The 52,424-nt window shown below is 33.1% G+C and overlaps 2 protein-coding genes and 1 long non-coding RNA gene across 6 annotated transcripts; 1 reads left to right on the forward strand and 2 right to left on the reverse strand.

The window, feature by feature from the left end:
• Positions 1–25,032: 25,032 nt before the first annotated feature.
• On the reverse strand, positions 25,033–26,045 carry LOC122317444. Of its 2 annotated transcripts, none has more exons than XR_006244476.1 (2): positions 25,720–26,045; positions 25,033–25,506 (listed from the first exon to the last, which is right to left on the reverse strand). It is a non-coding gene; the product is annotated as an uncharacterized LOC122317444 (long non-coding RNA). The 2 variants fall into 2 exon arrangements; XR_006244475.1 differs by having other exon boundaries at positions 25,033–25,509.
• A 793-nt stretch (positions 26,046–26,838) lies between these two features.
• LOC122315962 (toMV susceptible protein tm-1(GCR26)) lies at positions 26,839–37,815 on the forward strand. 3 transcript variants are annotated; one of them, XM_043132338.1, is made up of 13 exons: positions 26,839–27,042; positions 27,328–27,649; positions 28,272–28,288; positions 29,571–29,674; positions 30,657–31,301; positions 31,943–32,149; positions 32,231–32,446; positions 32,708–32,930; positions 34,561–34,808; positions 35,097–35,275; positions 35,367–35,620; positions 36,105–36,262; positions 37,485–37,815. In XM_043132338.1, the coding sequence occupies exons 1-12, from the start codon at positions 26,958–26,960 to the stop codon at positions 36,254–36,256; spliced, it is 2,652 nt and encodes an 883-aa protein (XP_042988272.1). In that variant the 5' UTR covers positions 26,839–26,957; the 3' UTR covers positions 36,257–36,262; positions 37,485–37,815. The 3 variants fall into 3 exon arrangements, with proteins under 3 accessions (XP_042988272.1, XP_042988270.1, XP_042988271.1); XM_043132336.1 differs by lacking the exons at positions 26,839–27,042; positions 27,328–27,649; positions 28,272–28,288 and having other exon boundaries at positions 29,397–29,674; positions 37,489–37,815; XM_043132337.1 differs by lacking the exons at positions 26,839–27,042; positions 27,328–27,649; positions 28,272–28,288 and having other exon boundaries at positions 29,397–29,674; positions 32,786–32,930.
• A 103-nt stretch (positions 37,816–37,918) lies between these two features.
• LOC122315963 (abscisic acid 8'-hydroxylase 3-like) lies at positions 37,919–41,358 on the reverse strand. The gene is made up of 9 exons (XM_043132339.1): positions 40,819–41,358; positions 40,118–40,439; positions 39,818–39,967; positions 39,456–39,707; positions 38,979–39,065; positions 38,696–38,774; positions 38,482–38,588; positions 38,263–38,381; positions 37,919–38,177 (listed from the first exon to the last, which is right to left on the reverse strand). Exons 1-9 carry the CDS (start codon positions 41,067–41,069, stop codon positions 38,072–38,074), a joined length of 1,473 nt encoding a protein of 490 aa, XP_042988273.1. The 5' UTR covers positions 41,070–41,358; the 3' UTR covers positions 37,919–38,071.
• Between the last annotated feature and the right edge of the window lie 11,066 nt (positions 41,359–52,424).

The raw sequence follows: 52,424 nt of genomic DNA on the forward strand, positions 1-52,424 counted from the left end.
CAACTTAAACTTCCATACACGACGTTGGAGAATAAAATATGAGATATATACACTACAACAACAAAAAAGACTTTTTGGGACGATTTTATTTTGAGACGAAATGAAATTCGTCCCAAAAAGTCAGATTTAGGGACGATTTTATTTTGGGACGAATTTCATATTTCATGCCAAAAAAAGATGGAAGATGGATACCATTCAAACGTGTTCGAACGGTATAGTTAGGGACGAAATATTTTATCCCTAATAATGAAATCGTTCGAATGTAATATTTTAACGTTCGAACGGTTAAATTTAACTGTTCAAACGTAAATTATGGGACTTTAAGTAAAATTATTATAGTGGAAAAGTGTTCTACTATTCGAACATACCAATTTCACCATTCGAATGATGAATCATCACTGTTCGAACGTATTTTGTAATGTTCGAACTGTGTTCATATGTTTTTTTTTTACAGAATATATTTATATTAAATAGTAATTATAAGAAATTTATCAATTAAATAATAGGAATAATATAAATTAATAATTAGTTCATAAAATATAAAATAATCCTAATTCATAATTAAATACTGAATTTACAAAACATAAAATATTGTCCATTCTAAAACAAAAAATAAATAAATAAAAGATAGAAAGTACTAAATCTAAATGAGAATATATAGTGTTCGAACGGTATAATATTTGTTTGTCTCGTCTCATTTGAATGCCTAAAAATATGTTCAAATGGGGTATCATTAGAATGGTTAAAACAACGTTTGAACATTAAATAATTGATTAAGCCCGTTTTGTTCTTACCATTCGAACGCTGGGTAGGGCATTCGAACGGTATGCGAATTGCACTCAGCAACGATGTTGAGTCGACTCAGCCATTGAATAATTTTTCGATTCCATGGATTTCTCAATAAAGTAAATTGTAGAAACTTAAATAGAGACTTAAATAACCCTTCATACAATGGATTTAACCAAATCTACGGTGAGTATTGACGGATAAATTGTTTTATCGTAATTTAAACAAATAATCCAAGAAAAACCTAGATTTAAACGGTATAATAATTAGAAAAAGAGCATATCGGTGTTTAGAGGAAGAGGTTTCGACTGGGTACTGTTCACAGCAGCGATGACAACTTTAAATGGTAGAGATAAACGGTTATAGAGAAGAAAACAACGTTTTGAGTGTGGTTCGGCATCCATAAAATTAAACGTCTACGATAACTTATATATGCAAAACTGTTCGAACGGTTTTATTCAATATCTTTAAATACTATACTATATTATAATATATGTTATTATATATATAATATACTATAAGTTATATGATTTAGTATAACTTATATTATATTATAACTAGTATATATTGCATAACATATATTATGATATATTTATATATGTTATATAATATCTACTAGTATATAATATATACAATATATTATATTATACTATAGTCTAATATCAATGATACTAGCATAGTATATTATATACTACTCTAATATTGTTGATACTATATATTTTAGTTATAGTCTAATTAGATGACACTATATATGATACTATATATATTTTATCTATAGTCTAATATATTAACATATTATATTTTAGTTATAGTCTAATTAGATGACACTATATATGATACTATATATATGATATATATGATCTAATATGATATGCTTGATTATGTTATAATATGATATTACTATGTTACTAAACTAAAGTGTCATCTAATATGTCTATATACATTAATGTTGTTCTTTTATTTAAAGTTATAGTGTAAAAAAAATAGTATTAAACATTTACCAAAATCGTTCAAACTCTTTTTTTTTTTTTTTTTTGAAAGGGTATACTCTTCTGTCATTTCATTATAAAAATGATAAAATACATGGAGGAGCTTTCTCCATTGTTACAATTAAATCTGGACAAGTAAGAGCATCTTTCGCTAGTAAGTGAGCTACAATGTTACCATTTCTCCTAACATGAGAAACTTCCCACTTTGCAAAATATGAGAGACATGACCTTGTTTCACACACGTACATGCTAGCACTACATCTCGCTTCTTTTCCTTCTTGTAGAGCTTTTGTGACTTGCAAAGAATCACCTTCAAGGATGACCTGATGCAAGCCAAGGTCTAGGCCAAATTTGGCTGCTTGTAAGGCACCATATGCTTCTGCTAGGAGAGGATCTGGATAAATTTGTTTCTGTAGTCGCAAAGTGGCAATAACCTGATTATCACTGTCTCTTACTACCACTCCTATTCCAATTACACCTCCTGCCTTATCCACTGCCCCATCCCAATTGATCTTAAACCAGTTTGGTGAAGGGGTCTGCCACACTTCAATTGAGGGGCAGCTTGATGGCTTTTTGCTGTTAAGATCAACACCCTTCTCTGCCAACATATCTAACAAGGTTCGAGTTTCCTTAACAATAATGTGAGGCTCAGTAAACTCTTGTTTGAATATGTATGAGTTCCTTCTCCACCAGATTTTCCTTGCCACTACCACAAATTCCTGGACTTCTTCTTCACTCAACACCTTGGTTAAATGGTCAAAAAACAGTAGCATGGGCAGTTGCTTGGTAGATCTTTTCTGGATTCTTCTAGAGCATAAACTCCACACATCCATAGCTGCTGTACAACTCCATAATGCATGGAGAACATCTTCACTTTCCCTACAGCAGATGGGACATAGGGGGTCATTGACTACATTCATCTTGAAGAGTTTAGTTTGAGTGGGAAGGGCCTCATGGCATGCCCTCCACAGAAACATTTTATCCCCAGGGGTTACTCTCAGCTTCCAAATCTTACTCCACACTTCTTGATGTATGTTACTCGATGAGGCTTGGTCTAAGTTTGCTACCTGCCTAGTCTTTTCCATGTGATAAGCACTTTTTACATAAAAAGACCCCTCCTTAGTACCACTCCATATAATTCTATCTCTGGTATCCATGGAGCTAATTGGGGTTTGCAGTATCAATTTTGCCTCCCCCTCAGCAAAAGTGTCTTGAACTAGTTCAGTTTTCCACACCTTGGCTTCAGGATTGATCAATTCTGCAACTTTGGCCTTTACATCCAGATTTTTCACTGGGCTGGTGACTTTGCTAGGATTGGGATAACCAAGCCATTTGTCTTCCCATATATAAATTTCAGCTCCTATTCCCAGTCTCCAAACAGCACCATCTTCTATGACTTGTCTTGCTGCAAGAAGGCTTCTCCAAAAAAGGAAGGTTTGGACCCTAGTTTTGCTTCCTGAAAGTTCAAATTAGGATGGTATTTGGCTTTTAAGACTTTAGCTGCCAAGGAATTAGGGTCTTGAATTAGTCTCCAACATTGTTTAGAGAGCATGGCTTTGTTGAAGCACACAAGATCCCTAAAACCGAGGCCCCCTATTGCCTTTGCTTGTCCCATTTTCCTCCAGGATACCCAGTGAGTTTTGTGTTCCTTCTCTTGCTGACCCCACCAAAATTGCTGAATAACACTATTGATAGATTGCAGGAAGGAGGTGGGGAGTTTAAAAACACTCATAGTGTAGGTGGGTAAGGCTTGGATCACTGCTTTGAGATAAATTTCCTTCCCTGCCTAAGATAGAGTTTTAGTTATGTGGTTACTAAGTCTCAATCTGATTTTGTCTAGAATGTTTTGGAAGGATTTGGATTTGTTTCTTCCCACCACTGATGGTAATCCTAGATACCTTTCATAGGCTAACCCAGACCTTATCCCAGCAATTGACAGGATGTAATCTTGGGTCTACCTTGCTGTGTTTTTGCTGAAAATGATGGAAGTTTTCTCCAGATTTAATCTTTGGCCAGATGCCATCTCATAAACTCTCAGAAGATTAATCATTCTACTCCATTCCATCACATTTGCCTTACAAAATAGTAGACTGTCATCTGCAAAAAAGAGGTGGGAGATTCTCAAATGATTCTTCCCAATTGGTACCCCATTAATCAGTCTATCTTCTCCAGCCTTGTGAATCAGGTTGCTTAGTGCCTCTGCACACATGATGAAAAGATAAGGTGACAGTGGGTCACCTTGTCTAATGCCTCGAGAAGGTAGGAATTCTTGTTGAGGCTCACCATTCACTAATAGAGCATAGGAGACAGATTCTATGCATCTCATCACTAGGTCCACCCACTGACTGCAGAAGCCCATCTTTTGAAGCACAACTTGAAGGAAGCCCCACTCAACTCTATCATAAGCTTTGTTCATGTCTAACTTTAGTGCCATGTACCCTTCTTTTCCTGATAATTTACATTTCATAGTATGTAAAGCCTCAAAAGCAATAATAACATTATTAGTTATTAGTCTATTAGGTATAAAAGCAGATTGAGAAGGAGATATGACACTGGGTAAAACCTTCTTTAATCTGTTAGCTATGCATTTAGAAATGAGTTTATGTAGTACATTACATAGAGATATGGGCCTGAATTCTGTGACTGTGAGGGGAACTTTCTTCTTAGGAATGAGGGCAATGAAGGTGCTGTTAATGTCCCTTATGTTGCCACCTGAATTAAGGACACTTAGAATAGTATCACACACCTGTGGTCCCACTACTGGCCAGTGCTTTTGGTAGAAGATTGCAGGGAATCCATCTGGTCCTGGGGAGCTTAATCCATTCATGCTGAAAAGAGCTTCTTCCACCTCTTGCATAGTGTAGGAGTTGGTCAGCATGGAGTTTTGTGCTGCAGTTACTCGTGCCTCCATTGATGCTATGCATGCTTCTGGTTTATTGGGGTTAGAGGAGGTGAAAATATCTGTGAAGTATTCTTGGAATAGAGCACATATACCTTCTTTCGAACTTACTGCTTGGCCATTGCTGTCCATCAATTTCCTGACAACATTGGATTTTCTCCTATCTGAAGCACATTGGTGGAAGTATTTGGTGTTTCTATCCCCCTCAGCCAACCACCTCTGCTTGGCTCTTTGTTTCCACTTAATGTTTTCTGCCTCAAGAAGCTTGTTTACTTCTTGTTGTGCTTGTTTTATCTCCTCTGTTAGCTGGCTTGTATTCCTGTCTTGTAGTGTAGAAATGTAGTCCATTTGAGCACAGACTTCTCTTTTGGCAGTGTCAAAAGTCTTCTTGTTCCATTGAGTCAGTCTTGATTTACAGTTTTTGAGCCTCTCAATAGTGCCTTGCATTTTATTCACAGTTTTCCTTGGTGCCCTCCAAGCTTCCTCAACCAGTTTAGAACTTTCCTCCTTAAGTAACCAGCATGCCTCATATCTGAAAGGCTTTTGTTGCTTGTTTCTAGGTACTTGCAGCTGCTCCATGGTAACCCACAATGGATTATGATCCGAATTCAAAGCTGGGAGGGTATATACCTTGGAATCACTGAAGATGTGTGCCCAGACAGCGTTGCTAAAGGCCCTATCAAGCCTTTCTTTGGTAAAGGCCTTCCCTTGCCTTCCATTAGACCATGTGAATTTGCTTCCAAGGTAACCCATATCACTCAAACCATAACTGTACACAGCAGTTCTAAATACCTCCATTTGTTTGTAAGGTCTCAATGCTCCTCCCCACTTCTCACCATAGCACATTATTTCATTAAAGTCACATACACACATCCATGCTGTAGCAGTTGCAGGTTTTAGTGCCTGAAGCAAGAGCCAACTTTCCTACCTCTTCACTGTCATTGGGTTGCCATAGAATCCAGTCAATTGCCAAGGGATTCCCCCCTTCATGCCCTTCACCAAAAGTGAAATGTGGTTCTGTGTGTATGACACCACTTCTGCTTCCACATGTTCTTTCCAAAGGAAGGCTAGCCCTCCACTGGCTCCTCTCGAATTGACTACAAAACTGTTGTCAAAATGTAATCTCCTTCTAACAGTTTCCACCTTTGTTCTGTTGCTCTTTGTTTCCATCAAGAAAACAAAACTTGGGGACTTATTTTGCACCATAAGATGCAACTTATTCACTGTACGAGGGTTCCCAAGCCCTCGACAGTTCCAACTTAGGCAACTCATTGTGTAGGGTGGGGCTGTGAGACAGCCTCCACCTCTTCATCTCTATTGGGCCTTGCATCAGCCACCACCACTGTTTTCCTCTTCTTGATGACATTGCCTCCTTCTACTGCATTTTCCTGAGTGACTTCTCTCTTTATCCCACTTAGGAGACTTGATGAAGTCTTCTTTGAATCTGCTATGTGGCTAGCTGGTTTATACTCCCTAGCTTTCCGCTTCCAAGTTGATCTTGTTCTTATTTTCTCCAGAACTTGGACCTAATCCGAGACAAAAGAGGCCAAGGATGTAGCTTGGGCTCTTAGGTCATGGCTGTTCTTGGAGTCCAGTTTTTCCTTCTGGTCTTTACCCATACAATCAATGACTGGTGGACCATGTGGTCCCTCTATGCCTTGCATGAGGCACGCTTCTGTTGCATGAAAAAGTGGTTCAGGATCCTTCCAAATTGGGGTGGTCAACCTTTCCTTAAAAGGCTCCTGTGGTGGTTCTGCAAAAAGCCTGGTATGGAGTTTGTTGTCAGGTGGATCAACAGGGAATGTCCTGTCAACATCCTTCAGACCACATCCTTGGGAATCTCCTCCTGCTTCAGACTTACTGTTTTGCCCTTCATCCCTGACCTCCTCGTCCTGTTTCCATGGCTGCTCTTCTGTGCTATGCTGCTTTCCTGCTTCCCCATACTTCTTGTTAACTTGTTCCCTATCCTTCACTACAAGAGCCCTCAACCACGCCCCATATTGCAACTGGTTACTATCCATAGAACTGATGGAACAACCCTGCTTGGAGTGTTTTACAACTCCACACCTAAAACAGAAAGTGGGTAAACGCTCATATCTTATTGGGATCCAAGTCTTCTTCCCTTCTATATTTAAGAATATCCCTCTGATAAGAGCTTCTGAAATACTCATCTCCACCCTTATTCTCATAAACTTCCCCCACCCAATGCCTCTATCATCAGCTTCTGCTGTTATAAATCTCCCTATCTTCCTACCAATCTGGTCTCCCACTTCATAAGTCATACTAGCTAATGGTAAGTTGTAAGCTTGTATCCAGAACTCTTCCTTATTAAATGGGACCTCATTGATGGATTTATTTCCTTCAAATGTTTGAAGGCATATCAACCACCTGTCAAAGGACCAAGGTCTGCCCCTTAACACATGTTTGAGGTCCTTCTCTTGGTGAAACTCAATCAAGAACTTGTTCATGCCAACTTCTGAAAACTGAAACCAACTCTCACATCTCCAAACTTTGGCCATTGTGGTCTTGAAGGCTTCTCGGTTCACCTGTCTTTCTGCTATGATCATGGCTAACAAGCAGTGCTTGCCTTGCTGTGTAGTTTTGGTGACTGACTTGGTTGGTAAGACCACCTCCTCTTGTTCCTTTTTAGTAACGCATAAGCCTTCCCATTGTCTAGCTAACTCCTCTTCCATTGTTTACTCTTCAGACCAGTCTAGCTAGTTCAAGAGACCTCACTCTTCCCCGAAAGAAAGAGAGAAAACCTTACCCTGCTAGGAGAGGACGTTCTATATAATTCCCAAAATCGTTCAAACTCTTGATAATAAGCTTTCGAAAGGAAAAATAATATTTTGGGGCATCTGGAACAGAGAGGGAATGTATAGTTTACCGTTCGAACAAACTATTTACCCGTTCGAACGGGAAATTTTAGAGGAAAATTTTCCACTCCTTAGTTTCACGTTCGAACGATTAGTAAATAACCGTTCGAACAGAAAATGTTCTGCAAATACACGACAGAACCTCATTCTTGCTCTCCTCCTGCCACTCTCAGTCTCTCATTCTCCCTCAATCCAGCCCCAAAATACTCATAGTTTTCGTTTCACTCAATCATTCTCTGATTAATCCTTTATTTTTACTGCTTTTTGGGGAGCTCCTTTGCATTGGGTACACGGCGCTCTTAATCTCCTTGCGTTTTCATATCCATTAACTCAGATATGTGACTTATATTCTCATTTAGTTTGAATATGATATTTTGCTATGTTAGAAATTTGTTTGTTTTTGGTTTGAATATAATATTTTGCAATGTTAGAAATTTGTTTGTTCTTGATATTGTTGTTTGTGTTGTTGTGAGTTCGAAATTAATGGCGTTTTTCGTTGTTGAAGACGATTGGAATTTGGAACATACTCGTTCGAACGGTTTAGGCTTACCGTTCGAACGTGTTTGTTCAAGTTTGAACATAGTTTAACACCGTTTGAAATTAAACTTATATATCAATATATTTACAATTAGAAGTTAGAATATATAAGGATAGTTGTCCATGATGATTATTCAAAAGTAGTTTAAAAATACTTAAACTAAGTAAGAATACAAATAGTTAATACGAAATCTTAAAATACAAATTAATAGTTAAGATTTAAGAATACTTAAATAGTTAATTATAAATTAATAAAATGAAGTAGTTAAATTAAAATACTACTAAATCTTAAAATACAAATACAGATAGTTAAGATTTAATAATATTTAACTAGTTAATTTTAAATTACTAAAATGAAATATTTTAATTAAAATACTACTAAATCTTATTATTAAAATGCAAATAGTTAAGATTTAATTATACTTAAATACTTAATATTTAAATTAATAAAATGAAGTATTTAAATTAAAATACTACTAAATCTTAAAATACAAATACAAATAGTTAAGATTTAATAATATTTAAATAGTTAATTCTAAATTACTAAAATGAAGTATTTTAATTAAAATTAAATCTTAAAATTAAAATGCAAATAGTTAAGATTTAATAATACTTAAATACTTAATATTTAAATTAATGGAAGATTTATGAGTAATGCATTCCATAAATATAAGTTTGAGAACAAGGAAGATGCAAGCCACATCCCTTTCAGGATATCCGACTTTCTGAGTGGATAAAACTTTATGACCTGTTTGAAGAAATATCATATCAGGTATAATTAAATTAATTATTTTTCTTATCCTAGTTGTCATTTCGCTTCATAATATTTTAATTTTTTTTGTAGGAGCGAAGTTCTATTAACAAAACAAATATATCAAAATTGAAGATTAATCATCATGCATGCTCAAGATATTTCTATCGTCTCTATAAGAAATTGGTATTGCTATTTTTTTTATTGGATATAATTAATTATTTGGATAAATCATAATGACTTTATATCTTAACACATATTTATTGCAGCAAGATTCAGATACCAATTATGAATTGACAAAATTATATGCTGCATCGCACACTGATCGTAATGGAGAGAGGACTCATCCTGATGCATGCTCACGAAAATTATGTAAGCATTATAACATGTTTTAATTAAATATATTAAAATATTTATGACGATATTAATTATTTATCTTATTTATGTCTAGGGTAAAATGGTTGCCCTATGTGCTGAATCTGCGTCAGATCAAAATTCATCAACAAGTGATGTTGATGTTTTTACACAGGTCCTGGGTCAACGTTCAGGATATCTGAGGGGTTTGGGTCATTGTGTAAAGCCTTCTCCCTCTTCCTCTTTTTCTGGGTTTGCATATACGGCCTCTATAGCGTTAGAGAATGCGAATTCTAGAATTGAAAAATTGACTGCAAGGCAACATGAGTTAGAAGCTCAATTGGCGAAACAAGCAGACATGGAAATGTGCATCAAACAACATGAAGAACAACAAGAAGATTTCAGGAGACAAATGCAACTCCTAATGCAGCAGCTTATGCAATAGTACAGGCTTCCAAGCAACTGATGACTTTTAACGTATAACTTTTGGGATTATCTATTTATGTATGTATGAACATTGCTAGTACTGAATTACTTAGTTAGTTTGCACTTAGTGCAAAATATTTGTGAGTATTAAACAGTTTCTAATGTATTTTACTAAATATTATGAATGTCTATTTATTTTTTTTATTGAGTTTAAATAAAATATTTACCGTACGAACGACCACACACCGTTCGAACGCCAATTATTAAATCATCCGAAAAATAATATAATCCAAGTTATATTCGTATCGTTTGAACATGTCTTTTTACCATTCGAACGCTTGTACCATTCCATCTGTCCGTCTATCATTCGAACTCTTGTATCATTTGATCTGTCCACGTACCGTTTGAACTCTTGTACCATTCATTCTGTCCATATACCGTTCGAACGTTCTTAAATTGAATTTTTGTTTGAACGTATTTCGCAATCGTTCAAACAAATTAATATCGTTCGAATGTAAATCTTAACCGTTCGAACGATATTTTGGGACGAACTTCAACCGTGACAAAAGAAATTCTACGTTCGAACGGTTTCCTTCAAATTCGTCTCAAAAGAAATATTTTGGGACGAAATGGTGATTTTTGTCCCAAAATATCTTTTGAGACAGTGTTGTTGGGATGAGTTCGAGACGAATTTTTTTTCGTCCCAAAATATTTTTTGAGACGAAATACCTTTAATTTGGGATAAAATTTTTCATTTCAAAAAACATATTATGTTGTAGTGATAATATAGTGATAATATATTGGTAGCCTCTCCACAAAATTTGAAAGGATACTTATAATATAGATCGAACAGCTAGCTTGAACTAGCATCATAGCATGCAAACCATTTGATTGTGTTGCTTTCAAATAGCTTTTAAAATCACAAGTTTTGCCAGTCTTTTAGGCCTTAACGTACATTACGTTGAAATATGGTATTCCTCTATTATATAGGGGCGCTATCAATAAAATTAAAGTATTATCAATAGTGAAACCAACAATTTTTTTAGAGAGCTAGTAAATTTTCTACCACGTGAGATATTTATGTAAAATGAAAAAAAAAATTAAAACATTATAAAGCATGCCTATATATATAAAATTAAATCTCGATAACTTGTTATATAGAAATAAAATTCAAAAAACACAATTTAATGTCTATTTCAAATTTTTAACTATAATATTTCACAGAATAATATTCATTCATTATTATTTTGTAATGAAATATTTAGAAATTATTTTCTACATAGAAATTATCAAATGATCTTTTAGAATTTCATCTTTTATTCTAGTATCTAAGATAGTTTATCAAGTGTCATGTAAAATCTAGATATTTTCGTGTCATATTAAGCACATATGTTATAATTGAGACCTTAAAGAATGTTTTCCATGCACAATGAAGTCTAGAGGATAAACCTCTAAACTATTTCTCATATAGTCTTATATATCATCAATTTTAAATAATTTTTCTTATATTTTCACTTTGAATTCTATATATTAAGAAACTTAAACTTAGTTTGGGATCTTAATTATTTCTCCTAAACTTAATTTTAATTTAATATTTGTGGGGCCACATCCTTAAAATTAGATCATATATAGAACTTATACAAAATTCAAGGACTATAGGAAAATAATTATAGGGACATTTCTATGTATATTGAAATTTTAGAAACTTTTAGAGAGTATATAAAAATTATAACTTTTTTTGGGGGCCAATTTCTATATACATAGAATTGTGTATAAAATTTAGGGGTTATTTTGGATTTTCAGAAAAATATGGGGCGACTAGGGGTGAGTTCGGTCCGGTCCGGGGAGGTTTTGTGGACCGGACCGGACCTATTCGGTCCAGGGTTTTCCCACCCTGGACCGGACCGAACTCCATCAGGACCAGTCCGGTTCGGTCCTATTCGGTCCGGTCCGGTCCGGTCGGTCGAAGGTTGACTTTTTTTTTTTTTTTTATATATCTAATGACATTTTTTTTAATATTTATGTAATTATATTGTAATATATTTAATATATATACATATAGTATTATATGTATATTTATATATATTAGTAATATGCTAATACTATTAGTCTATTAGTAATAATACTATAACTAATAAATATATGTAATAATAACTATACTATAACTAATAACTATATGTAATAATAGTAATAGTGATAACTATATATTTATGTAATATGCTAATATTTAATGACATTTTTTTTAATATTTATGTAATTATATTGTAATATATTGGTTCATGTTCTTTATTCTGATGAGGATTAGAATGAAATCTTTGCATAAAAATTCTATTTCAATGAATTCTTTATTCAAACCTGAAACATCTACGGTTAACACACCTTTAGAAACTGAAAATGTAAATCAAGAAGATTATAGCATTATAGACATAGAAAGAAATTTACAAGATTGGACAATTCCTAATGTACCTAAAAACCAAATATATAAATATTCAACTTTTTCTTCAAAATTATCATTCCTTACAAATTATACAATTAAAACAGTAGAAAAGACTATTAGCCTAAATAATGATTATGAATCATTACAACTATTAACAAAAGGAGCCATTAAACATCATAAGGAACAGAAATATTCATTTATACATATTGGATTAGTACAAGTGGCTGTAAAACCACTTACCAGAAATGGACTAAATGCTTCAGTATTACTCTGTTTAAGAGATGGAAGACATTATAATTTCCATGATTCATTACTTGGCATGGTTGAATCTAGTTTATTTCAAGGCCCAGTATATTTCAACTGTTATCCTAATTATTCACTCTCATTATTTGACTCTAATATTCTACATGCCTTAACATTAAATATTAAAACAAATGGCTATCATATGATAAAAGGATCACATCCTTTAACTGTAGTATATAGAATCCATTATAAATTAATGAAAACAACATTAGAGCCACAGGCTCTCATTACTAGTCCAAAGGGCTATACATTATTATTACAATCTAGTACACAAAATTCTAGTATACAAATTCCTAAACAAATTCATTGGAATCAGGTTACTCTTCCTAATGAATGGCAATTAGAAAATATTATTCCATTACCGAATGTAGAAAATAATTCTAAAGATGATTTAGATTATATAGATCAAAACCAGGACGGAATAATCCAAATTGCCTTCCAACCTTTTAGGAAATCATTTTCTCATTATTCTTCTCCAGCATCCTCCAGCTACCATACACCACGATCTACAATTAGTAGGAATAGATCTCAAAATTTTGATAATAGATCTGCAATGACTTCAGTCTCTAGAAATAAAATACAAAATCTAGATACACAAGTCCGGGGAGTTATTCCTGGAAATATTATTGATACACCTGTATATTCAGTCAATCACCCTGATTCAGCATCCTCTTCTAATCCTCATCAAAATAAAGAACCTGAACATTCTTCTCCAACCCATTCACAGGTAGTTGGAGATGATGCCCAAATATTTACCCTGAGTAAAGAAGAATTCAAAATCAATAAAGAATATCTTAAACAAGATTATATGAAAGAAGAAAATAAGCAGAAAAGACTTTTATTTTTCTCTACTTTCTCAAAATTAGAAAGAGATTATATCCAAATAAAATACTATGAATATTTAGAAAGCATAAAAATTAATATACCTTTCTTCATATGGTTTGAAATATATAAATCAAATCAGTTGTCGACTATAAATAGGACTACTAATCAATGGGTTAAAGTAGAAAATAATCAAATTATTTATGAAGAATACCGTCCTTTTGAGGCTATTAAATATAATCAAAAAAATACACAAATATTAGCATCACCAATAAAGAGATTAACTTCTCCAGAAACTAAAAATACTGATAATATAATCCAACAAAATAATTATACTAATTTATATTTAAAAACCATGAGTAAACAATTAGAAAGAATTGAAAACTTAATATCTCCTATTAAAACTCCTATTAAATAAGCTAAAGAAATTCCTTTGTTTATTCCCCATGAAATACCCGCTCACTTAAAATCTAGTTTTTCTAAGACTAAAGAAGATTTACTAGAACAGATCTCTAGCAAATTAGAAAAATTAAATATTGATAATAATGCATCCACTTCAAGACAATCTCATATTAATGTATTAAGTAAGACAGATTCACCTGATCTATCTGATTCTGAAATTAATAATCTTGAAAAGCAATTTAAAGAATTACAGATAAACAAAATTAAAGGAAATCATAGTGGGCAATTTTATCCTAGGGAATCAGCAACTCATACTTTTACTACTCGAAATTGGTATCCAAGGCCTACCCCTCCGGATATACAATTCGAGGAAAGAGAACATATAGTGAGATCTGCTTTTGCATCAGATGCATTATATGAATGGAATATAGATGGATTATCTGAATAAGAAATATTAAATCATTTTCAAGAAATGATTATAGTAGCTAATGTTTATAAAGCCAGTAGAAGATCAGATCATCAAGTAGCACATGTTCTAGTTACAGGATTCACTGGCCAATTAAAAGGCTGGTGGGATCATTATCTTACACAAGAACAAAGAATAAGAATATTGAGTGCCTATAAGCATGATGAAAATCTGCAAGAGATTAAGACAGAAGATGGTCAACCCATAGAAGATGCTATAAATACTCTAATATTTATATTAACAAAACATTTTGTAGGTGATCCTTGTGACGCCCCCAAAATCCCCACGCCCGAACACGGGGAAATTGAGACGTCCGGATGGTGACACCCCGGGTCACCATCCCATCGACGGGTGCCGAGTGTGTGCAAGGCAGCAATTGTGTACAGAGAGACACGCAGCGGATAAGAAAGTCATAACTAAGTACCAGAATTTTTCTTAACGTAATACAAGCTGTTTAAAACATACATAGATAAAATATTACAAGAAACACAAATACAAGTTTGAAAACAGATAAAAAGCACAGCATCAGCAACCCGGCGGAGCCGCATCCTCGGGCTCAGCCTCCTCCTCCTCTTCCTCGAACTCTGCACCAAAAGCTACGGAACCAAGAAAGGTTCCGCAGGTAAGTATGACCCAAACACTACCAGATGAAAATACATATAACCCAAACAACAAGAAAGCAAGATCAAACAAACACACACCCCGCAACACATATATTTTACCACGCACGCCAAGACCCAAAAGGCCCACCAACCTCCATAAAGCCACACCTCGCCATTATCCCAGATAATGGCCCAAACCACCATTTTTCCCAGAAAGAGGATCATAACTGAAAAACCATACCACAACCCGCTCCGTATGCACCATGATCTCCCCTAGGGATCATCCGCACACCCTGGCTCAGTGCCACACCATAGAGAACGGCTACGCGTGCGACACCTAAACGAGCGATGCCCAGACTCGTGCCATGCACGTACCGGGCCGGGCCATCCTCTAGCCCTCGCCAGCGAAGGGCCACGGGATCGGTGAATAGAGCGATGCCTGGACTCGTGCTCAGCACGTACCGGGCCAGACCCATCCTCTAATTTCCGCTCCCGGAGTCAGTGAGTAGAGCGATGCCTGGACTCGTGCTCAGCACGTACCGGGCCAGACCCATCCTCTAATACTACTCCGTCATCGCGCAGGGCCTCAGAATCGGTGAATAGAGCGATGCCTGGACTCGTGCTCAGCACGTACCGGGCCAGACCCATCCTCTAGTACCGAACTCGTCAGCGCCCAGACGACTACTCAGGGGATGTCACTCAGTATTGACCGCTCCCGAGTGATCAGAGGAGCTCCACCGTGATAATAACCCATCACGGCTTGGGCTCGTGAGACACACGCACCCAAACGCCAAAACGCCGATAAACATGATGCACATGCACGCGATATGCAACGCACACAAATAAAATGCAACGCACGCCACACGGCCCAATCAAAACAACCAAACACAACCAACCAAACAAACACTCCGTCCTCAATCCATCCGACCCCCGAAACTCCTCGGACTCAGTCCGGAATCAACAACCAACAATAATCAATTAAATATATAATTAATTAAATAAAACCATTGAATGAGCAATATATATTAAAATCTGAAAATAGGGTTTGGAAAATACTTACAGCGCTATACGGTATTTTTAGAAAGCTCACGGTGTTGCAAACGGCGGAAAAACAGCAACGTCACAGTGAAAATTCACTGTGGCCGTGGGTCCGAAAAACCCACTTTTGAACGGGGACAAACTAGAACACGAGATTGATAGGGTATGGTCTAGAGGTGGTTGTGAAGCTATAGGAAGTGACGGACGGCCGTGGGTGGCGGCGGAATGGCCGGAAATGGCCGAAAATGGCAAATCGGAAAACAAGCTCGTGGGAGCTGCTCCGGTGGTCGATGGAGGCCGGAAATGGGTGGGTTAGGACGGCAAGAGGTCGGTGATGAAGTGGTGGAGAAATGGTGGCCGGAGGTGGAGCGACGGCGGCGGATCGGAGGAAAAACCGTGGAGGCTTTGGAGAGCTTTTCCGGCCAAACGGCCGGCCGGATGGGGGTGATTTTCGGTGGGGAGGTGCGCCGGAGGTGGACGAACCGAATGGCACCGGCGGTGAGCCGCACGGTGGCCGGACGGCGGTAGATCGGGGGCAAGACCAGTCCGGCGTGAGGGAGAGGGAGGAGAGAGAGAGAGAGCTCGGGGGGGGGTGAGCCGATCGGGGAGAGAGAAAGGGAGGGAAAAAAGAAAAGAAAAAAAAAGAAAGAAGAAGAAAAAAGAAAAAAAGGAAAAAGAAAAAGAAAAAGAGAGGAAAAAGGGAAAAGATGTAGGGAAAAGATGAGGTCCAAACCTCATTCCGGAAAGCAAAACTAACCCGCCAAAAAGATTAAAAAAACACAAAACAACTAAATAAAACACAACACCAAATAAAATAAATTAATTTAAAAACCAACATTAAAAATGCAAATAAATTAAAATAAATAGCTAATATATTAATTAAAATAAAAACAATTATTTCAGCGAAAATACACTCAAAAACGGGTCATCACAATCCTTCCCAATTTAAAGAAAGAACTAGTGATTTATTAATCAATTTAAGATGTCCTAGATTATCTGATTTTAGATGGTATAAAGATGTCTTTCTAACTAAAGTTATGATCAGAGATGATTGCCAACAACCATACTGGAAGGAAAAGTTCATAGCCGGACTTCCATATTACTTCGCCCAAAAGGTACGAGAATCTTTAGTAAAATCATATGGTACTATTGATTTTATTAATCTTACATATGGAGATATAATATCTTCTATTAATAGAACTGGTCTGATTATGTGTAATGATATAAGATTAAAAAAGCAAATGGAAAAAGAAAAGAAATTTGCTACAAAAGAATTAGGTACCTTTTGTGAACAGTTTGGTTATTCTCCATTATTAGCTCCTTCTACAAGACACAAAAAAGGAAAAAGAATTTATAAAACTTATCCAACTAAGAAAAGAAATTATAAGAAACCTTATAAAAAACCCAATGAAAAATCCGTATATAAGAAACCAGTAAAGAATACAAAAAAGTTTAATAAAAAGAAAAAACAAATTGTATGTTATAAATGTGGAAATGTTGGACATTATGCATCAAATTGTAAGGTTAAAAAAGAAATTAATGAATTAGATATACCTGAAGAAGTAAAAGAAAAATTATTATATATATTTATACAATCAAGTGAAGAAGATAAAATTTCTTCAGAAGAAGATGAAATTTACCAATTAAAAGAATCAAGTTTTTCAGAACAATCTTCTGATAACAAGTCAGAAAAAGATGAAATTCATGTTTGTAATTGTTTAGATAGAAATAATTGTATCTGTAATAAAACTATTAATGTATTATCGTCACATGAAAATATTATATTAGAATTAATAGATAAAATTAATAATCCACAAGAAAGAAAAGAATATTTAGAAAAATTAAAAGATACTTTTAGTAATCCCAAGACTTTTGAACCTAATTCAACCCCATCGTCATATGATTTTCTGGAAATAGTAAATAGATTTCAATCAGAAAAACAAAATATTACTTTAAAGGATTTACATCAAGAAATTAATGAAATAAAGAAAGAAATTAGAAATTTGAAAGCTTCTAACACCAAACTTGAAGTTTCTAATGAGCAATTATTACAAGAAATTATACTATTAAAATAAAAATAATGACACTCATAAAAAAGAACAAGGAGAAAGCTCAGTAAAAATTACAAAAGAAGAATCAGATAATTTTATAAACATACTTAATTTTTGAAGTTCAGATAAATGTTGTAATTCTGATTCAATAGGAAAGACTGGATGACAATGAGATTTGAAGATAATAGGAGTTACAGAGGGCTGAGATAAAGGTGGAGGATTAATAATTTGAGAAGGAGAAGAACTAGTAGAAGAAACAGTTTTTGAGTATGTGGGTAATTTTGAAGAGGATAATGGTGAAAATGGATTATAAGATGGCCTAATGTTTTGTGGTAATGTCCCTAGTACTGTATAGGGTTTTGGTGTGACGGAAGGACAGGGTGAAGGATAAGGAGGAGAAGGTGATTTGGCATAGGAGGATTTGGATTTCACTCTGGACTTTGAGGAAGACATGATTTTCCCTGTAAGAATTCTCGGGATAGAAAATCAGGAAGAGAATTAGAATCTCCTTTAATATGCTCAATATCAAAATCAAAAATACTTAAAATAGCTTGCCATCTTGCAAAAATTTGTTTAGCAGCCAAGTTTTTAACATCTTTTACTAAAACTTCCTTGGATGATTTACAATCAATTCTAAGTAAAAACTTTTGATTCAAAAGATCATCTTGAAATTTAGAAATGCATAATACAATAGCTAAAATTTCTTTTTTAATAGTACTGTAATTCTTTTGAGCATGATTCCAGCATCTTGAATGGAATCGAGTAATCTGTTCTTTTTCATCTGATAATTTTTGTTTCAAAATTCCTCCATAACCAAGATCAGAGGCATCTGTTTCAACAATTTTAAAGGCATCAGGTGATGGGAGTCCTAAGCATAGTAATTTCTTAACATGAGCCTTTATTTGTTTTATAATATTTGCATGTTCCTCTGTCCATGGAGGTGGGTTCTTTTTTAATCTCTTGAATAATGGTTCACATAAAGGTCTAAGTGCTTGATAAAAATCAGCAACATAATTTAAACTTCCTAGAAATCTTTGTAGTTGTTGCTTATCTTTTATTTCATCAGGGAATTTATTAGCAAATTCTATAGCCCTATTTATTGGGGTAATAGTTCCTTGATAAATATCATGTCCAAGAAATCTAATCTTGTCTTGGAATAATTTGACTTTAGATGATGAAACTACTAATCCATTTTGTTTAATGATTTGAACAAAGGTATTTAAATGTTTCCAATGTTGTTCAATTGATGAAGAGAATATTAATACATCATCTATATAAACTATAGAAAAATGGGTGAAAGGTGTAAATATTTCATTAATAATATTTTGAAATTCACTAGGAGCATTTTTTAATCCGAAAGACATAACATTAATCCATTCATAATGTCCAAAAGGGACTGTAAATGCAGTTTTGTATCTATCTTTTTCAGCAATCTGGATTTGCCAAAATCCGCTTTTCATATCAAATTTTGAAAATATAGTAGCAGCATAAAGTCGGGATAATAAATCTTTTTTATTAGGAATATGGTATCTAATCCATTGTAAAACTTTATTTAAAGGCTTATAATTTATAACTAATCTAGGAACACCTCTTTCTAATTCTGCTTGTTTTTGTACATAAAAAGCAGCACAGCTCCATGGTGATTTGCTCTTTCTAATAAGTCCTTTAGTTAATAAATCATTAATTTCTTGTTTACAGAATTCTAATAATTCTTTATTCATTTGAATGGGTCTGGCCTTAGTAGGAATATTCTTTTCAGAAAATTCTTTTTCATAAGGTAATTCGACTATATGTTGTTTTCTACTCCCAAAAGCATTAGGTAAATTAGAACATACTTCATTTTCAATTATATTTTTGAAATTATTAATTTTTTGGATTAATAAAGGATCTTTTAATTGTTCTTCAATTCTTTTGTATTTTAATTCTTGTTTTAAGAAATTTATTTATTTTTCTTTTCTTTTGATTTTGACTTTTGTTAAAAAATTAATTTCTTTAGTTAATGATGCTTCTTTTAAGGAATTAATCTCTCTTGAGACTGGAGGGAATAAAAATTTAAATTGAATTTCTTTTCCTAATATTTTAGTAGAAATTCCTTCTTCTGTTACAGAGAAAGGGTAAAGTAAAGCAAAAAATGAGTTTCCTAATATTACTTTGGTGTTGATGTTTTTTACTAGAATGAATGTTGTTTTAAAGCAAATTCCATTATTACATATATGTGCATTTGATAATTTATAATTTATATTTAATTTTGCTCCATTAGTTTGAGATAATGTCTCTTTTGTTTTTTCAAAATATTTAGAGGGTATTATTCCTTCTTGTATGCAGTTTAGATCTGCACCTGTATCTAATAAGGCTATTGCAGAAAAAGAGAATTCTTCATTAAAGGAAATAGTTACTTCAGTATACCATTTTTGAAAATTCATAGTAATAGTGATAACTATATATTTATGTAATATGCTAATATTTAATGACATTTTTTTTAATATTTATGTAATTATATTGTAATATATTTAATATATATACATATAGTATACTATTATATATATATTAGTAATATGCTAATACTATTAGTCTATTAGTAATAATACTATAACTAATAAATATATGTAATAATAACTATACTATAACTAATAACTATATGTAATAATAGTCATAGTGATAACTATATATGTAACTATATGTAATACTAATAACTAATACTATTAGTCTATTAGTACTAATAACTATACTAGTATTAATAACTATACTAGTACTAATACTATAACTAATAACTATATGTAATGATAGTAATATTATATGTAATACTATATTAAATAATAGTAGTACTCTTATTACTAATACTCTATGTAGTTATAGTGATTTAATACTAACATATTATATATTAAGCTAACTATACTAATACTATTATAAATTTACAAATATATGATATATTATAATTTATTCTATAACTTTTATAATATGTTAATACATTAATATATATACTAGTATTATATATATATATATATATATTTTTGATCAGTTATACTAATACTATATATTATAGTTAATAGTTATACATTAAAGAATATAGTAATACATTGATACTAAATATATATAGTTATAGACTTATAATGATTTAGTTATTATGAATTTATGATTAGTATAACTATATAATTGTATTAGTATTAGACTATTAATAATTCAATTTGGCTATATTATATTAGTAATATTAGTTATGTTGAATCAATTAGTTAGTATAACTATATTCTACATCATTAGTATTAATATAAATATTAGTATTAGTTATAACTATATAGCCTATATTAGAATTGAGTTTTAGAGTATATAATAGACTAATAGTATTAGTACAACTATATAAGTATATTGTATAGCTATATATTAGTTTTAATTATAGTGATTAGTATAATTATATAATAGTAGACTATTAGTATAACTATATATTAGTATTAGTTACTATTATGGTGATTTAGTATATTATAATTTATATATTATAGTTATACTATAAATCTTATAATATATTAATATATACTAGTACTATATATTATAGTTATATATTAAATAATATAATAATACATTCATACTAAATATATATAGTTATATTTCTAGTGATTTAGTTATTAACTTATTATGATTAGTATAACTACCCAAATTATAATAGTATTAGACCATTAATATAGCTATATATTAGTAATACTAGGTGGGAGCAACGTGCAAAGCACGTTTGTCTAATTTTATGAAATGATTATTTGTAAAAAATAATATATATTTTATAAAAATTATTGATGTCACTTAATAATTTAAGGCATATTGGAGAAGATAAAAAAATTAGATCAAAATATCATATAATCTAATACATATTTATAACATCCATAATTTTAGCAAAAATGTATACGAAAAATTTAATAAAAGTCTAACACAAACGATAGTTCAAAATATGTGTCGTTTGATGTTTGTATTATAATTCATCAATTTATGTAATCCTGTAGACGATCAATAGAGACAATATTGAAATTCTTATTTTGCTGTTGGTTGAATCGATCAGGATCAACATAAAGTTAAAACATAATCTTTTTATAAAATTTGTGGTATAATATTTTTTTATATATAGCATATATATAAATCCTAAAATATATTTTGAAGTTGTTGACCGAATTTACTCTTTCTTGATTAACTCAAGGATCACGACCTTTGTCACGTGCCCATCATAGCAAGCTCACGTGTGGAATATGACTTAGTGGAAGTTACGTCCTACTACCATGGGAAAAAAAACACTTTGATTAAACACACTTGTATTATATATTATATAAGATTTTTAAATTTAGAATACTCAATAATCTGATTTAATGAAATGTATAATACACATGTATTATACTTAGAAATTCACGTCTTATGCACCTAATACACGTGTATATGTTAAGGAGAAAGAGAAAAATATAATAACTAATTTTTAATTACTTATTATTATATAAACTATTAAGTATTGTAATTATTGTGATTAATAAATCATATAACAATATTGAATGTTATCTCTCTCAATATTTATGTCTTCATTTTATATGCCAATTACATTCACACGTATTTAAACAAACGGTGTTAACTTTAACGGAAAAACAAGAAAAACCGTTAAAACAAGATTTTCCGTTTCATACACACTTTTTATATATAGAAGATTAGTTATAGTAAATCAGTGCTTTAGTATAACTATATAAGTATTAACTATAATGATTTTTATATATTCATTAAATATAAGTATAGTGATATTTAAATTATATTAATTAAAGTGATAAATATACTATATAGCTATACATAGTATTAATTATAGTGATTAGTATAACTATATAAATTATATAATAGTATATTAGTATTAATAGTAGACTATTAGTATAGGTCACTATAGTTATTGTTGAAGTATTAGTTATAGTGATTTAGTATAACTATATTAGTATAACTATAGTCTATATTAGACTATTAATATTTTTTTATACCATATATAATTATATAATTAATAATTTAATTATATACAACTATTATATAAATAATATATATAAATAATATTTATTTTTTTTTATTTCTATTCGGTCCGGTCCGGGGTGAAAAACTCCCGGACCGGGACCGGACCGAATCCTTTCGGTCCCTTAAAAATGGGACCGGACCGGACCAGACCGGTCCGGTCCAAACAGTGCCGGTCCGGTCGGTTTTGCCGGTCCGGACCAGCCGATGCTCACCCCTAGGGGAGACCATGGCCCTCTGGGCCTTGTTTGGTTAACCAAAACTAAAAATCTTATCTCAACTCATCATTACAACTTTTTCAAATTTTCATATAAAATATAATAAACAATCTAACTTTTTCAAATTCCAATACAAAATTAATATTCAAAAATTATATTATAACAATATTTTATTCATTACTATTTAAAACATCTCATTTCATCTCATCTCATCTCATCTGTGTAACCAAACGGGGCCTAAGAGTGTGGCGCATTCGGCTTTCACATATGTAGATCCGCCACTGGGTATTGTCCTCTTAGAGTGCGATGCCTTCGGCCTTCACCTTGGCAAGAACCGTAGTGCTCGGGCGTTAGCCTCACGAGTCATGCACCCCTCGTATATTGTGATAATAAGTGTGTGCTCATTTATTTAGTAATAAGTGTATAATTAATTTGTAGCAAAAATAAGAAAATGACGATCATTAAACCTAGATAAGAGTACTAGAAAATTTTAATAACATCACAACTATAATGTCCATAAGCCACACGTCTATAATCTATAAGCCATGTCTCCAATCTATATCCAATGAATACACATGGAAGTGAATTTGATGATAGTATTGTTCCATATTATATGAGAGTGAAGACTTTCAATGGGACAAAAATAGACATTTATTACTAGTGTACTCCTATTGTTTGAGAGTGAAGACTTTAACTGGGACATGCTGTACAATAAATGTGGACATGCATGCAGTAACAGTCAATGGGACCGATCCACGTTTAATTTTCACACACGCACAGAATTTTAGTACAAATAATATTTAAAAAGCATTAGGCATAAATTATTGCACCAATCTGGACGTACAAAAGGTTGAAAGGGAAATACTAACTGCTTGATATTTACCACATCATCCCGATTGGATAACCACACGAATATATGATTAAATTAAGAGTAATGTTATGTACAGTTATTTTTATATATTTTTTATACACTCTACTGATATGATTGACTGGATTAATTTTTTTTTAATACACAACCAATCATATCATTAGAGTGCACAAAAGAGTCTGCAAAAATGACTGCACATAAAATTTTTCTTAAATTAATGACCATGATCCGACCAGATACTTAAATAACCTCTTAGTTTAAGAACATTAATGTTAAATCTCATATTAAGTGGGTGGATTATTGTGAAGGTAAATAATATCCCAATTGAGTTCATGTAGAAATTTTGATAATTAATCTTATATTGCATGGGTAGATTGTGAATTAAGGAGTTAAATGTAGAGTGTTTAGTCCCGCGCCGAATATTTTCTATGTAATATGATGTCTCGTTAATGATTTTAAAAAAGTTTAAATTAATAGAAATGATGAGTTCACAAAGAAATGTTACAAATATAAAATTTATAAATTAATATAATTTAAAATATTAATATATTATATTTATTTTAAAAATTATATAATATAACGCATCACATCAAATTATATAAATTTTTAAATTTTACTCTCATATAGTCTCATTAATTGTAAGATTGACAAGTCGTGGAAAATTACGTTAAAGACTAGAAAAAATTAGGCTAGGTCACCGGAACACAATAAGGAAAAGAAACTTTTAGGTGAGGAAAAAATTAGGTTTGGTCAACCAAACGCAAAAGATGAAAAGAATGGAGACAGGACGTCATCATCTCTCCGTGTAAGACCCGGCCAGCAATCAAAAGACAGCTTGCTGCCAAGTATTCTCATTTCCCAGACCAGACGCTATGACCTTTTGCCTGTGAACGATGAGGACAAGAAAAGTTATATATATTTTAGCGTCGCTATTTATGGCTGAGTTTGTACGTAATAAACTTTTTGTGGAGGAGAGTTCTTTTAAAAGATTTGTATGATTTGTATGGGACCTCCTTCTTATATGAAAGTTTATTTTTTTTAGTGTGATTGTATTTAATTTATCTTAAGAAATATTTTTTTAGAAGTCTGAGTCTATTTTTCTTTTAAGAATCTTAATCAATTTATCATATATATTCTTAATTTTATCTCTTATCTTAACTTTTAACTTTACCTTGAGGCTAATTTTTAGATTACTGATTTGACCAAAGTAAAATTTATTGAAAAATTATAAAATTTTCTCACAAGTAATGTACACGACAATAACTTCTAACCAGTACATCCATTAACAGGTTGAAATCAGCCATCAATGTGCTTCTGCTGCGTAGTCCACTCATTAGACTCACAATGGGTCCTCACCGCATTGAATTGAAGCCGGATCTCTTTCCCACCCTAGTCTCTTTCTCACAGAGAGACCCTTAAAATTTCAAGAGAACCATCACAGCTAGAGGACAAGAAGCGTGTGTGAAAGATAAAGGGGGTGAGTGTTCTCTTTCTCTCTCTTTCGCTATCTCTCTCATCAGCAATCGGCAAGCATGCGCAACAATGCCCGTCAAAGGGGACATGTACCCTTTCTCTCTCTCTCTGTGGTCCAAATAGTCATATGCTTCTTCACTACCATCATCGTCATCATCAACAAGGAAATGATGGAGTTGTAATATTCTTCCCCAATACCTTCTAGATCAAAGAAAAGTGTGAAATCATCAGCACCAGATCAGTGAAAAAGAAGATATCAAAAGTGAAAAATTAAGGCTACACTACATGAACAGTATCCATGCATTAGATTCGCAATTCGCAATTAGTACAAAACAAACTAAAACTAACAGATTGGCAAAAAGATTTGGAACAGTATGGACACCGTAGGGTGGGAAAATTGATGAACCATACCTAGTCACCATGAGCCACAGCCACAGAGAGAGAGAGAGAGAGAGAGAGAGAGAGAGAGAGGAAAGCATAAGAAAGGCTCTATCTTCTGCAGAGTCACCTCCATTACATGTTTTCTTTTGAAGCAGGTAACGATAGCCCCATAAATGAGTTTTTATGGCTGGGCGACAACTGGATGAGTTTTGATTTGTGCGACGGCGGATAGCAACAAATAGAAGGGAAATACGTTAGGTTTTTTTAAGTAATAATATGATGTAGTGATCTCATGGTTTTATTTTGTACACTGCTGAGATTTCAGTGTGTTATTGATTGCTACTCTTAGGCTGAAAGCAGTCATGACCGCTCCAAATGGAACTGAATGTACATATACAAACTTATTTCACGAGAGATGCAGGGATTCTCCTACATGAACAGTATGCGAGAGAGCCCGTGTACTACACCTCGTGTACAAAGCTTTTTGTGATTATTATACTATTTTTTATTATTATTATTTTTATTTATGTTAATTATTCTACTTATTATTCCTATAACACATACTTACTAAGAGAAAAAAATATATATATATATATAATATGTGATGTACGTACAAGTCATGTATTAGATATAATGAGTAGAATTTCTCTTTCATTTATTTACAAAAAGAAATAATACTGTGTTCCTATACAACTTTTTCAGTCGTTACTTGGCATAAAATTGGTGCAATACCCAAAATCACTGCTTTAAAAAAAAAAAATTATTTTAAATTTTATATCATTTCGGTCACACATATTACTACGCCATATTTAAGATAATTTCTTATGTCTATATTTAAATGGAAAATCACTTAAAAAATGCACTACAACCATAAATACAAACTAGGTTGATAACTCTAAAATTGATTAACAATAATATAACTCTAAAAGGAAATCGTAACTTGCACAAAAGGTTTGCAGTTTTACTGTAGTGGACGGCTGTTCGTGTGGAATAAAAAGACCCCAATTAATAAAGCCAAGTCAAGACGGCCCAAGATCCAATTCTGTTATAACTAGGTGGTTCCATGGAGATGATCTGCTTTTAGCTTTTATTTTATTTTGTTAGAGACCTAGAAAATAAATGATGTATAAAAGACAAACATGGTAGGTCAAGGTCTTGAAAAAATGTGCCTAGGAGGTTCAACAACCCAATGTAGTATTTTCTTTAAATAAGGTGTTTAGCTAGCTAGGTTTTATCGCCTTGGGAAAAGAGGAGGGAGTTCTTCCATCATGGTGCAGAAAACAGTGCTGAAGGTTAGTATTAACTGCCTAAAATGCAAGCAGCAGCTCCTCAAAGCTGTGTCTGCACTGCAAGGTATGATATCAGAATACTTTTCTCTGGGAATTAATCAAGATCGAGAGCTTCCATTTATACGTCTGTTCAAGTACTGTTTTTTCTTTGTTGATAACATACACCTGCTGGCCTCCAAGTCATGAAACGATCTCACTACTACAACAAAATCGGGTTTTTGGTATAAAACATTTCACATTGGCCGGAATGAAGTCTCGATCAAACGGAACATAAAGGTTTATAAATGTGTATGTGTGGTTCTGTTATAAGCATCTTTGATTTGATCCAAATATACTTAATTTACTGCAGGTGTTGACAAAGTAGAAGTTGATGAAGTAAAGGGAACTTTGACAGTAACAGGCGACGCAGACCCATATGACATAATTGTCCGTACAAGAAAAACAGTGAAATTCGCTGAAGTGGTTAGCATCGGACCTCCACCCGCTCCCCCAAAGCAGGATGGGCAGAAGAAGCCTGCCGATGAAGATCAGAAGAAGCCCGACCAGAAGCCTCAAGTTCAGTACATACCCTATTTCCCCCACCAGTACAACTGTCCTTGTCCTGTCTGTTACCGAACGACTGTTGTCTATGAAGGCCGGTGGGAGGATCCTAATCCATCATGCTCCATACAATGAAAATTCAATATCATTAGTGAAAATAAAGAAAGCAACTACATATATTTACGTTTGAACAAAAAACAACGCGAACAAAGAGGAATCCGCTTGAGGATGGAGCCGCGTCTGATTCTGAGAAATAGCCCAGACTCTTACGAGAGGCAGCAATGAAGAATATCCCTGAAGTCTTTGCCTCGATAATTCGCTTTGTTTTGTAGGATTTTATGTTTCTAGTGTTTTATTTTTTGGTCGAGATGATGGACGATCTGAATTTTTTTTAGTAGTTCTGATAGATTTGGTAAGAGAAATCAATGGTATATGTAATGATGCCGTAAATATGATCTCTCATATAATTAAGTTTTCGATGCGAGTAATCTACTCTGCCTAAAAGGTTATATTTTATTCAAGAGTAATACTACATAGTATATACAGTCGTGGAATTACAAATGCCGCGTAATCGCTTTAAAAAAGAGTGAGGTCTACGATTAAAAAGTTAGTCTTTTTTTTTTATATAGGTTTTATATTAATTTATTTTTTTCAAAACGACTGCATGCCGCTTGCATAACTACGATTACAAATATAATTTCTCTTTATCAAATTTCATCGTTTTGTTAATTACGTGTTTCACAGACCAGTCACCTTTATTCCGATCTGCCGCAAGAAAGAAGTAAAACGACTTGAGGGTGCCGGTGAGTCTCTCTTATTTTTGTAATGTGTCTTTTTAAAAGATAGAGAACGTGTACCTTGTTTTATCGTTTTCTTCTATTTGTATTTCGTTTGAAGGCTGGCATAGCCTTTCCTGCTTCGAGTAGTCCGACAACGCCATCCTCTTAGCGAGCATGACCGGGCACGTTGTGACGTTTACAGCTTCTTTCGTTACACAATTTAGATAAATATTTTCTTAAAAATTAAATAAAATATTATTTTAATATTAATTTTATTTTAAAATTTAAAAAATAAAAATATTTATTATATTTTATATAAAAATTTATAAAAATTATAATAATTATATAAAATAAGACGAGATATTTTAAATTTACGCATCTAAATCGAAATCAGCCGTCACCGCTCTCCGGACTTCTTGACTAGTCTAGCTTGACACACAAGCACGTCCCTTGTGGTTTGAGAAGGTAACTTTGGCTTGTTTATAAATAAATCTCGTATTAAAATTTCATTAATCTCATTTCATTCATTTTTTAAATATAATTTAAATATAAAATTTTAAAACAGATCATTACAATTTTTTTAAATTAATTATTTATATTTTCTCAAAATTTCAAATAAAAAAATAAAATAATTCAAATTTTTTAAATCTCTAAATAAAAATAATATTATAAAATTATTTTAATTTTATAATATTTTTTATTTAACTTTTTCTTTCTTAATTTTTAAAATATAAAATATACTTAATTCAAATTATTTCACTACTATTTAAAAATTATCTTATTAATATTAATAATATATTTTTATCTCATCTTTAATGATATTTGTATTTGATCGATTATAGAATAAAAAACTGAAATAATTTATTTTTCAAGATTCTAAGAAGTTTTATTGATTAAAAAAAGAGAAATAATATTTACAGTCGTGGTTGTGCAAGTGACGTGTAGTCATTTTGAAAAAAATAAATTAATATAGAATTTACATGAAAAAAATTAATTTTTAATTATAAATTTTATTTTTTTTAAAATGATTACATAATATATAATATTTATAATTTCATATATGTAACATTGATTTTAAAAAAATAAAGAAGTTTTTCGTTCTCACCAAGCGGTGCCGGTAGTTTTGCTTTAACGTTACGAAATTTTGGCACCCTTTTTTTTATTGGCTTTGCAGAAAGATTGTTTTCTCTCAACTACTCGGAAAATCAGACTCTCTAAAACCTTCTGGAATTCGGAACGTTTGAAATGACGGACGTCGGAAAAACGCTCCGAGTTTTCTGCGTCGGAACGGCGGACTCGAAGCTCGAGGAACTCCGATTCTTGTCCGAGTCGATCCGATCCAATCTGAACAGCTTCTCCAAGAATTCTTCTCTAAAGGTATACAAATCTACTACCGTCTTTCACAACCTGGCGTGCGCTATTTATGCATGTATACATATAGATATGTTTCCGTTATGTTTGATTGCTGATGATTTGTTTATTTTTAATCGTCTAGCCTCAGTAAGAAAAATGCTAGTTTTAATGCAAAATAGAATTGCGATACAGAGCTTCATTCTGTAAATTGTTTTGAAACATTTTCTGGCTAGTGCTAATCAATAATGGATTCAGAAATAAATAGCTTCGAGATTTGTTATGTATTTAGTTGATTTAGTCTAGAAGTTGTCAATGTAATATCGCCATAATTGGTATGTATAAAAACCTATTAGTTGGAGATCAAATTCAAATATGTACAGTAAATGAACCTCCGAGTGTAAATCACAAAACTTTGTATACCTATCAAGAAGTGAAGGTTCACTACATATATTAATTTTCAATGTCTAGTAAATTGTAGGGATCTTATAAGAAGGGTGTCTCAGTTTTCCTTATACCTTTCACTTGATTATGTTGGTACATAGAGTCATTGGGAGAAATTACCACCAGAATAGTGGTTTGGGTCGAGTTTCATTTACTAAATGGGGTTCAAAAAGTTGCACTTTGCCGAGCATAAGTCCGATTGTAATTGTTTTTGGTTCATGAGTTTAATGTGTTCAGACTGTATTGCGATTGTTATTATATATTTACGCATTGCTAATTTTAATGGTTTAGAGTTGAAAAAATACTGAAGGAAGTGAGATCTAGTAGATAAAGTGTAATATTTTAAACCAAAAGTTGCTAACTTGAACTCAACCCAAACCATAGATGATTAAAATGTACTGAACTCAACAGTTTTTAAGTGGGAACTTAAGTTGCTAGCGCATCATTTCTAGTTTTTCAGTACTCTAACAACATGGTTCAAGTTGAGATCTAGGATATTTAGCTATAGTTTTTGTTGGAATAAATGAATTAGATTTTATTTGTTAAATGTTCATGGAAATGACAGGTACAAGTGGCAATCATAGATGTTTCTTGCAGTCAGAAGGAGACTCAGAGTTTGGGGGATTTTATGTATGTGTCGAGAAAGGATGTTCTCTCTTGCTATTCTGAAGCCCCAACAGTGCTTCCAGATGACAGAGGTGAAGCTATTGCCATAATGAGTAAAGCACTTGAACATTTCCTTGAGAAAGCTCATGAGGATCATGTTGTTGCTGGAGCCATTGGTATTGGAGGCAGTGGAGGCACGTCTCTTATATCAGCTGCCTTAAGACTTCTTCCAATTGGAATTCCTAAGGCAATTGTGTCAACAGTAGCTAGTGGTCAAACTGAACCTTATGTTGGGACATCAGACTTGGTATTGTTTCCATCTATAGTGGATATCTGTGGGATTAATAGTTTAAGTAGGGTCGTGTTTTCAAATGCTGGAGCTGCATTTGCTGGAATGGTGATTGGAATGCTTGAGAGATCCAGAGATTTTTCTAGTATCAATCAAAAACCTACAGTTGGTATGACCATGTTTGGGGTTACAACACCATGTGTAAATGCTGCCAAAGAACGATTGCATAAAGAAGGTTATGAGACCATGGTTTTTCATGCCACTGGAGTAGGGGGCAGGGCTATGGAGTCTTTGGTTAGAGAGGGATTTATTCAGGTATCTTCATCTACAATCTAGTTGCATTTAAAATTACTCTCAAGCAATAGCAGGATACATACTTTGTCCTAAAAAATTCGAATTTTTATATATTTGGAACCTTGCCAGTGTAAATTTGAACCTTTGTTCGTGTTTAAGAGTTGGTCAAACAATAACCAAAAGTTTTTCTTGTATAAATTTGAACATTAAGTTGAACTGATGAAAGTGCAAGTTGATCAAGTTTATGTGATTTAATTTGTTTTAGACTGGTTAAAAATTCAATTGCTTAAGATAGACAGATGTAGCTGTGTTTGTTTTGTTCTTTTATTTTATTTTATTTTTTATTTTTTGTCTTCTATGTACTTTCTCGAGTTAATGTAGGTACTTAAGAGCTAATGATAAATTTTCAAATGTATATTTATGTCCTATTGTGTTTCAATGGCAGCCAATGGTCAAAATCTGCAAATTTACATATATGTCCTATTGTGTTATAATGGCTTGCAACAAGAAATCCAAATCCTTTTAAGCACTAGCATTGCAGACTAGTAGTGTTGAATACCTTATGACACTGACAGTTAAAAAAGAAAAAATTCCTTTCTTGCTACTTGATGATGGTTTCCTCCTTGTACAATTAGATCTTCTTTTCTTTTTATTTTCCTTAGGGTGTTCTGGACATCACGACAACAGAGGTTGCCGATTATGTAGTTGGAGGTGTAATGGCTTGTGACAGTTTCCGCTTTGATGCCATCTTAGAGAAGAGGATCCCTTTAGTCCTCAGCGTGGGAGCCTTAGACATGGTTAACTTTGGAGCTAAAGATACCATACCATCTAATTTTCAGGAGAGAAAGATTTATGAGCACACTAAGCAGGTGAGTAAGTCTAAAAGCTTTTTTTTCTCTTTGATCTTTCTCATGTTGTCATGCTATTAAAAATTGTAGCCTCGTTATCAGGTTTCACTCATGCGAACCACTGCAGATGAAAACAAAAAGTTTGCTGAATTTATAGCAAATAAACTCAACAAGTCATCCTCAAAAGTCTCTGTTTGCCTACCACAAAAAGGTGTATCTGCTTTGGATGCACCTGGGAAGCCCTTTTGTGATCTTGAGGCAACTGCTACTCTTTTGAATGAACTACAGAGACTTATTCAGACAAATGAAGATCGGCAGGTAATTTTATTGGAGTAATATAGATACAAGCCTAGGGTGTACCAGCCGAGCACATCATGGTGGGTCCTACTTTTTTTCAAAGGGCCTGCTCGGGTCTTGAACACCCTAGGCCTGTACAAGTCATTTTCCATGCTAGTTATTGTTCATTAACTTTTCATCACATTCCAATCTTCTCATTTTACTTCGGTTCTATGGAGATAATGTAATATATTTACTATCTTGATTTACCTTGTACAAATGAAAGTTGTGCATGTGTTATAGGTGAAGGTGTATCCTTGCCATATTAATGACTTTGAGTTTGCAAATGCATTGGTTGACTCATTCTTAGAGATTAGTCAGGATTTTTTTAAAGATTCCAGTTCTCTGCAAGTTCCTGTTCCTGAGGCCAATCAAAACCTTCACGAGGATACTGTTTCCAAGTTGGAATCAACATGGTTGGGGGAAATTCCTTACAGCCCAAATTACTTCCCAGATGCAAGACAAGGTGTAGTTTTAACATTTGAATTCATATATAATTGTGGAAAGTCCAGCTTAATTAACTGAAGCCTTGGTGGTGTTGATGGAAAATGTAAATTTTATTATTATTATTATTATTATTATTATTATTTTCGTGAAGGCACTTTTGGAAATCATTAATTGGGTATTCCTGATCCAATTTGACTTTACATTGGCGTTGTTTCCATGAATAGATTCTAATTTGCAATTAAGATTTTATCATGACAAGAACATGTCAATGACTATGCTTTTTATCTTTACCATGGTTACAAAAGAACTGCCTGAGCAATTATCATTGATCAAAACAAAATCAATTCTTGTCTCTAGATATGACATGCGCAGTTCAAGCGTCCGATTGTTTGGAAATAGAGTTATGGGCTTGTAACAAGGCACTTTATAGGCGACACTTATTCATTTGATGTTCTTGTTGTTTTTTTCTTTTTCTTTGAGCTTTCTATCATCTCTACAATAATCCTTTCAGTCACTTTACTATTCTCATTTTTAGATGATGCCCAGCTGCATCGACATCTGGTTACTTTAAGATATTGATGAAATGAATTCCATTTGTTTAAGTCTTCATTTATCTATATGTTGAGCACACATAAGAAATATAGGCATGGCAGTGTGCTGCGTTTGGTACATGTCTTCACTTCTTCACCTATAGGCGCAAAATTTTTGAGTGCTCAATTGACTACTGAGTTGAGTTCATTAAAAATTTAAAGACAAAAAATGGCAAAAGAGAAAGCATTCACTCCCCTCCTATATCTTGCATCTCTAGAATTTTTTCCCTGGAGCATCTCTCTCTCATTACTAAAAGTCGCAAACTTGGGTTATTAATTGGTGCGATACCATGGAACCCAAAATTTTCTTGAATAATATTCTGAAAAAGGGGTTAATTGCAAAATCAGTTCTTAAGTTTTAACAATTTTTGCAATTCTAGGCCCGCTTTTTCAACTTTTAAAAAATTGATACTTGAGTTTCAAGAAATTCACAATTATGTATCTTCGTTATGGCAGAATTGACACTTGGCATTAGTATGCCATGCTTCATTTGATTGGCTGACATGGATATTGATAACACGTGCCAGCCAATTAGAGTTGACACATGGCCTCCCGTTAGTTTTCTAACGGAAAATTGACGGAGATAAGTAATTGCGAGTTTCTTGAAGAAGTATTAATTTTGCGAAAATTGAAAACTGAGGCCTCAAATTGGAAAAAGGTGAAAACTCAGGTACTGATTTTGCAATTCACCCAAAGTTTTTAATAAAGAACTTATACAATTTGAGGAACCCTTACTCTTGGACAAGATGTTAAAGGAAAACCTGGAAACCCATCTAGAAAAGCTTTGTTTTGGAATCTAGAAGGTAATGATCCAGTTGATCAAGATACAAAATGAATTATATCCAAACGATTTTGAACTTTGCGACATATATAATTTGTTTCGTTATTTTAAGTGGTTATTCTATTTTAGGTGATGAAGAACTTCTCATTCTTAACTCTTGGTTTCAAGAACTCCTATATAACGTAAGAGAAAAATGAGTACTTACCAGCCCCTAAAATTGTTAATATCTGGTCTATATTAATGTGGTTAAGAGCTAACCCATTTATTTACTGTAACAGAGACTTTACAAAGAACCCAGGCAATATTGCAGCAACTGAAGGATCGAATAGACAAAGGAATTCCAATAATTGGAGCTGGTGCAGGAATAGGAATTTCTGCAAAGTTTGAGGAAGCTGGTGGTGTTGATCTCATAGTGATTTATAATTCAGGCCGCTTTCGCATGGCTGGAAGGGGTTCCTTAGCTGGCTTGTTGCCTTTTGCAGATGCAAATGCCGTGGTACTTGACATGGCAAATGAAGTTTTGCCAGTAAGTTTGAACTGCACACTCGTCATAAAAGTTAACTAGAAAGGAGACTGACAAATTGAGGTATTTCGTTAATTGGGATGCAAAGTGAAAAACATGCGGTAGTTTGTGGCTGAAAAGTGTAATTTTCCCATATATTATGGTATTATTCTTAATGAGTAACATCAGATATTTTGTGGAATGATGAATTTAACATGAAATGAACACAGAATGACCTGATCGTTATGTTACTCAAATTCACTCCACTAATGCACATTTCTTACTTGTTTAGAGCTTATGAACATATTGTAGGTGGTGAAGAAGGTACCAGTTCTTGCTGGAGTATGTGCTACAGATCCTTTTCGCCGAATGGATTACTTCCTAAAGCAGGTGGAGTCAATTGGATTCTCTGGGGTGCAAAATTTTCCAACTGTTGGGCTCTATGATGGTAACTTCAGACAAAATCTTGAAGAAACAGGAATGGGATATGGGTATGCCTTCATAGAAACCATTACCATTACCCTCTCATAGTCCATTTTAAATTATTATTTATGCCTCTTGTAAAAAAATTTCAATAATCAGATTAGAAGTGGAGATGATTGGAAAAGCACACAAACTGGGTCTCTTGACAACCCCTTATGCTTTCAATCGAGATGAAGCTATGGAGATGGCAAAAGCTGGGGCAGATATCATAGTGGCCCATATGGGGCTCACTACATCAGGCTCTATAGGTGCCAAAACAGCTGTATCATTGGAGGAAAGTGTAGTCCGTGTTCAGGCTATAGCTGATGTCGCACATAGAATCAACCCCAATGTTATTGTTCTCTGTCATGGAGGTAATCATGTAGAAAAATTTTGTAGTCTGGAAATTTTGCAGTTAACTTTATTATATGCTGGCATGTAATATTTTTACCAGATTTGGATCTCTCTCTCTCTCTCTCTCTCTCTCTCTCTTGCACACTAGCATAAAACAAATCTTCTGTGTTCTCGTTGAAGCAAATCACTGTCATTTCTGTTGCTGACTTTAATTTGGAGCCGCACATTTGTAGATTGAAAGTGGTTGGGATTTTAATTACATAATCCACCCTGGTTTTCTCCCTGTTTTGCCTTGTGCCCAGGCTAACATTCTCATTTCTGCTATTACTCTTGTTTTGACAATAAGGTTACAAAACTGTCAACTCTCTGATCATTCTTGCATTCTTTCTTTTGCCTTGAATTTTTGCCAGTTTTCTCAATAACAATTTATGTATTCATATATTTGACATGCTCCTGGTTCCCTAATCAATATAACCTAGAAACCGTTATCTGGACGTTTTGCAGGTCCTATATCTGGTCCTAGTGAGGCTGAATTCATACTGAAGAGAACCAAAGGAGTCCATGGATTTTATGGTGCATCAAGCATGGAGAGACTACCAGTTGAACAAGCTATAACAAGCACAGTCCAACTATACAAATCGATTTCCATTGACTAAAGCTTGGTATGTGTTCTTCTTCATGTTCTATGCGTTATATTACATTCTATCTATTGTATTTTCTTACAACCTGAAAATGTGAAGAAACATGGATATAAGGTTTGATACCAGATGTGCTAGCAACTTGAAATTCGTGAACACACACTGATGGTAAAACATGCATGTTTGGTTCTGCAGCTGCTTCAGGAGTCGGGTTTGGATAAATCAAATTCCACTATGCTCTGAGATTAATGCTAGTGATCCTGGAACTTTCCTTATTTTTCCCTTTTGTCCATTTCCCCTTCCTAAGAACAGATAGTTAGCTTGTTGGAATTAGAGGTCTAAGAATTCCTGTCTGGACCAACTGGTTTTGGTCGGGCGGTCTCAGTTCAAGAAAGTAGGAAAGTTTAGTTTTTCGGTCGAGTTTCGGGGTGGGGTTTTATCACCCCGGACCGATAGAATTTACTATATAAATTTTTATATAATATTTTCTATGATATTTTACAATTTTTTAAGTAGTTATAAAAATTGAAAGCAAGTAATTATATAATTTTCTTCTAACCTAATTATTTATGCTTATGATTAGATAAAACATTGAAGGTTAAGAATTTTAACATGGGGTATTAACTATTAATTATTGATAATACATGTACTATTAACATTATTAATTTATTACACTTAATTAAATTACTAAATTAGTTAAGTATATGCTTAACTTAGATTAAATCATTCACTTAATTACTTTTTTTTTTATCATTTTATACGACTTTTTGTCAAAAACTTGAAAAAAGAGGGGGCAAAGACCTGGACCAAAATACCCCAATAAGACTGACCAGATGGAACCAAATCAGTCCAGTTCGGTCCAAAGGCCTTAATGGTTTGGTTCAGTCTAGTCCAGTGTTTTGTTGTGCCGAAAGAATCAGTCTAGCCCAAAATTCTCCTCTAAGACTGACCGGACCCGACTGATTGCACCCCTATTTGGAATCACTGTAGATACAAATATAAACGTGTCCCAGGAATATGTATGATTTCCTAATTTTGTATTTCAGATGTGGTTGGTTATCGCTCTGTTTGTCTTAAGGTTCTCTTTCGGATTTTTGGGGTCAGCTGCTTTGGTTGTACTGTTCTTGTGGAAGTTGAGGATTCCACTGCTTTTGGACCTTTCTCAATGTATTGTCGATGCACTGATCTTGAGGACTGGTATTAAGGATATATGCTGATCAGCTCTACTTGGATTGGTGTGTCTCAGCTAGGTCCGGTGCATGGTTTGGTGTGTGTCTCTGCTAGGTTCGGTGCATAGTTGCATTGGCTGCTTTCGGTGGTACTGTTCACGGGGAACTTGAGAATTCCACTGCTTTTGTTGATGCCACTGCTCTCGAGGACCGGTTTTGCTACCTTGCCTTGAAGTCGAGTAGGCTTGTCTTCTTTCTCTGCAGTATTTGCTTTACTGCTTTGTATACAGTTGAGTTCCTGTGGCGTATAATACACCTCAAATATACGTGAATGATCTCTTGTATGTCCTTCCTTATGTAAGGGATCCCTATGAGACTTTGTAAGGCTTATAAAATATATTTCACTCACCTAACCTCTCCCTCCTCAAAAAGAAAATAAAAGGTTGCAAAATTCATTCCACCATGTTAATAACTAGAGAAATGATAATTGTAATTGTGAATACGCACTATGTTGCATTACTCTAATAATTAAAACTTCTTCCAATCACACACTTCATCATCCAGAAAAGGTTGTACACATTTCTGAGCCAGCCCTTCACGTCTTTCAACCATTCCGGTTGCTTTTTACACCGGAAGATATAAAGAAGATTGAATTCATCCATACTTAGTTCCCACTTTTTAAGGGTTCCAAAGTTATGGGACACCCACTTCTAAGCCTAGGAATATGTGCCTTCTTTTCTAGGCAAGTATCTGGATCATCAACTTTCCACCTACACAAAAAATGGGGTAATAATTATGATAATGTCAACAGGAGTGAACGCATATTGAAATCTTGGTGAGTTACAGATAACCCACGTGTATGCACTAGTCAGTCGGTGTAAAAATATCAACATTGTCACTTTTGCCATATTCATTCCTAAGCATGTCCTTGGTCCTGATCCAAAAGGTAGATAACTGTATGGCTTTTGCATTTCCTGGATGGTATAAACAAGGATTTGTTATATCATTACTGTAGTTTATACCCCAAAAAAACAAATTAGGGAAAAATCATGAGCTGGATTTAGAGCTGATTACATCAAATCTTGAAGGATTGAAATGCATTGGGTCCTTGAACAAATCCGGGTCATAGTGTATACAAGTTGCGTCAATGTTTGCATGCCATCCTTTCTTTATCTCAATACCTGAAATGGCATTTTCATTGAGAAGAAAAGTACAGACTTAGAAGAAGCTTTTCAGAACCCAAATGAGTGTATCATTTAAAGTATAATTAGCATAAGGAGAAACTTGCCTTCTATTATGCAGTCCTTAAGTGCAATACGAGGAAACCACAACAAGACATTTGACATTCTTAATGTTTCTTTGACAACCTGGAAAATGCATGAAGTGTATGTATCTCAGGCCATTCTACGCATTATATATACATATGTCAGTATCACTTTGGCAATCATATTCAGATTGAAAGATCAGAACATTGCATTTATACCTGCATGTTCTCTGCATAATCAAAATGCAAACAGCACAACGGGCATGATTTTTCATTTATATAGAACAGTTTTAATTAAAATATTAACCTTCGAACCATAGGACATGCTGTTGAGATCTTCAAGAGTGAGTAAGGCTCCTTCAGGCTTATTTCTTGATATTGACAATTGTTCTTCCTGAAAGTTCACAAGAAAGAATGTTAGTCATATTCCGAAGTGAATATTCATTCAAGAAAGAATGTGATATTGAGGGCATGTCTGTAAGTATTGCTTTCCCTATCTGGCATCCCTTTCCACTGGGATAACATCCATTTAATATCAGAATTATGTGGCAGAATGTATGATGATATGTTTACTCAGTCCTTAAAATGATTTCAGCATCCCTTTCCACCACCTTTTGAGTAGGTGTTAACAACTACTTTTAGGAATCGTACTTCAGAGAGCCGGTTTAACTGGAAAGAAGCTGAAGAACTTTTAAAGCCTAAAGCACACGTGAGAGAGTACTTTAAAGCAAACCCGGAAAGAACTCTAGGTTCTGCTGCACATGTTAATGCAGAAAATACCAACCCTGAGCCTGTCCTGGGCTTCTCTGTTATCATCCAGAAACTTGACACTCCACATCATTGCTGCTGCAGTAGTAGTCTGCCCTGCAATTATCAATGTCAAAAGGTTATCCATAATCTCTATATCACTGAGCTTTTCATTAGGAGGGTACGAGTCTCTCTGTAACATGGACTGCAGGAAGTCTTCATGAGATTCCCTTCCACTTCGTCGTCTCATAATCATCTCTCCAAAGGTTTTCATCAGCCTTTTACGTGCCTGCTTTAATGATTTCTGTTAGTGTAACAAATTATGAAGGTGGGAAATTAAGATCTATATAAGTCGGTTATTTGGGAGACTTTGTTATGCTTTTTTTTTTTCAGTCTTACCTTGATACCTCTGTAGTATCTGGTGCCAGGAATCATGAAGGGAAATGACAACATGGCATTGGATACAGAGGTGCAGTCTCTTTCAATATCTCGTAGCAAGGATAACTCTGTGATACTGATCAGCATGTTGCACATTGCGTCAAATGTTAACTGTGCATCAGACAACATTTTCAAAAGGCCATTAATATATATTTTCGAATCCAAGATGTCCAGTTTATATATATAGTTCGCCCAAGAACTACTAAGCCACCCTTTAAGGTTGCATTCACAGTTTAAGAGAAAGAATGGAGTTCTAAGTACCTTCATACTGAAGTCAAGCACCACAAAGCCTTTTCGAGCAGCTAAATTATCCAGCCTTTCACACAGCATTTTGTCAAATTTCTTGACAAACATGGACAAAGAATTCATGGAGAAAGGATCTGCTAGAAGACGCCTAATTCTCTTGTGACTATCATGCGGCACACAAAGCAAGCTCTTTTCTCCAACCGCATCCGCCATAGATTTCACATACCCCTTGTTGAACTGCACAAAATCATTAGCAAATATCGCTTTTGCACCCACAGTGGTTGGGACAAACACGTGGATCTTTCCAAATAACCTTGTCTTGAACCATTTCCCATACCTACATTCACAACAGTTTTCGATTCTTTCAAGGATGTAAAATAAACTAAAAGGGCCATGCCACTAAATGAGCATCCTAAACTTCATAGAAAAACATAAAAACAAATTTAAAAAAAAAAAAATGATGCTTTTGTGCTCACTCCGATCATGACTTTCATTCTCACTCAGAAGTGTGAAACTTAAGCATGTCAAGTCTTACCAAACTAAGGTCAAAAGGCTGATTTTAGGCGGTTCCCAAGTTTTAAACGTATTAGAAACAGATATAAATGACGACAAACACTCTTTTTATGTTGATGTTGTTCAAGGCATGACAATAAAAATTGATCCCATTTGTAAGTTTGAATCAATATTTTTGATAAACGTCGAAGAAAATCACTGACCACTGTCTTCGGAGACGAACAAAATCATAGCATCCTCTTGTACTGTTAGTAGCTGAAAGAAAAGAAAAGGTTTCACCCAGAAAAGGCAACCCCAGCCGGCCAGGGATGCCACCTTTCTCAGTTATCACTACTCTTCCCAAACTTTTGGAGACAAACAAAGTTATTCCTATAGAAAACACTGCAACGATGATAATATCATAATAGTTCCATGCTTGGAGAAGTAGCTCTTCCTTTGACAGATTCAGCATCATTACCAAGTTTCTGAAATATGGTTCATGTCATGTGTGTCTGTGTGTTTATCAATATACTGAGAATACCTATGTGTGTATGTGTGCGCCTATATATATATAATAAGATAGAAAACAACGTTTGAATCGAATGAGACAGGAACAGGATGCTTTAGGGACAACGTTATGAAAATAAGGAGCATCTAAGGAGGGAAGATGCTCAGACACAGGTTAAGCAAGATCCAAGTTGCTGAAAGACAAGCTAGGTTAGATTATCACACCCTGGATGACAACTTAATACGAGAAATATATTGAAGTGTAACAACTGATCTCACGTCATATATATAAATAATTAATGATCTGAGCTGATCATCATGTTTCAGTTCTTTTTTTAAGTGCTTCTTCTTGTGCTAACTTGTCAATTCAGACTGAGACTCGTAGGTAAAGGAGGCAGGTTCTTTGGTGACGTCGAAATGCCGGCTCTTGAATATGTCTGAAACCTCCACTACATATATATATGTAAGTCTTAAATTGTTCCTCTAGTGCCATTTTGTTTTTAAATTTCAACGGTCATTAATATATATATATATATATATATAATTTTCAAAATATTTTTATAGTTTAATTTATAATTTTGGGTTTTAATTAAAAAAAGTTGATTATTATTGTTTGGTTTCATGTAGTTTTAATTTGGTAAAATCGATCGTTGAGTCACAATTCAGAATTGCTACGAGAAAATAAAGAGTTAAAAATAATTACATATTAATGTTAAGATATAAATTAAATAATAAAATTTATTTTAATATTAATTTAAGTAATCATTTTGCATACTATGATAATAGGAATTTGGAAAAAGAGTGTTAATAATATAATACAAACTAATCAAATGATGATCTATCTCTTTTCATCAATTTAAATTTTTAGAATAAACAATAATTGCATAATTAATTCCGAAAACATTTTAATAAAATTATTAAAAAAATTTAAAAAAAGATTAAAAACTTAAATTCGAGAAAAAAAAAAAACCAACAAACTTTCTTTTTAAAAAGGTAAAAACCTTTTTTTAAAAAAAAAAGGTGCAAAAACTGGAGTGCCAACTAGCTAGGGGTGGCTATTGAGCGGCCACCACTATAGTGGCATATTGCAGGCCACTATTAGGTGGTCCAAATGTCTCACAGAGGTGGTCCATCAGAACCACCATCACCATGATTCTATTTCAGATTTATTTTTTGTTTTATGTTTTCCTTTTTTTTTTCTTTTTTTTTTTTGAAATTTTTTATATATAAAGAGATTTTTGTATATTTTTTATACACTTCACTGATATAATTTATCAAAATAACTATTTTATATTAAAAAAATGACGCAATTATTCGCATTAATAGAATGTATAAAAGAATACGTAACAACTACATATAGAATTTTTGTTGCATTTTATATTTTTTTGTGTTTAAATTTTATACACTTTGTTTTCTTTAAAGCTTTTATTTTTATTTTTTTGTTTTTATGCTTTATGTGCCTCTTTTAACTTCCTTATTTTTTTTTTAATGCTTTATTCTTCTTTCTTTCGCATTTCCAATAATTAACTGATAGAAAAGTGACATACCGACCGATGATTGATCAAACTTAAAGTCATTATATAGAGCAAATATTCAATTAAAAAGTACAATGGGCAATTAACTTTAAGACAAACCATATCGACCAATTTTGTATTAAATCATGTGATTTTTCCATGTCGTGTTTTGTATGTAATGTGTTCATAAACAAAGACACATGAGAAGATGATACAAGCTAGCTATCCGAGGAGATGGAGCAAGCTAAATGGACTACATGGAGCTAAATTCTTGAGATGGGAATAAGGGTAAAAAAAAAAAAAAAAATTATCTCATCTTTTTAATTATTATAATTTTTTTAAATTTTCATATAAAATACAATAAACAATTCGACGTTTTCAAATTCTAAAACAATAATAATATTAAAAATAATATTCTAATAATATTTTATTTTACTTTCAACTTTCATCTCAACTCAACTTTCAAATCTTATAATATATAAATGCAATCCGATCAATAAGATTGTTTGATGAAAGATTTACCCTTGAATGAATCGTACAAGAAAAAATTTAGTTAGAAGTACAACTGCGCATTAATATGTGCATTAATCTAATGTGATTATTAAAAAATAGATTTTATTTAAAGTAATATTAATTTAAATTTTCAATATTAAGGAATTAGCACTGGTACACAGATTAATATGTAATTTGATTTGTACGTAACAAAACTCATCTTATAATAAGGCTCATATGGTCTCATCACATCTTACCTCAACATCAGCACGCCATTCAAAAATAAACAATTTTCAATTTTTGATTTTTAAATTTTAAATTTTAAATTTTTTCATCTAATCATTATAATTTTTCTAAATTTTCAAACAAAACATAAAAAATAATTTAACTTTTTCAAATCTCAAAACAAAAATTATATTAAAAAATTATATTCTAACTATTATATTTTATAATATTTTTATTCCATTTTTTTTTCTTTTCTCAAAATCTCATTAAACACTTTAATTCAAATCATTTTATTATTATTCACAAATTATTTTATTACTATTCAGAGGTTTCTCATCTAATCTGTATAATGAAACTTGGCCTAAATCTTATAAGTACTCGCTACGACCTTAATTAATTAAATAATTAGTATGTGATATTCAAGTAATTAGGTGCCAAACTAGAATATGCTATCTTTAAATAGTTATTTTATTTTTAAATGCGTGTCGATTCCGATTTTAAAATTTTTGATTTAAATTAAATCATGCAATCTAAATAAGTTACTAGATATGACTAGTATTTTAAGTTAAGAGAACAGGTGTCGTTATGAAAACATTGAAAGGATGTTCTAAAGTAAAAAGTTTTAAAAGAATGTTTAAAGTAAAAAGTTTAAGACATTTTTTTATCTATAAATAGTAAAAAAATTGTGAGTGTTCTTTTAAAGTAATTTTTTCTGTTATTATTATTATTATAGCCTTATAAATATATGAAAAAATCTAGTTGTAATTATAATTATGTATTAATTTAATGTGATTGATCAAAATATAAATTTTATTAAAAATAATTTTAATTTAAATTTTGAATATGAAGAAATTAATATTAATATGTAGATTAGTATATAACTTTATTTGTACGTAATAAAATTTTAAATATATTTATATTAAAAATTTGAAGAGAAAAAATTAAATAAATAAATAAATGTTATTATGCAAAAGAAGGCGTGAGTGGAATGTTCATTTTGGATCAAATTCGCATCAAAGCGAAAGGACCCATTTATGGATTCTGAAATGAGTAGTTTGTGATACTTTTGTCATTGGAAAATGGGACAATTAAAGGCAAATTGTAGTACTTTGGTATATGAGTGAAATTGTCATTGCCCGCACTACAAACTACTCTGAGAACTGAAAGGACCTTGAAAGTGGTGTTGATTTTCATTATTATGGCGGATATTGTGCTCATATGTACCATTAAGAAGAGTTGAAGGAGATGGTCCCTGCTTTAACTTCATGCCACGTGCCCCCTAGCTGACAACCCCTATTGACCTATTGGATTTTTAACCTATGAGAGATTATTGTATATAAGAAGAAAAATATAGTTGTAAGTATAATTATATATTAATATGTATATTAATGTGATGTGATTAGTTAAAAAATAAATTTTATTAAAAATAATATTAATTTAAATTTTAAATATGAATAAATTAGTATTGATATACAGATTAATACATAACTGTGTTTGTATATAACAAAACTCAAATAAAAATGTGATTGATGGCTCTCGGATATAAATTTTTCATGATCTAAAAGATATCCACTATAGAAGACTTATGTTATTGTTAGGATCTGATTTTAGGTTCAAAGATTGGGATTGAAATAAATTTGGATGGTGACGCTCGGTCTATTTAGCATTAAAAAATTTGTACAGGAAAAATGATCTATTTACAATTTTTTTTTTTTACAGTATAATATTAAATAGAGTGGGAAGCAAATCATTAACTTTCACAAAATAGTAATAATTATAAAATAAGTTGTAAAATAATCATAAAAAATTTGTAAATATATCATTACCTTAAAGAAAATAGTAATATAATTAAAACAGTCACCCAAGCTACTAATTAAGGCAAAACAAAAGGCTAGAGAGTATTTAGATTTGAGAAAATGTGGGTGGATTCAAAAGAGTGTAAAGAAGTAATTGAGACGGTATAGAAAGGAATATCAGGTCTATATGAAATGAATACAGTAATGAAGGAAATATAGATTTGTCTTGAGAAATTGTTTGTATGGAACAAAATCAGTTTTGATCATGTCAGAAAAGAATTAGAGAAGGTCTCAACTTAAAACACTGATTTTGGGTATCAAGAGTACCTCAACTCTCATTAACACTTTTCACTACTATTCATTACTTTATTATTACTTTTTACCTACTTTTACTACTATTCATTACTTTTTACCTATTTTTTATTACTATTCATTACTTTATTATTATTTTTTACCTATTTTTTATTACTATTCACAACTCTCCTCAACACTTCTTAACACCCAAACCCACCAATTAGTATGGATTCCCATCATACCAGAAGAACTGAACAAAAAGAAGCAAGAGCTGAAGTGCAAAAAGGGCTGGAAAGAGATGAAATAATATAAAGACAAAGGTTAAAAGCCTTGTGGTTGAAAGAGGGTGATACAAACTCAACTGGCAGGAGAATGAGGGTAGGGATAGAGTCATCCTCGAATATTTCAATGCTCTCTTCAAGTCCTCTTACCAGGTTGGGAACTTGGAATTTTTGGAAGGTTTGACAAGAAGGGTTGATATAGAAATGAATGCAAGACTTTCAAGGGCTTTTTGTGCCAGTGAAGTCTATTTGGCCTTAAAACAAATAAACCTTACAAATGCACCTAATCATGATGGCATGTCACTAATTTTTTTTCAAAAGTATTGGTTTGTAGTGGGAAAGGATGTCACAGAGGCTATCTTGCAGGTTCTTAATAGTGGCCAACTCCCAACTGAAATAAACCATACTTTCATGACTTTGATCCCAAAGAAGTGACAACCTAAGAATATTTTAGATTATTGGCCTATCCTGCAATGTAGTTTACAAGTTGATCTCAAAAGTCCTTGCAAATAAACTGAAGTGCATTCTATCAAATGTAATTTCACCCTCACAAATTGTTTTTGTCCTAGGAAGACTTATCTCTAATGATGTATTGCTTGCCTATGATGTGACACCCTCAACTCCCACGTAAGGACACGTGGAAATCGAGGCATCAGGATAATGACAACACGATTCACGCATTACATCGCCAAATACCAAGTATGTGTACATGCAATAAGTGTATAATAAAATCACGCAGCGGATAATAAAAGTCTTACAACTAAGGACCAGAATTTTTTTGTTTAAATATAAACTCGTTTAAATCACACATAATAAAATATTATAAGTCTCAAATCCAAATTACATAACATAAAAACTAGTAGAGATAATTTTTAACATAAAACAACTTTAAGTCAAAACTCTGGCAGAGCCGCCTCCTCGGGATCAGCTTCCTCCTCTTCAACCTCTGCATCAAAATCTATAGTACCAAAAATGGTGCCGCAAGTAAGTAATAATATAAACACCACAAGATAAAAATATATTAAACTCAACAATATGCATGAATAAATGCTAAATGCCATGGTCCAAAAATCTTCATTTTTCTACGCATGCCAAAATTTCCTTTTTGGCCCACAATAAATTCATTTAAAACAATTCCTCGCCATTATCCCAGATAATAGCCCAACACGAGAAAACTATTATTTTTCCAGAAAATGGATCACAAAACCCACATATAAAATCTTGTCATTTTCCCTAAAAATGGCCGACAAATAATCCTTTAATCAAACTTGCCATTTTCCCAGAAAATGGCCCATATCCAAAACCAGTTTTCAATCCAAAACCAGTTTCCAATTTAATGCGTGCACCATGATCTCCCATAGGGATCATCTACACACTCTAGCTCCTATGTTACACTGTAGGTAACAACTACGCATGTGACATCTAAACGAGCAATACACAATCTCGCGCCTAGTGCGTACATGGACCAAGTCATCCTCTAGTCCCCGCCAACCGAGAGACCACGGAGTCGACACAACAGCGTTACTGTATCGTGCGATTTGGTCGTCGCCCAGAGCCAGAGGATGTCACTCAGTATTATCCACTCTCGAGTGACTAGAGGAGCTCCACTTAGATAATACCCCAACCTAGCTTGGGGTTGATATACACACGCATCCGAAAATCCATTTACGCCTGAAAACCCAGTTCTCACAATTTAACACATGTACATGCATGCACCATGCAATGCAAATGATACTACACAAAATATCCAAAAATTCTTAACATCAACAACAAACAAATAACTCATTCCTCAAATCCATCCGATCTCCCGACTCCTCAGACTCAGTCCGGAATAACCAACCGTCACAATATATTATAAAAGTAATAATATATTTAAATATAAAATTAAGTTTGAAAAAATACTTACAGTGCTATATAACAAATTTTGAAGGATCAATGAGCTGAAAAGGGTGAAGAAAAAGCAACGTAACAGTGTAAAAATACTATGGCCGTGGGTTGCAAAATACCCACTTTTGAATGGAGACGAACCAAGACTTGAGATTGATAGGGAATACCTTAGAGGTGTTTATGAAACTAGTGGAAGTGAGGGTTGGTCATGGGTGTCGGTGAAAACGGCAGTAGAAGGCCAAAAATCCCAAAATGGAAAGTGTGGTCGTGGGGGCTGCTATGACGATGGATTGGGGCTGCTACGGCAATGGATTGGAGCTGGAAATGGGTAGTTTATGACGAAAAGAGGTTAGTGATAAGCTATGAAGAGATGGTGGTCAGAGGTGGAACAATGGCAGCACTGAAGGGAAAAGACGCCGTGGCTTGGAGGAGCTCGTGATGGTTAACAGTGGCTCGGATGGAGGTGAAATTTGATGGGGATGATCACCAGTCGAAGGTAAAGAAATCTGGGTGGGTGGTGAGATGCACGGCGCAGACAAACTGCAGCTTTGGGTGGCAGAAGGCAAACGGCAGAAATGAAGGGGAGAGAGAGAGGAGACGTGTGCATGGGAAGGAAAAACAGGAGGAAAAAGAGAAGAAAAATAAAGAAAAAGAGAAAAGAAAGAGAGGAGAAAAAAAAAAGAGAAAAAGAAAAGATGGGGAAAAGAAATGAGGTCCAGTTCTCACCTTTAGAGTCCAGATACTGATCCAACGAAAGAAACTTTAAAAGTTATAAAACGAATAAAATAATTTAAATACCACATCTAGCTAAAATAACTAGTAAAAACTAACTATTAAATTTTAAATCTAAAAATAAACTAAAACAAATTAAATAGAAATTTAAACTCAAAACAATAATTAATATTAAGAAAGCTCTACAAAATAATTTTCACAGCCAAATAAGTTCAATTAAAATACGATAATTTAAAATAAAAAAAATTAATATTTTAATTAAATTAAAATATTTTTTCAATAAAAACAAACGTAAAAAGGGGATATCACATCCCCTCTTAAAATAAATTTCGTCCTCGAAATTTGTGAGGTCAAATATAAACACCAAAGTAGGATATAAGATACAACTCAGAACATATTTGAGAGATACATATCATCAATAACTCCCAATAAATTTCAATGGTTATTATCTTCACATGATAAATTGCTAATATCAATCAACGTCTATGTTTTACCTTCTAAACTTTCATTTTATTCTAACTTTGGTAACCTAATAGCCACTTCCAAAGTTAACCATCAATAAACAAAATTTGCACGACCAAATAATTAATCTCCTATTAAAAATTTGAATCACTACTAATTCGTCAAAATCAACACAAAATTTGAATATCTAAGTATCTCCAAAAATCATGCTTTCACGCGCACTTTGTTAACTCGCCAAAATACATAAATGCTATATCCTCATAAATTAACATAATCAAGTACAAGCCCAATCAATACCTACTCATAAGAAAACCTTTACCACATTTCGATAGAAAATAATATACCTCCAAAAACCATAAATTATCACTCATTTCTCAGTTGTCCATCACTGCCTTAATCAAAATCAACATTCCGCAAAAATATATCCATGATTGTTGACAAAAATCAATACCCATCAACCTCAACATCCCAAAATGAAAACAAGCATCATCATCTCAAAATAAAACGACCACATCTCAGATAAGGAAGATAACCTAAAAGGCTCGAATCCATACCAACCAACCCACAAGATTGACTATAAACTTTTACCTAACAATCTATATTTAAAAGCTCATCACCTAAATTTCTAATATCATCTAACCTGACAATGACTAATCTAAATACGAACCACCATAAAACTCACCAAAACATTATTGAAACCTTCTTGATAACTCGCCTACCTACATCTACTTCCATAGTTAGTATCTACACAACTAGTTCCTTCAATTGCACATCCCAATTAAACCTCAAGACAAGCCATACTACTCAAATATTCAATCCTTCAAAATTATTGTACAATACTCTTGGATCTTAAAGCCATATTACCTCCTAAATCCATTTATATTATCCACCGTTGATACCTAAGTTCCAACTTCCAAGATTTTATCATACACCACACATGGTGACCCAACAAACGCTCTTCAAATTAAATAATAATGTCTATAATTCTTCCCACTAGACACTCAGTCTCTAAGACACAATATAGCTTCTAAATTTAAATTCCTAAGTGAACTCAAGTCACAATTAATTCCTGCGAAGAATCATAACAATCATTGCCTACCATCATTCTATTGGGTAACCCATTTCCACTATACACTTTGATCATCTTACCAAAAACTCAAAGCCAATATATCTCTTGAATTTAATATTCTTACACCGATTCCTCTTCAAGTTCCACCAAATCAAAAATAAGTGAGACTAGGACCAGCACTCTCCGAAACCCATACACACTCACCACTACTACGCATCGATCTCATGCACTCTTAGCCAAAACCAATAATCATCTAACTTTCAAGTGATCCACTGCTACAATTTTCATCATCTAGACTTATATCCTCAAGTCAATAAAAATTATTCCTGAATCTGCTCAACTTATATCCTTAAATATACAAAAATCCATTCCTAAGAGTCGGCCGAACATACAGCCTCAAACCCAAAAATACTAAAATACCAACACTCAAATTAACACACTCATTTAAAACCAACACATAAACTACCATCTCCAACACCTTGGATGGCCCTATATTTTTAGGATCGACAAAATTATTTCCTAACCTACACTACCTTAGTCCTAAAACCTAAAAAGAATCATTTCCTAAAATCTACTAACCCTATAACCCCCAACTCGAGAATAAGCATCTTCTAAACCATAAGTTTTCCAAAACTTTTTAAAAATACAACCCTCTTCATGAGTCAGCAAAAATATTACCTTCGAGTCTCATAGAGAAAATCTCTTCTTGAAAATCTATACATCGATTGCTTACATTAGATGAATTGTCGTCTTAATGGTTGTAGACAAATTAACTTACAAAATGTCGTCAAATTGCTTTAGGCAAAAATCTAAAACTTCCAATTTAATCAACTCCTCAAATGCTCGTTGAATCTACCACCTGAGGTTCCATAAACTCGTTCCGTAAATCCTATAGAATTCTAACCTTAGATTCCTTGCGCTCTTATTAGTTGTTACCTCTGTTCATTCACGGCTCCTACCTTCGTCCTTATGGATTTAACTAAACCACAACATTCCCCCCCAGCTTAAATCAGAAAAATAGCCATCTAACCCAAGTATGCGCACTCTATCTAGGACCATCATTGCACTCTAAAAGGATTGAAACCTCCATCTACGCAAAGGAATACTATAACTTCAAGATAATAATAACCATTTTTTGAACTAGCGCAATACCCCTAAACCTCAGAAAATACACTCCTCGAAAATTTCCATATAAAAAACTTAACTCTGATCACCCCTATGATAATGGTTACAGACTAATCAAATAGGGTAGATCGAGTTAGCATACCAAATCTGCGTGTCAAAAACTCAAATCTTACTATAAACCAATCCATCAAGTCATCCTAAAACCTTAGATCATCTAAAGATCATTCTCCGAAATAACAAGATCAAAGACCTTAGATCCGATAATAAAACAATCGCCTCCCAAAACTTTCAAAATCTAAATCATTAAATGAAAACAAATCATTTCCTAAAGTCCACAAAACCGTAAACCTTAAATGAAATTCCCATAAATTTATCCTTGATGTTTGTTGAACTTACAATCTCCTACTCTACAGACTCATTACATAAATTCTACAAAACCTAATACCTCAATCAATTTAAGAGACTTAAAGCTATTTCCCTTCCTCATTATGACTTGAGTTCCTACCCCACAAGGATCGCCTAAACCATGCCGTTCCCTTCAAGCCTTGATATTATAAAAGCAAACCACATCAATAAAAATTTCAGCCTACTACACTAAATATTCATACCTAATGGTATTCCCGATCATACCATCTTCATGCTATAGCGTAACCCTTAACCCACTTTTCAACTTCGGACAAGATAAAACAAAGCAAAATAAAATAAAATAAAATAAAATCCACTATAAAATAACATAATTTCAATTCAAATCAAACAAAATCAATTAAATCAAATGGAATTAAATAAAATAAATTTGAATTTAATTAATTAATTTCAAATCAAATAAAATCGAATCAAATTAAATAAACACAATTCAAATTGGATAAATAAAATAATTTCAAATCAAGCCTATAAAATTTTCTGGTACACCACCTATGGGACATGTGGTTTTACGCAGAGCCGAACTGCTCTGATACCACCTGTGACTCCCCTAACTTCCACGTACGGATACGTGAAAATCGAGACGTCAGGATGATGACAACACAGGTCACACATCCCATCACCAAGTGCCAAGTGTGTGTACATGCAACAAGTGTATAATAAAACCACACAGTTGATAATAAAAGTCTTACATCTAAGTACCATAATTTTTTTTTATTTAAATACAAACTCGTTTAAATCACACATAATAAAATATTATAAGTCTCAAATCCAAATTACATAACATAAAAACCAGTAGAGATAATTTTCAACATAAAACAACTCTAAGTCAAAACTCTGGCGGAGCTACCTTCTCGGGCTCATCTTCCTTCTCCTCAACCTCTGCATCAAAATCTACGGTACAAAAAATGGTGCCGCAGGTAAGTAATAATCCAAACACTATAAGATAAAAATATATTAAACTCAACAATATGCATGAACAAATGCCAAATGCCATGGTCCAAAAATCCTCATTTTTCCACGCAT

The sequence above is a fragment of the Carya illinoinensis genome, chromosome 7 (assembly GCF_018687715.1).
Source record: "Carya illinoinensis cultivar Pawnee chromosome 7, C.illinoinensisPawnee_v1, whole genome shotgun sequence".
Classification (NCBI taxonomy): Eukaryota; Viridiplantae; Streptophyta; class Magnoliopsida; order Fagales; family Juglandaceae; genus Carya; species Carya illinoinensis.

Bases quoted from the DNA above. Each gene is read 5' to 3' on its own strand.
- LOC122315963 (XM_043132339.1), bottom strand. From the start codon at position 41,069: ATGATGCTGAATCTGTCAAAGGAAGAGCTACTTCTCCAAGCATGGAAC. The intron at 40,440-40,818 runs GTCAGTGATTTT...TTGTGAATGTAG, and splicing joins GTTCGTCTCCGAAGACAGTG to GTATGGGAAATGGTTCAAGA. The intron at 38,589-38,695 runs GCAAGTTTCTCC...ATGCCATTTCAG, and splicing joins TAAGGACTGCATAATAGAAG to GTATTGAGATAAAGAAAGGA.
- LOC122315962 (XM_043132338.1), top strand. From the start codon at position 26,958: ATGGTGCAGAAAACAGTGCTGAAGGTTAGTATTAACTGCCTAAAATGC. The intron at 29,675-30,656 runs GTATACAAATCT...TGGAAATGACAG, and splicing joins CCAAGAATTCTTCTCTAAAG to GTACAAGTGGCAATCATAGA. The intron at 32,150-32,230 runs GTGAGTAAGTCT...CCTCGTTATCAG, and splicing joins TTTATGAGCACACTAAGCAG to GTTTCACTCATGCGAACCAC.